This window comes from Candoia aspera, chromosome 10, assembly GCF_035149785.1.
Source record: "Candoia aspera isolate rCanAsp1 chromosome 10, rCanAsp1.hap2, whole genome shotgun sequence".
NCBI lineage: Eukaryota > Metazoa > Chordata > Lepidosauria > Squamata > Boidae > Candoia > Candoia aspera.
The window spans coordinates 22,560,848-22,631,309 of NC_086162.1; the positions used below are offsets into that span (position 1 = coordinate 22,560,848).

Here is a 70,462-nt window from a genome sequence, read left to right on the forward strand (position 1 = left end):
AATTAGGGTCAAGGAAACAACAAAGAACTAAAGCCCTTTCATCAGGCAATTGTCTATTGCAAGTAAGCTATCTGTTGCAAGTGTGGTATGTGGGAAAGAGCCGAACGGGCAGATAAGAAACAAGAATGTATGTGTATTCTGTAGCAACTAGGTGAGAAAAGATAAGGAACGGGGAGGAAGCTCACCAGCTCCTCCAGGCTTGTTTCACACGGCTTGCTTTTGTAGTTATATCATATATCTCTAAGTTGACACTTAGTCTATGCTGTATAATCAATGGGGGGGTATAAAAGAAGTAGGACCCCGAACCTTCGGGGTTCAGAATTTGAAGCATGAGCTTGTCTGAACCTATGCGCATATTAAACTCTTTTCCTGAATGAAGACCCGAGCGTCCTAGTCTTCATTTCTACAACAATTTTGGCACCCCAGATGGGACTGCTCGAGGGCGATTTTTCGCTGGAACGGGAGGAACCCCAAGGCATGGAGCCACCGCCTGGAGTCGATGCCTAGGCGCCGCAGGAGAGTTCTCCTGAAGGTCTCAACCGAGTCGACGGTTCGGTCCTGGGGATACCTCCTCCCGATTCCAAGAACCCTTCATGACAAGGAAAAGAGAGGTCTGAATGGAGAGCCGGCCGGCGTGGTGCAAATGATAGGCTGAGTGAACGTGGAACCAAGATAACTGAGGCAAGTATATACTTAAACTAAGGGGTACCTATCCTGCTTGAGGATAGAAGAGGTGCCTATCCTGCTTGAGGATAGAAGAGGTGCCTATCCCGCTTGAGGATAGAAGAGGGGGCCCGTACACCCCCCTGGACTCGGGCCGGCGTGCCTAATGAAGTCCATGTAGGTTGTGTGGGAGGTTAAACAGTCGCAGTTCCTGGTGGCAGCCGTTGAGAGTCCGGTGCCACAGGTCGGCTGTAGTGTGTGCAGAACCCAGGGAGGGCACACTAATAGAAACAGATAGGGCCGGCGTGCCCAAGTCTGTGTAGGTTGTGTGGGTGGTTAAACAGTCGCAGTTCCTGGTGGTAGCCGTTGAGAGTCCGGTGCCACAGGTCGGCTGTAGTGTGTGCAGAACCCAGGGAGGGCACACTAATAGAAACAGATAGGGCCGGCGTGCCCAAGTCTGTGTAGGTTGTGTGGGTGGTTAAACAGTCGCAGTTCCTGGTGGTAGCCGTTGAGAGTCCGGTGCCACAGGTCGGCTGTAGTGTGTAAGGAACCCAGGGAGGGAACCCTAGGAGAAAAACATAGGTCCGAGAAACCCTTTTTCACGCAAATACCGTCATCCCTAGTCTTTAAAGACAGCCAGCGATTGCTGGGAGACTGGACGGGAAGTTAGTGGTCTTTAAAGAGAGCCAGCGTCTGCTGGGAGACCAGTTCCAAAGGGCGGTGAAGTTTGCGGAGAAGAAGGGGGGTGACTGGATTGCCCCGAACCTAAGGTTGTAGAAGAAAATAGAAGAAAATGGGGGAAGGAAGTGGCACCTCCGACACCCCACTGAAGTGTATGGTGAGAAACTTTTCTGATACTTTTGGGTGGAGATTATGGAGATCCCCTGGCTGACCCAGACACTGAAGATTTTTTTGTAGAAATGAGTGGCCCACCTTCGGGGTCGGCTGGCCAGAAGAGGGGACATTCAATTCTAATGTTATTAGTAAAGTCCATCAGAAGGTGACCAAAGATGGACATTGGGATCAGTTTCAGTACATAGATCAGTGGCGATTCACTGTAAAGCGGAGACCCGCATGGCTGGTTCAATGTGTTAGGTTGAGGTCGGACTTTAAAATTAGCCAGCGCCTGCTGGGAGGCCGGCCCGGTTTTACCCCCTCGACAGTCAGAGGCTTAAAATTGCTGAAAAGCAAATCCAGCGAGGCTGGAGTGCTCTACCTTGGGGGGGGTAAAAACAATAAGAAGGTCAAGAGAGGGCTGTACTGATCAGGGTGAGGGAAGGCAGTAATCAATATGGGCAACAATAAAAGTTCCAAAAGGAAGGTGTCCCTTCCAGAATTACCTAGAAACATACCTGAGGAGAGTCCGCTTGGACTCTTGTTGAGAAATTGGGAAAAGGAACCTTATAAGAAAATGGTAAACAATGGCAATTGGAAAAAAAAAAAAAAAAAGGGGGTGAGACCTGTGGGGAGACCTAGTAATTAGAATTGAAAAGTTAATAGTTTTTATTTTATTTTATTTGTTGAGGGAAATGGTGCAGAGAGTCTGTGTGTGTGCTCATGTATGTGTATGTGGCATGGGCACCTGTCCTGAGCTGAGGAGAGAAAAGCTATGTGAGCTTGTCCCTTAAGGAGTTAAATGTGAGTCTGTCCCTTTATAGAACTGAATTCCTCCGCAGTAAAAGGGGAATGCGTCAAGTTTTTGGAAATCCATAGCTCTGGCCAGGCTGCGGGTCTTCCAGATTTTTGGCTATGCAATCCCGTCTGTTATTTGCTGTGAATGGAGGGACATGGGATTTGATTGTGCCATGTGTTCAGTGCTGTGAGTAGGTGACCACTTTAATTTGTGTGGAAGGGAATTGGGTAAAAGTGAATTAAATAAAGTGAAGGAGAAATAAGAATTAACTTGTGATGTTGAGATGACTTGAGAGAAAGAATGCCTATGGGGTGGTACACAATTTTGGAAAAATATGGTTAGAGAGGGGACTAAAGGGAAAGAAGTTTTTCCCTGTAATAACACCACACTTACAGGAGCTTAAGTAAAGTTATCCTAACCCCAGAGGAAGAAGCAAGCTGGATTACCCATGGGGCAGTAACAATAAACTAATGTTGCCAGAAGGGATAGAAATAGTAACTAAACCAATTATGCAAAGGGTATACCAAAGGTCACACTGAGGAACACAAGCCTTGTGTTTTGGGTTGTTTGCTTAATTCGAATTTGGAAACGAGAGCTGAGGATTGGCAACTGTATGTGGATGGAAGGTTGGATGGATGAAGTGTCGGTGATTTAGTTGAGAGTCTGTGGATTGGATTGATGCAAACCCACAATCCAAGGTGACAAGATATTCAGACTTTGTTATCAGTCTTCCCGACACTGGAGGAACAGAGGATGGTTATTGAAATAGGAAAGAAAAGAGGAAGGTTGGGAGGATATTCTGGCAGAGCCCATAAATGAACAGGGTGTTTGCAGGGCAACCCCAGGAGGAAGAGAGAAAAAGAAAGATGAAATGCCTTGTTTTTAACTCAAGGTTTGCGGCCCCAAAGAGGGCGAGGCAGGGGAATTCTCGGAAGATTGGTCGAGGAGGTATTCCATGGGATGGAGCGCTCGGGAAACAGACAGGCACGAAAAGGACCTGGAGAGACGCAGGCTCTCTGGGAAGGGAGTTGAGTTGAATCACAATAGGGCAGTTGAGTGTGGATTGTCTCCAATAGGCATGGGAGCGGCTAGATTCATCTTGATGGGAGCTATCGCCCTTTTAATAAAGCATTCCTTTCTCCTGGCTGAGAGGCAGGGAGGAAGAGCTTCTGTGTTCCTGCAGGGCTGTGATGGATTGCATGTGGCAACAGCCTGTTGAGGCATTGGTGTGCAGTTTTCTTTTTGAGAGCATTTGTTTGTCTCAATGTGCGCGTACATGTAAGGTTGAGAAACTGTTTTGAGTTGTGAAAAGAGAGTTGAGAAATTATGTGAGGAGGCTACAGGTTCTGGCCATGCCTGCATCCACCATTAATTCTGGTTTTGTGTGTGTGTGTTGTGATTTGTGTAATTTGAATGCATATTATGGGAAAGTTGAAAGGTTTTTGTCGATCCTTTCCCACTTTTTTAATTGTTTGAGGAGTATGTGTGTTTCATTATTTGCCCAGTCTCACCCAAACTCCCCCCTTCAGTCTGCCTCTTGCCTGCTTGTTACAGGCTTGAGGATCCAGATGAGGGGACAGAGGGGTGACAGAGGGGAGGGGCAATGCTTTTACAGAAGATCCTTTACTCCCCCATCTTTTTAGTATTCTTCCTTTTACAATACCTTTACACACACCGGGGACAATCTTTTAAGTTTCAGAGATTTCTCTTTCTGCTGTAGAAGGACTCTTCTTGTGAAAAGGGGGGGAATGTGGGCAGTTTCAGAGAAGCAATAGAGAAGGGGGGGCAACCCCTTTGCTCTCACAGCTCCACTGCTCTGCCCCTGGCCTTCCAGTTTTAGAAAAGTGTGTGTGTTTTTATAAATTTTATATGGATTAAATTTTAATCCCTCCTCAACATGGCACATGATGATAAAAACAGGAGAGGGAGAGAAAAAAAAAAAAAAAAATTTGGACAACATATGGTTTTAGTAGAGCTTCCATGGACTGGTATGATCTATCTGAGTTTTGTTTTTGTTTTTTGTTTTAACAATTTTGACTATGGAAACAGTCCAAACACTAGATAAACTCTTATGTCAATGCTTTCTTGTTTTTCTAGTTTTACAAGTTTTGATTTTAGGGAAGTTATTGGGGAATTAAATATTGGCAACTGAAATATAATATTGTTTTTATTAAAAAAAATGAATTGACTTTAAGTCATTATATATATATATTAAAATTAGAGGTTTGGCTGTAAAAGTCTTGACCCAATTTTGGGGGTTTTGAAAGAGACTTGTTGTTTAAGCAATTGGGTCAGCCTACTTACTTAGGGTGGCATTTTGCTAGGGCAAGAAAATTAGTTTATCCAAAGTAGTGCTTAGATATATCCAAAACTACACCTACCAATCTAGTCACATGGGACAAACACTTTAGGGGTTGTGTGTCTAGAATATTTATTTGTCCTGGAATCTTTTTGAAAGCCAAACAGGTGTGTGTGAGAGATGTGTGGTATGCCAAAAGGACAACCCAAAGACCAACCAGGTTCAACTCCAGGGGAACCTCCAAAGGGGGGTGGCCCTGGGGTGAACTGTTTCTTAGAATGGGTGAAAGGCTTTCTTTATAGGCTAAAAAGACACTTGGAGGGGCTAGGACCAAAGGCAGGATTAACATGGACACAGGCCTTTTTAGTGACAATACTAAGTCTCTGGATTGCTCCTAAGAACAGACTAGCAGTCAGTCCATTTGAGATGGGTGACTCTATCTTGGAATTCTTAGTGGAGAAGTAGGAGACATGCATGCCATGGGGAAGAAATTTGTCTGCAAGCATTTGAAACAGTTATCTGCGCAAGTCTTGTCCTTGTCTCCCTATCTACAGGAACACAGAGTCCAACTGTTGGAACAGCAGACGCATCCTTTTAAGTCTGGAAATCGAGTTAAACCAGACGGAGGGGAGTCAGCAACTGAGTTGGGAGAAACCCTAAAGAAGACACTGGTGTTGCCAAATACTGCTGGACACTGGACTGTGCAGAAAAAGAAAAAAAAATGCGCCTAAACTTTTTTTGTCTAATACCTTGTAGTTTTGATGACCATACGGGTCCCTGAACCTGGAAAAGAGAGTCACAGGGTTCAAGGGAAGCTTTGAAGATGCACTCAATTTAGAACAATAGGGAATTTATATTTTCATATGAAAAGGTATTAAGATACAATTCTGAAATCCAGCCTACCTGTAGTATGGAACTATGGTTAATCCACTGGTTTGGATTTGTTAGCCTTATAGGCTGGCGCCTGAGTCACGAGTGGACTGATGAACAACTATTGAAGGAGGGTGAAAAATTTAACACCTTAATAGCTTTAACTCAGAAAATAGCTTGTCAGGCTAAATATCTTAATTGCTGGTTGTGTGGGTTGACAACTCTTCATGGTGGACATGGATTTAGAAAAGGCTAATGGGCTCTTAAAGAGGGCAGTGGCAAAATTGGCTCAGGAGGCGAAATTGAGGTGGCCCCAGGCCTTGCCAATTGCTCTCCTGAGAATAAGTATTCAGACATCCGAAAGACTGGGGCTCTCCCCTTTTGAGATAATATAAAGTCTTACGGGGGAAGAGAAAGCTCCAGCTTTAGGTTTGCCAACCTCAAGAAGCCTTTTGTTTTGTTTTGTTTTGTTTTGTTTGCTTCCGAAAACAAAGGGGTTGCAAATGGGGTACTAACTCAGAAATTGGGAAATTGAAAACGGCCTGTGGCAAACTTCTCTAAGCAGCTGAAGCACAAGGCTGGCCAGCTTGCTTGTGAGCAGCAGCTAAGTGGCCATTCCATTTACTCTTGCATTTAAAAGGGGTACTTTAAAACCCAGAAGGAATGAGAGATGCACCGGAGGATCATTTGACAGTGAAGTATGTGTAGACGGGGTGGAAGTGCCTAGGGGAGTGCCGGATGAGGTCAGGGCTAGAGGCCAAATTTTGGTGGGATTTGAATCCTTTCTGTTTTGGTGGGTTACAGTCCACGGGGATGTGGATTGGATCAACTACATCTATTGTGGCCAACAGGGGTTCATGAACTGTACCGGAGATGTTGTGAAGGGTATTGCAGAATGGTTGGATGCCACTAGTGGGGTGGCCTGGGAGAGTGGAATGGCATTGGATGTGCTGTTGGCAGAGAAAGGGGGAGTCTGTGTGGTGCTGGGGGAGAGCTGTTGTGCCTTTATTCCGGGCAGCACAGCCCCCGATGGAACTGTTGCTCGGGCCTTGCAGGGTCTGGCTGCACTGTCTGGGGAGTTGATACTCAAGGATATCTAGAGGCAAGAAACATTTTACAACAATTCGAGTTACAAATTGAACAAACTGATAAAGATTAAAAAAAAGGGGGGGAATTGTAAGGTATAGAAAAATACAATTTGTAAATAAGGAAGATCTATATATATATATATATCCATATAAAGCAATATCATATAGATCTTGGTTGGGGGAGATTTTAAGGTGTAAATACTAATATTAGCTAATAGCAAAGGACCAGGGGAAGTGGCAGGTATGCCCAACAGCTGATCCTCTTAGGATTGAAATCTTTAAGAACTCACCACCAGGAAACGGGGAAGTTTTACTGCATCCCACTGCTGGGTCACCCCCGGAAGCTGACCCTCTACGCACTGGAGAAGCTGTGGATAATCGTCACCCTGGTGACTCTGGTGGGGGGAATGAGGTGGAATTAAGGGGAACACTTTTTGCATTTCAAATTTTGGTAGATGGGAGTGTGTGAAAAATTTTAATCTGTCAAATTGTTGCATTGAAATAGATGAAAGTGGAAAAGTGGTACAAGAAAATCACAGATAGGATGGTGAAACTATCCCACGTGCCTGTACAGACCTGGAAGGGACTGCATTTGGGAGACGTTTTTGGGGAATGGTTCCCAAAGCTACCAGGACTCCAGGCTATCGTAGCCCTAATTGGATTGATCGCTGTGGGGGGTGTGATACTGCCCTGTGCGATCACCAACAGTATCTCACTATTGGCAAAAAGGAGGCTACCTCACAAGTCCTGGCCATGTGGGAATATCAGTCTATCCCCAATGATAACCTTAGTGAAAGTAATCTGCCCTGAAAAGGCTGAATACTTTCAAAGGGGGGAATGAGGTGGAATTGGAATTAGGGTCAAGGAAACAACAAAGAACTAAAGCCCTTTCATCAGGCAATTGTCTATTGCAAGTAAGCTATCTGTTGCAAGTGTGGTATGTGGGAAAGAGCCGAACGGGCAGATAAGAAACAAGAATGTATGTGTATTCTGTAGCAACTAGGTGAGAAAAGATAAGGAACGGGGAGGAAGCTCACCAGCTCCTCCAGGCTTGTTTCACACGGCTTGCTTTTGTAGTTATATCATATATCTCTAAGTTGACACTTAGTCTATGCTGTATAATCAATGGGGGGGTATAAAAGAAGTAGGACCCCGAACCTTCGGGGTTCAGAATTTGAAGCATGAGCTTGTCTGAACCTATGCGCATATTAAACTCTTTTCCTGAATGAAGACCCGAGCGTCCTAGTCTTCATTTCTACAACATGTTCGAATGCAAATCAGATCAAATATTTGTATTTTTGTGTGCAACTTTAACAAAAACATTTTGCACTCATCTTGTATATGCACAGTTTTCTCAAAAGTTAGGTGGAGTTTTGTAATCCTAACCCTAAACTGGATTTTCCCTAAAACAAATACACATCGCAATCTCCATTTGAGACAATCATTCAATTTCATGAAATTATCATCCTCCATAAACTATGAGGGACGCAAATTTAAGACATTAAACCCAGAAAGCAGAAATAAACTATATAACATTTTCCGGTTCAATGGATACCTTCCTTACAAGGAAAAACTTCAACTTAAAACTTGTGTACCCACACAATCGATCACAGTGCAGCTGTAATGGTCTGTGAGAATGTCCTGGAGAGACAGGAGGAGGAGCAGCAGTCTAGGCAACTGTCGGATAAGGGGCAGCTGAGCCCGCAGAAGGAATAGGGGCATGGCAAACATCTCAGAAGGGACCCCCTCTGGTTTCTTCGACTGTAAAGGCAAAAACGGAGAGATGTGTTTTCAGACTTGCAAGACGGATGCCAGCCCTTATTAGAAGCAGTCCAGACAAGAATCACCATCCATGAATGCTAGAACTACCTTTACTGTAAGGCGACAGTAACAGAATCTTGCAAGTTGGAAAGTATTTGTCTCCCCTTTTGCCTTTACAGCCCAAGAAACTAGGGTGCAATCATCTTGAAGAACAAATGTGTGTCTGTTTATGATGTAATACTGTTGGGCTATTATTTATTAATTGAATGAAAATCAGTCAAATGAACAGGTAGACTGGAAACATGTATATACTGCCCTTGTTTCTACCCACGTGCACCTGTTAAGTCATCTGCTTGGTTGTTTCACTTGGGATAGTTCCCTAACAACCCTTTCAAAATTAGATTGCTTTTTCATGACTGGGAAGAGTTATAAGGGGGGGGGAAGGGTGCCTTAAGCCCTTTAACAATCTAAGTCTAAGTCTATGTCTAAGTCTAACAAATTTAGACATATAATGAACATACACACATTCTCCCTAAAAGTGGATCAACATTTTGCCAAACAGATTCTGGGCGTGTCATAATATTTTCAGCCACATCCCAGTGGCCTATCGGTGGTGAGTGTTCAAATGCTCATATTTTGACTCCTCCCCAACATAGTCTCCCCCAGGTCAGCTTAGGTCACACCTCTGCTTTATTACCTCTTCTTGTTACCAGGGGAGGGAAGATGCTGCCAATAAGGCAGAAGAGATCCTGGGATAGTAAGTGGGCAGACTCAGCTGAGCGTCTCAGAGAACCTGGCAAGGGAGGCAGGTTTAAAAATAATTCTCCATCATGTATAAGACTCTCCAGTTCTTGAGAGAGGCTGAAACATCAAGGAGAGGCTGCTTGGAAACTGGATGGTCACTGGGGCAAAAAAGGCTCTGGCCAGCAATGTTCTTGGCAGGTAAAAAATGGGACTCTTTCGGCAAATTGAGATTTGGCGATGTGGGCATGTGTAAGAGAATCCAGAGTTGGACTGGGGCTGCAGGCTATGATCTGGAGAAAGACACTCTGCAGAAAAGGGACCATACAGCAACTTTCTAGCCAGGAAAGATTTTAGTTTAGACCAGTGCTTCTCAACCTTAGCAACATCAAGATGTGTGGACTTTAACTCCCAGAATTCCCCAGCCAGCATGGCTGGCTGGGGAATTCTGGGAATGGAAGTCCACACATCTTAAAGTTGCCACGGTTGAGAAAAAATGGCAAAGGGCAAGGGAGGGTGTTAAGCTCCACTCAGCTGGCTGAGATCAAGGAAGCCAGAATGACACAGATTTCACTAAGATGTCTTTAATGCTAGAATTAGGGGTCTATAGAGACTTGGAGCTATAAGAGGAATTTCTAAGTCAGGTAATCAAAGTGAAGTCTCTCTGAGTGACTCAAAAGGCTTGTTCCCAGATTTCTCTCCACCTGGAGAGTTGCTGCTTATGAGACATGCTGTCAACTGACTTGGCCAGTGTCTCTGAATTGTTGGTGTCTGGGATCTCTGTTCCATTCCCAGATTCCCCATAATCTCACCCAAAGGGGAAGGGAAGACATGATAGAGGCCTACCAAATCATACAAAACTGGGGATCAGAGATTCTTTTTTGCCTCCCTTCTTTTCCGTGTTAGATTTGGGGGCGTTATTCGTGGAAAATAGATATGGAGAGATTGGAAGCCAAGAAAAAGAAAAATGTCATCACAGAATGCCTAATTAAGCCCACTTAACCAGTTGGAAGAGGGGACTCAGTCGTTAGGGAAAATTATGCTATTAATGGCTAGTGAGCTTGATGGTATTATATAATCTCCTGGATCACAGACAAGCGTGCCTTAAATACCACTTGCTAGGGAGAGAGATGGAAGAGAGGAACCATGCTTGTGAGTGAAAGCATCTGGTTGGACACCACATGGCCCAGGATGATGGATTACAAGGGCCCTTGGCCTGATCCTGTAAAACGTTCCTTGTGTTCCTCTATAAAGACCTGGCTTAAATTCTACAGATGCGCAACTAAAGCTGTGCCTCCTAAATTCTGAATTTATGATACAACAGTATTGTCATTCTTTGAGAACTATAACGTTCAGATAAATCTCCTTTTCTTGGGGTTATACAAATTATTAGGAAAGTAAGATAGACCTTCAATTCACCTAGGCCGGTATTATCAACAAGGAGCATCTATGAGTCTTTGTGATTTTGTCCACTCCTACTTCCAGCTGTGAGAATTAAATCCAGGGTCTCAGAAATATGTATTTGCATCCTAATAAACAGTCACCTTAATGCATACCCTTCCAGAGTTTCTTACAGTCCAAAATAAATATATTGTTTTGTAGCAAGGACAAGCTAAAGCATATCATGCTACAAATGTTCTACTTCTCATCAAGTAGAAATGCGAACAAAGAAACTTTTGGCTTAAACAGAGTGTTGGGATTGACAAGGAGGGATGGAGTGGTCGGTAGATGGTAAAGAATATAAGAAATTGCAAGATAAAAGAGCTGAGGTTTTAAGCTGCTTTAACAAGGTGATGATGACCATGATCCTATCTTCTGATGGAGGATTCCTTGAATGTCTGGTCTCTGCAGGGAACTTTGGGATCTCTTTGAGCCGGGTGGCTTGGCTAAGCAGCAGAAGATTTTAGAATTTAAGTAGCTGTGAGGGATCACAGCCCTTAACTCAAATTGGCAATCAGTGGGAGGATAGATTAAAAGTCAGTGTCTTCTTTGAAATCAATCTCTCTCTCTCTCTCTGAACCCCCTCACAGGCTACATCCTAGGTTCATCTTGCTTCCTGGGAACTCAAGCGGCAAACATTTCTATTGCAGTCAGAATAGAACCAGATAAACCTTTGGTGGGGAGGGAAGTCACCTTAATCCCAATAGGAAGCATGGAAGATGTCTCTGTCTGCTGGTGGTACCGAGGGCCAGTTGAGAAGAAGAATGAAATCTTGATGTATCAAACACCACCAATTTTTAGAGTTAATTACAGCAATGCTTATACAGGGCGTGAGCATATACAACGGGATTGCTCCCTGATCATCACTAATTTAACATTCACGGACACTGGTTTCTATGCAATATTGAAGAAAAGATCTGTCCCTAATGCATACGAAAAAGGTGAAGCGTTCTTAGAGATCACAGGTAATGAGCTAATGGATCCTTTAATTTCCCATAGAACATCACCACTGAGACTACTGAACCATGATTACCTTTTGGGCATACCCAGGAAGGCTGCACTGGTTAGGAATGATTCCAGTCTAATATTTTTGGAGGGCACAAAGTTGAAGAAAGGTACAATGGTATCTTGGCCCTTTTCTCCCATGGATCTAACCCTCATTCTATTGTTCAGTCTGGCACATGAAGTGTAATTATGTAAGACCCATTCTGATTCAACTTTCTAATTTGATTCTTCCCCAAGCTATTAATGGGTAGATAATTATGAAACCTAACTCTGAAACTCAGTTCTTGAAAAAGGCAGAGCAACACCATGTTCCCCGGGGCCATGGCATTATTTCTGTTTCTCATTGCATCTCCCTGCCAGCTCCTCAACCTCTTTCCAAGGTTCCCTAATCTCAGGAAGCCCTCAAAGGGGGCATGGCACCCAAATATCAAATATATTTAACTTTGCTTGAAAACACTACAATCAAAGAAATGATCCCACACACCCCACCCCAGCAAAAGTCCAGCCGAAACAGGAAACAGTCAAGGCTGGGCCTTTCTCTCAGTTTCTGCTTCATTGACCTGGAAAGTTTAGAGGAACCATGGCATGTGATAACTGTAAGCCAGGTGGTGAAGAAGGTATGAAATCAAAAAGAAGACAGATTGATGATCAGAGCCTAAGTATCCCAACTCAGAGATGGTCACCAGGGAAAGTCCATTTATCCTTTCTAGTGGTCTTTTCACACAGTGTTCCTGAGATGATTACCTGCTTTGCAAGCACCCAAATTGTCTTCTCCTCATTGTTTTTCCACCTTGTTCTCAGGGTGCTTGAGAATTGCCTTTGAATATATCTGGGAGTCCTTTCTGACCTGATTCTATTTGGAGATGACAGAAGGGATTGCTGTTGGTTGTACTACTCTCTGTGAGACCTCTTTCCACCCATCTGAATGGTTCCCTGGCTGCCCACGATCCTGTAGGAGAAATTATTTATTGTATTTTAATCTCGTAAGCCAGCAGTCTGCAAGCTAAAATACAATACAACAGCTACAGTAATGGAAAACTCCACTGAAACAGTTGTGGAAAGCAAAATAAATGCACGTAATCCACAACCCTAGTAATACCTCAAAACAATTCATAGCATCAAACCAACAATAACGATGATGATGATGATGGTGATGATGGTGAAGAAGAAGAAGAAGAAGAAGAAGAAGAAGAAGAAGAAGAAGAAGAAGAAGAAGAAGAAGAAGAATCACATTCCAAATGCTGGAACACACACACACACACACACACACACACACTGTATTTGATTTGCCAGGTAATGAATAGATCCAAGAGCAACACATTTCATCCAGGAGAATTTCACCGACAGTTCACTGCAATTCTCCTTGGAAATAAATTATCCAATTATTTCCATTAACGGAGCTGCTGCCTTCCATTCATAATAATGGTGATGATACTTTCTAAGGACATGATCCTTGCTATATATTCTGTCGGGCCCTCTTGGCTTTGTAGGTAATTCCCTGTCTTGTGACAAGACAGGATGGGCCAAATTACATCACTTAAATTATCCACTAACTGACCAGAAACCAAGGGTTGCTAGAAACATAGCCCAGAGCTGCCCAGTTATATTATTTGTGGATCTGCAGCTGTTTAAGGCACCTTAAGAACCTGGGAGGAATCATCAAGATGGGTTGCACTGCCTTTTAATTTGGAGTGGCAGATGGCTCTGTTTCTCCTTATTTTAAATGGTTGATGTCAGGTCTACAGCTATAACTCAACCACCATGTTCATGTTGCTTTTTTTAGAATCTTCAACTTCAACTTCAACTTCCAAAGTCGACAAATGGACTAAGAAAAACAGGGCTACCGGACGGAAAACAGCAGGGATAGTTATTGGTTGCCTACTGGGGTTCATGATTCTTGTAGGTGTGTTTTCATACTGTAACTTACATTCCACTCCAAGGTAATTTCTGTTATTTGTTGTATTTTTTTTTTTTAAAAAATCCTAAAACTGAAAGGAGAAACTCAACCTGCCCCAAGTATTAAAAGCAGTGTTTCTCAACCTTGGCAACTTTAAGATGTGTGGACTTCAACTCCCAGAATTCCCCAGCCAGCATGGAATTCTGGGAGTTGAAGCCCTTGTGTGCTGGCTGGGGAATTCTGGGAGTTGAAGTCCACACATCTTAAAGTTGTCAAGGTTGAGAAACACTGATTAAAAGGGTCACTGCAAATGACAAAACTAGGACAGGAATGATCAAATATTGAAAGCCCACATTAGCCCTTGTACCTCATTGATTTAAAAGCCAAGAATGTGATTTTTTTTCTTATTATAATTTATTGCAGTTAAGCTGAATCCAAAGCTTGTCTATGTTTGCAATCCCACTCTCCAGCTAACAATGAGGTAAAGGGACAGAAGCTTGTTTTTTGTCAATTTTCTAAGAAGTATGAACATATCTATTTATTTCACCATAATTTCATCCTGGTTTGTTGTTTTTGGTCAAATCAGCCTGTAATTCTCAGTACAGTCATGGTGGAAACAGGGATGACTAGGAGAGGTGTCAAAAAAAGTCACGGTGATGGCCTGGACCTTCAACCAGAGCCCACCTCCTTTTCACGTTTTGCATGTTACAGAGAAGGGGGGCTTCAGTTGTTTAGTTGCAGTCACTATCTTGACTTCTTTGACCTCATCTATGGACGCCCCTGGATGAAAAGCTTATCAAGAAAGGAGATATAATAAAATTGAAGATATTTGAAGATGCCCAGTTTTTGAAGACTGGGCTCCGTTGACTGTATGGTATCAAAAGCACCAATATGCTTGCAATCACATCTTTGGGTACTACCCTGTTCTCTGTCTTATCTTCCTTGTAACATTATTATTGTTGTCACACAGCCAGGTGTTCAGACTGGATTTGGCATTTTTATCCACCTATCAAGTTCTTCCCAAGGACCTGGGATAGGCAGATGTTGTTTGATGGTGTTAAAAGTATCATTGCAGGATGAAGCTGTTCCAGATACAGCTGCCTTTTGCAATTGACTGGTGGTGATTTTGTCAATGCCAATGATGTTCAAGTGGTGCTCCAGATGTTTTGGGATATTATTATTATTATTATTATTATTGTTGTTGTTGTTGTTGTTGTTGGAAAATTAGCCTGTTAGAAAGCAAAGCAGCAGCCTTTAGCATCATATTGATTTAAACATGACTGTGATCTCATCCCCTAAAGCAGTGTTTTTCAACCTCAGCAACTTTAAGATGTGTGGACTCCAACTCATACTGGCTGGGGAATTCTGGGAGTTGGAGTCCACACATCTTAAAGTTGCTGAGGTTGAAAAACACTGCCCTAAAGGCGCTGTTAGAAAATAAACATGGTAGCTTTGGAGAACCCACGGCTTTCATTGGAAACATATCCAACTACTCAGGAAAAAAAAAAGGCAAAGACTAAATAAAGTGGTAGAGTGCATTTGGGAAGTGGAGAGATTGGTGCTAACTCACTAGTTTGCCTATTGCTCGTTGGGTATTTTGTGACTGGCCACATGCCTCACAGCAGCCATATTATAAACAGGCAAACCTCTCCTTGAAACCATGTTGGGAGACTGTCCTCCAAATGCTCCTAAAAGTCCCAACGTGCCCACAACCTCCAAAACCTATGCCCCTGATCTGTTCTATTGGTATAGAAATGCAGACCAAAGTATTTATTCTCAGTATTGTTTAGCTTCCCCCTCACTCTTCTTTCCTTAGGCAGTCTACTGAAACTCATACTCTGGAACCCTGAGCACAAATAAGCGTCAAGCTACAAGAGGCTATTTGCATACTCTCCCTTGAAAAAAACTAGAACCTCCCTCCTCTAGAGAAATTGCTACCCACTCCTCTTTTTCAGGCTGGAATTATTGGGATTCAACCCACAATTGTTTGCAGACACAGACTGCTGAATTACAGCTTTGTTCCTTAGAAGTAAAATCAAAAACCAGAAAGCCCACAGTCATAGGCATCTGCCATGAGGAAAAGAGGGTAGTGACAACATGTGCATTGTGACATCACAACGCCAACCCTGTGACTTATGTATTTGCATCTGTTGTTGGAAAACAGTGACGAATGGCCAGAATTTGGGTCATGAGACCACAACCCAAGTTTGGTCATTTTGGAGCCTTCATGGTTAGTGACGGATGCCGGTAGACACTGCTGCTTCTAGTTTCCATGGCCTGATTCTAGAACAGCTCTTTGAGGTCCAAAATAGAGACCACATCCAGAAAATTACCAGTATGGAAAAACATCTGCCATCCCTGTGGAATTTATGAACTATATATTCATTCTAAAAAGAAATCTGCTATCTATTTGGACATCACAATAAAACAACCAAGGATATCCCAATGCAACTTAAGCACCAGGACACCCACCCAGATCTGGAGACAAAAAGAATCTTTTGGATCTGCAAATGAAAATAAAACCTTCCAGAATACACGTCTGTGGGTTTCTTCCTTAACCAGAGATTGGGTCTGGGTTTTGGTATATTGTCATGATTGCCGTTGCGATGTTTGCAACATCGTAACGGCTCGCATGACAAAGCGCAGATGCGTGTCAATGACTGGAGAGGTGCGGGCGATAAACCGGACAAAGCAGGTAATGGGTTTGGGAGATCTACTGAACAACAAGGTCTCATCGCCCGGTAATCGACCATTGACACCATTGTCAAAGAAATGATCAGGGCGAGGTTTGGAAGGGCACGTCCGGGCTTTCGAGGAATATCGAGGTCTAATCGCCCGGTAATGGACCATTACCTCGCAGGAAGATAAACAGGGCGATGCCCGGGGCGAATGGGGCTGGATGACCTCTCACCTATCAAGTCCTGATGACCTGTCACTCTGTGGAACTCGTGGGGCACACCCGGGGAGCGTGGGGGTGGAGCGCTGTTTGGCGCGAGACTATTTAATTCAACTTTTGGCGCGCTTCCCTCACTCTCAGCTTTTTACTGGTGTGCATTCTATTCTAAATAAAAGCCAGAGCTTAAACTTGATTTAGAGTCTGAGTCTTTTATTGGCCTTAGGCATTCCTCACATATATCCTTGGGATGGTCCCACCTTCAGATTACAACAATTACTACCTATCCACATGCCCTCTTGCTTTGGTCCCCATCCACCCAGATGCTGAGGGCAAGATAAGCCACACTGATGTTCTTTCTCCTTCTTTCTGGCTTCCCTTGATGAGATGAACAGCAGTGAAGAACAGCAAGAAGAGGGCTGGGTGGGCCCCCTGTTGTGATATAGGCCTCGGAAATAGCCTTCTAATGCCACTCTTTAGGGATAGGTATCGCCATAGCCAATTAGCTGGCATAATTTAGCTCCATTGCACAATACAATTAACCAAGTCAGCTGGTTACCTGGGCAAATGTCTTACCTCCAGGTGAAAACAACCTACCATCACCATTGTCCTGGTCAGTTGTATGGCCACCAAAGGTGGCTAGGAAGCTGTCAGCTGCTGGTATCCCAAGTCCACTGTATCTCAGCTGGGGTCAGCAACACTGCAATGGAGGAGGGCGGGCACACCTTTCCACCCTTCTTCCTATTTTTCATCCCCCTCCGTTGCCTGTTGAGGTAGGGGGGATGGAAAAGGAGACAGAAATGGAATGGCTATCCCCCCACTGTTTTGCAGGGCCATTCTAGAACAAGGTCTCTATTTCAGAACACACAGTCAGGCATTCTGGGGTTTGTGGTGCTACAATATTTGACTGGGACCCTGATTCAGCCATAAAGAATGCCATCACATTTCACCTGGACCAATCAGCAAGCTGTCTGATTCAAATCTCGCCTTCATGTTGACTGATGAGGCAAAAGAAAAATGGAGTTGGGGAATAGGGTGGATGGATTAAACTTCCCCTCTCTTCCTCATCTGTACCTTTTACTGCCCTCCTGGGATTAAAACTAACTTGTCCTGCTCTGTGCGCTTTCCTTGCAATCAACGAATGTCCTGACTCAAGCCCAGGTGGCAAATACAGGAGTGGAGGAAGACCACCCTCTCTGACAAGCTGTGATTGGCACCTAGAGAGAAGAGGAAGTGGAGGAGAAGGAACCTGGAGGAAGATGCAGCAAAAAGGAAATGGAAGTGAAGCAATCTTGCTTGTTACCCTGAACTAACCAGCACCGTGTTTGGCAACATTCATGTTGTTGATTTCTCCTGTTTGCAATATAATCTTAGTCATCCAGGATCATACAATTTGCTTTTGTGTTTTTCAATTCAGTTGGAAGGTTAGGATACAAGCATAGCAGAAGTAACTGGACGGGAGGTACAGCTTCCCCTTTGAAAATGAGATCCCAACGCTTGTCAGAACACCCTTTGAGGGCTCCGTAGAGCTCACTCAGCCTAATTTGTTGTGAACTGGAAACAAAACACACAATTCTAAAGTCCAGTGGAAAAAGTGGGGGCCTTGTATCTACCAAGATACATGTCATAAAGTCCATGTCAACTGGAAGTAGTGCCTGCAATTGGAAGTAGAGCCGCTCAGAACCACTTTTCCAGTTTATTGAAAAACCATTGATTTTAGTATTTAATGACAGTCTTCAGCTTCAGGTTCCTCATCTGTAAGAAGCTAGGGATCAGAGTCAAGAAAAGTACTCATTTGTGGCCCCATTGTCTGTAAAATCAGAAGAAGGGTTAGCACACCAACCTCTGCCCATGAAGTGGACACTTTGCGTCTCATTAACAGTGTTTGTATTATTCCGAAACCTGTTTATCTAGGGGAGATATAGAGGAAGGGATGGGCAAGGGGGAGAAATAGAATGAATGTGTTTTCTGGGAACAGAATGGGAGTTCTCACATAGTTAAAAGGGTTGATGCCAATTAAAATGATGCCCATCTATCGGGGTCTCATTTGAAAGTAGAGTCCGTTGGAGTCCTGGGTGCTCTCTGAGCCTTGTTGTTTCCTTGCAGACGTTTCATTGCCAGGCTAGGCAACGTCTTCAGTGTGAGGAGGGAGTGGGGTCAAGTCCTTGCTGGAACTGTTGCGTGGGGACCTTAACCTTCATTCTAATAACTGCTATTATTTGAAGAGTTCAGGTTCTTGTTCTGTGCATTTCCTGTTTTCCAGTTTCGACTCTAAGAAAAGTTTGACAGAAAATATGTTTTTCTCAGATTAACCTAAATGAGCCATCTTTTTCCAGGTTGGTGTCATTGTGAAGCAGAATGCCTGATGATATAAACTTTGCCACTTTTAAGGGTGGATTAAAACAAACAAACAAAACATGATGATGACACATCCCAGCATGACCACTAGGTGGGGAGTCCTCTCCAGAGGAAGACCAGATGACCCAACTTACTTGTGTCACCTTTCTAGCTCTTCCACTGGCCGTTTTCCTGACTTTCATCAATTGTGGTTGAGATGAGGGGGACAACGATGGGGAAACGAACTTGCTAACAGCAAACGCCTTTCCCAATCTTGTCCGCAAAGCTCATAGCCCCGCGTTGCCACATGGATACCAGCTGCAATTGTGCAACTGGCAAAAAGGCCAAGAAGAGATAAGAAAGCTGAGTTGTATTCTACTAGGGCAGTCTTTCTCAACCTCGGCAACTTGAAGATGTGTGGACGTCCACTCCCAGAATTCCCCAGCGAGCATGCTTTAAGATGGGTGGATTTCCAGGATTCCCCGGCCAGCATGCTGGCCGGGGAATTCTGGGAGTGGAAGTCCACCCATCTTAAAGTTACTAAGGTTGAGAAACCTGTACTACGGGATAAGTAAAGATGAGCTTTATTGGCATCTTATGTCCAGCCAGGGCCCTCATATACAAAGTGCTCTGTTCATCTCAAGGTACTCATGAACCAGGATTTTCATCTAAACTTTGTAAAGGGCACAAGAACAGATTGTTTCATTCCTGGTCAGTTGACAATCATGTGTTCCTTTACTTAGCTTCAGCTGAGGTATCCACAGAGGAGGGTCAACAAAAATCAGAATGGCAGCCACAACCATGCAACTGAAGCCCCGCCTCATTTTTATGTGCATTGACACACATGTAAAAAGAGGGTAGGGGTTGGATCACATGTTGTGGCCATCTTGACTTTTTGACGCACAAGCATAAACCCAGATACCCCTGGCCTCAGCTCACCTGGGTTTCTACGGCCAGCAGTCACCTCATGTTTTCTGGGTGGCTTACAAGGCAAATAAAATAAAATGTCATCCTGAGCTACAGAGTACAGAGACAGAGAATAAAAAGCAGCATATGAGTTTCTCTCTATTTGGAAAGCATAATTACTTAGGTTCCATATTTCTTTTGCTTGGACTGAATGTTATATTCAAGGCAAAACTGAATAAAAAGGACTGTTCTTCTGGCAACATCTCTGGGAACAGGCTGAACACCTTTCGTCAGAAGAGAGAATGACAGAAAACTTCAGTTTTGGGGGTTTAGTTTACTCAACCAAACTTTCTTCTCTCCACGGCCGTACCTTCAGCACTGTTCTAGAACATCTAGATTTACCTGTATTTGGTAAAAAGGAGAGTGATCAGGCAGGTACCTCTTTCCTGGGATACATGGAGAAAAGCTGGTCAGGTTCCTCAACAGCAGCATTAAAGAGACGGTGTCCAGATCTGTTTGGGGAGTCTTTCTAGTAATGAGACTGGCCAGACCCCAAATGAACACAGCTATGGTTATGACTTTCAACCATGTACATCAGGGTTTCTCAGCCAGGCATCTGTGAGAGGTCCCTAGCAGTTCCCTGGGAGACCACGATCTATTTAGAAAATTATTTCAAATTCGGGCCACTTCACATGAAAGAGGTCAGTTTCATTCTTTGTTTTCAGTTTAAGAACCCTGTTCATGCATGTATGCAGGCCTACCCATGAAACGAATCTAGTCATTTTGCAACTTCTGGCTTCTGTTTGAGCCTGGATGTGCAGGGGTTCAGATTAGATTAGAGCTGCTGTCTCCTCACGGGGTGGGGTACCATTCATGCTAAAATTCTGCCTTAGTCACTTTAGGTGGTGCAACTGTCTGAAACAAAAAAGAGTGAGAGGAAGTGTTTGTGATCGCTGAAGCATCACCCTGCACCCCTTGTGTAATGGCTCTTCCTTCCTTCCCGCCCTCTGCTTGACAAAAGCAGAAGAGCCAGGGGTTTTATCACATCAACATCAAGGGGTGCAAACCAGAGAGGTCTCAGGAGAAGATCCTATTTCTTGCCGCGTTACCAATCCCATTGACTTTACCTGGAGGACCAAGGATCCATGGATCCATTCAGAAGCCATCAGGGATCTCAAAAAGCGATTTTTCTAGCAGGTCAGTCAAAAATAGAGAACTTTGTTTCTTTCTTCTATAACTTCTTGGATGCAAGTTGGCCCTGCCCATTTTTAATCCTTCCTCTGTGTGTATGTGTGTGTGTGTGTGTGTAAAGGCTGTCCATTGATTAAAGAAATCTTAGTATGTCAGAATGATTTTTGGTGGATTAGTGCATCTCTGAAATTGGTCTAAATAATGAAAATAAAATTTGTTTAGCCATATTTGTATATGGCTAAAAGGAAAGATTTGGAAGAAACTCAGCAACCACGAGACAGAATGAAGCAGCTGCATTGGATGGCAAATGTTTAGTGTCGTGAAAAGGTAGGTAAGAACACGCTAGTGTTTAAACAAGCTACCTCTCTACTCTATTGTGCACATATCCATCATTGTATCAGGGTGAGCAACATTATACAAGGCACAGAAAAGGAGTGAGGAAACAATGGGAGAAAAAATTAAGACAGTAAGACAAAAGAAAGGGAAATCTAATTAAATCTAGTCTACATCAATACCATTCATTACCTCCTGATTCCTTCCACATCTTGTTTCTTCCACATCTATTGTCTTAGTTTCACAAATGCACAACATAGAAGTGGTTTGCCATTGCCTCCTTCCTAGGGCTGAGAGAGAGTGGCTGGCCCAAGGTCACCCAGCTGGCTTTGTGCCTAAGGCGGGACTAGAACTCCCAGTCTCCCAGTTTCTAGCCTGGTGCCTTAACCACTGGCTCTCTTTTTAGCAAGAGAAGGAAATAGAGTAGAATCATCCATATGCCATTTGTTGCATTCCCTGCTAATGATAGTTCTGGTCAGCTTTGCACATCCTCACTCAATTCAACACAAGCTAGCTAGAATTGCTAATCTAGAAGCTATGTTGCAGGCCAATATACCTTTCCCACATACCACCAACTAGGAGGTATGTGCAGTCTATACTCAGGATACTTTTTACTACCTTGTTAGATACTGGAGGAGAGGGGGAGAAATGCCTGATATATTTTTTGTTTGGGGAGTCCCTGATTTATGGCCCAAAATAACTTTGTTGGCTTAGGGTATTTGGGCCTCCACTCAGGTGAGAGACCATCACTTGTTCCCCTGGTTCAAGCAATGAAATGTAGTCATATGTCAAAATAAGTCAAAGCTCCAGGGTTGGATGAGAAGGGGAAATCCAGCAGAAAGGGCCATGCTGAATACACAGAGCATCCAGATGTGGAGCCCCCTTCTTAGAATACAGTCCTTCATGCAGAGGTCTGGATGGAGAGCTTCAGGCTGGGGCATGGTGGGTTTAACCTGAGCTGTGGTGAAGAGACTATAGAATAGAATAACTTTGGTTTTTTCCCCCCTCTTTGCAGGTTACATCCTAAGCTGTTTATTGCAGTTGGTACCAGCCCAGCAACGTTTAACTGTGATTCCTGTACCGGAAAAACCTGAAGTAGGTCAAAAAGTCCTGCTGAATCTGCAGGGTGCCCCTGACTCACCTGTGAACTGCAAGTGGACGCAGCCCTCTGGAAACAAAATTACTTTTTCTCCCCAAGAAAATTCCGGGTCAAGAACTAGCAAGGATGATGCTGAGCAGATAGTAACTGTACATCAGAATTGTTCCTTGGAAATCAGAAATCTGAGACAGACAGCTGAAGGAAACTACACGATAACCATCACTGCCCACCCCGCAAAGAAGCAAGATTCAGATGATCAAACGAATGATGTAATCTATAAAGGATCCATCTTCCTAGACGTTTATGGTAAGTTTTAAAAGCCATCTTGCAGACTGCATTCACCCAACGATGCCTAACCTGCATTCTAAGCTTTTGGAGGTTCACAAGATATATTATAGCACAAATTAAGCAAGAAACACTGTCCAAATTTAGGGTAGATGCTGTTGCTAGATGTTTAACTGCCCTGGTTAAGCATGTTTGTAAACACTGGGATCAATATGTACCTTTAAGGTTATCTAACTGACAGAAATCCAGCTGTTTCCTATTAATGCACCACTATGTCTTAAAATCTCTAAGGTGTTATAGGTCAGGGTTTTTCCAGCTGTGTTCCATGGGACCATAGAGGACTTCATGAAATTTGAAGTGAGACTAAGTAAAACAAAACATTTACTTGAATGCACCCCATTTTCTACCATTAATGATTTGCCTCTTGGTCAAAGGTTCAGGATTTTTTAAAATTAACATGCTCCTTGGCCTTAAAAAGTGTGAAAAGTTTTAAGTTCTAAGTTTCTTTTTCATTCACAGCTGCAATCTCAATTTTGCCTGTGTGCTATTGATTTCATCCATTTACAGAAGCTTCTTGAGGGCCTAACCAATTTTTTATATTCATACTTTAGCAGCAAAAACAACCACTGGGGCTATTATCGGTTTTCTTTTCTTTTTTTTTTAAATTGCCCTTGCCATTATCGTACATCTGCCCTTGTAGCCCACCAGAAAATTGGAAGCTGATTTTCTTCCCCACTGTCCAGGAAATCTTTCTGCTGGCTAATATTCTGTGCTCCTTAAAGGCACTGGAGCAGGGATAGTTTTAAAAAGCGGCAATCATGGGATAGGAAGTGGGGAAGATAAGATCTGTTGGGTGGAAAGTTTAGTTCTTGCTCTGTTTTGAAAGTAGGTTGCCGGTTTATGAGAGTGGGCAAGCACAGTCTTGGTATCTGCCTTTAAAAGAAACTTAATTTGCAGGAATCCAAGCGTTGCAAACCACAGAAATAAATGCTGTTCTTTGCATGGGTCAAAAACAAGAGTGCTTGTTTCTTTTCCTAGCCTGATCATGAGACAATGTGATGTTCTTCTCACCAACTTTGTTTGCAGAGATAAAAGCAATTACTGTCAAGCTCATACCACAATCGCCCTGTGCTGGTCAGAATGTCACGTTGATTCCAGAGGGCTTCCCAAGGCATTCTGTGCAGTGCGAATGGGAACAAACAACCCAATCTGGAGAGAAGCAAGAAATCAGAAATTCTGAGCCCAGGAAACACCAGAACCAACAACAGAAGACAATACAACGGGATTGCTCCTTGCATATCACCCATCTAACCACAGCTGATTCTGGAAACTACGCTGTTTACATTACAGCTTTTTCAGACCAAAACTCCAGACAAGGGGGGGACAATGGAGCGGACCGGAAGTTCTATAGAGGCCAGGTGGTGTTACGAGTGCTAGGACAATCTGGTGGGTATTGCTTTTTCTGGTCACTGAATTGGAGTGTTCAAATCCCACTGCAGAGACCATGTCTTGTTAGAGGTTTAGTTTCGAATGAGGCTTTGAGGTACCTTCACTCACCAACTCAATGCTGTAGGGTCCAAAAATAAATCTCTAATGAGGTAGATGTACAGTAGTTCAAAAAGTATGTTCCCAGCTTGAAGAGGGTCAACAGCTAAGTTATGTTGTACAACTGCTGACTTGTAAATCTGCACAGCAATACTATTTACCCCCAAAAAAGCTTATTCTCAAGTAGTTCAAGAAACTCATAAGATAGGGAGCTTGGAGAGCTATGAGAAAAGAAAAAAAAATCCTATGCCTTCTACTTAAATGTAAATATATAAATATACTAAAGAAATGCTTCCTCCTAACTATAGCCACAACTGCAGAAAAATAACTCCCACTTAGTGCAATAGAGTTTATGGTGGAATGTAGGTAAGGTTGTGGCCATAGATAATTACCTGTCCCAAAGCTAGCTAATAATAATTAAATTTACATTTATCTGCATGTGGGGGAGACGGACACAGTACAGAATAGGCAACTATTCTGAGCCATTGAACACGTTTGACATTCTGAGGGCTTGTTGTGGGAGGAAACTTCCCCAAAATGGCCACCAAGAGGGAAGGTGTTTCCCTCACAAAATGGTTGCTATAATAGGTGTGGCCCACAAGCTGGTAAATTGGGGAGCATGTTCTCTGCCACCCTAACTTTGTTGTTTTTCTGGGCATGTGGATTTGCTTCCAGACAAAGAACTGGGCTGCACCCATCCCCTGTGTTTATTTTCTAAGAATGCCTGTGGGATCACCTACCAATACAGAACACTAGGGTTTAGGATGGGCTTCCTGTGATTAGAGATCAACATGCTCTCTCCCAATAGCTCCAGCTGGATTTTGGTATCTGGGGGCCTTCAGTCTGGAAGGTTGGAACATTGGAATTAAACTTTGAAATGAATCAGGAGAAGGGATGCCCTACTAACTGAAAGATCCAGAATTTCTTGAAAGTCAACAGGCTGGATAAGCCCTGCAGTATTGAAAAGAGGAAGTTCCTACAGCACAGAATTGAGAAGCTGTAGGAGTTTCCTTGATCAGAGGAAGAGGGGTGGTGTCTTGTTCCTCAAGAGTACTGTTTTTCAATCTCAGGAACTTTAAGATACATGGACTGATTTGTATAACCAATAATGGTTTGGTAGACCTGTCCTTAAAAAACTAAAAGAAAACTTCAGGACTATTTAACTGTTCCAGGTGTTCCTCAACCCTGTGCCCTCCAGATGTGTTGGACTATAGCTCCCATCCAATCCAGCCAGCAAGCTAACTGGGCCTGATGGTGTTTGTGGTCCAATACATCTAACCAATGACTCTTTTCTCTGTGAAAGTAAGTCATTCTATAAACCCCAGCAGAGAGGCAGAACTGGCCCAAGGCAAAGATGGGAATGCCTGTTTCATTCCATGTTAGAAACCAAACTTGGCTTACTTGGTGAATATTTTCCAGCATAGTGACAATAAATATAATACCTGTAATCAGCAGGCAAGGTTGGGGGTGCAGAAATCCACACCTGCATCTTCCATGAACTATATTAGTCAATATCAGAGCTCAATTGTGGATGGAGATAAAAAGGAGTGATTCCTGGAAACTATCCTGAAACTGATTTGTCTTTTCAGAACAAGGTCCCTGTTCTGTCTCAGCCTCCTTGAAATTCAGTGCAGGAATCATTGCTGGAGCTTTGCTGGGAACCCTCACCTGGACCAGCACATTCCCCCTCTTCTCAGTGATCTTCTGTAAGTAGGTCCACTCCTTGGGGTGGGGTGGGGTGGGGTGGGGTAAGGTGAGGGACGGAAACCATAGATTCAGAGATGAGACTAAGGATTAATGATTATGTTGGGTTTGGATCTAGACACTGAGAGAATAAGCTGAACTTCCAAATAAATTGTTTTCCCAGCTTTGGGTGGGTGGGTGCATTATCTTTATCCTTTATTTTTCTTTGGAAAAAACAAATTACAACTCATCCCTGATGGAGCAGATAGGTCTGTAAATATGGCTTGTCCTCTTTCACCCACCACCTACTTTGTATCTACCTAACAACTCACTCAAGCAAAGAATATAAGAGAAAAGCTAGGATTGGTAGACCTTGTAGAAATCATAAACCAGAGAAATGAGTTGAATTCCTTGGGCTTCTTGGACCACGTAACAATTGAGGGGTGGGGAGCTGCATGGGATTCAAAGGCATTCCGATCAGTCCCATGTGCCACATGCTAGTCCTGATGTTTATCACATGAAAAAGTCACTTGCCCCATCAAGCCACATTTTTTTTAAATTATATACAGTTTGGGCCTTAGACAAATGGTCGGAAAGTGAATCATTTCTTTAAAGTGTGTGTGTGTGTGTGTGTGTGTGTGTGTTTCAATAAAGAGTCTATAAGGATATGGCAACTACTGAGAACTTCTGTCTGAATTGGGCTTGTTTGAGTGCAAAGGAGACAAAACTGCTCATTGATGCACAAAAGGGGAACTGGTTCTACCTGATGTCCTTGTCAATGAGAACCATGTTTTTGTTCTAGAATGCCCAGTGATCTAAGAGCCACTGTTGGAATTAAGTATTTCAGATATTTACTGAATTTGATGCAGGGATTCAGTAGCCTTCTCTACATTAAAAGAGTTCAGCATTCAAATATAGTTATTATACCATTCAATATGCTAGAGGTCCTCCCTCCCTCCCTCCCTTCCTCCCTCCCTCCCTTGCTTTCCCACAAAACTATCCCAGGTTTCCAGCGACTCTTGATTGTCAAATGCATGGGATGGGAATGCATGGGGGAAGTTGGATCTCAATTGACTCAGAAATGATCTAAGATGTTTTCCAAATTTGAGGAAATAACTGGTCTATTTTCCGAGTGTCTGATGGGTGTCCGTTTTCCCTGGGTGACTTATCCATCTGGCAGCTTTCTAAATAAGATCCAAACTTTGCCCTGGTCCAAAGAATATTTATATTTATATTTAGTTTAAAGAACTTCAGTGGGGCCTAATTTTTCTAATAATTTTTGGTGGGAGAAGGGTTGCTTGAAACAGTGCACACAACACTCTTCCTGGAAAACAAAGACACTGCAAGTTAACCAGGTGGGAAGCCAGAGTTCTTAAGTATTTGTTCTTGGGAAGCATCGGAGGAGAGATTTGAGCAGTCAAGTCTGTTCATCCTTCTTTTGCTTTCTTTTAGAACAATAGTCACAGCACTCACTCATCCTCAGCTTCTTCTGAGTCTAAAATGACCTTGAGCAACTTGAAGCAAGGGGGGAATGTGGACATGTGAAAGTTCACTTCCTGAATTTTTTTTTTCTATAGGCATGTTCTCATCATTCTTTCCTGAATGCTGAATTTGGAAGCAGTTCCTTCCTTTTTGAAAGGTAGGTTGATGGGATCCTGGACGGGTAAGAATTGAGTTGATTTTGCCCAGAAAGCCAAATGTCTGAAGAATGGACTGCAAACCAAGAGAGGGATGAAAATAAACTTCATGTCCTTCAGAAGAAGTTAGCATTCTAAGAACTCCAGGATTAGAGTTAGCCAAATTAGACTAATTAGCCAAATTAGACTAATCTTGAAAAGTTCAGCCCGGCTGGATCAAGTTCATACTTGGAATGTTCACAACTACAGACTAGATTGGAAACTTAAAAAAATATGTGGAAGCAGAGTCATTCATGGGGGTGGTCAAAAAAGTCAAGATGGCAGCAGCAACTTTACAATTGAAGCCTCGTCTCTTTTGTAAACACACACACAATGTACATAAAAAGGAGACGGGGATTTGATGGCATGGCCAATGCTGCGATCTTGAATTTTTTTACCCCTGTCCCATAAATGTTCCAGTCTGGAAGAAGGCAACAGCACCACCCACTTCTTATCATTGCCCAGGAGAATAGAGGTAGTCCTTGTTTAGCTACCGCAATTGGGACTGGCAACTTGATTGTTAAGTGAAGTGGTCGCTAAGTGAAACCATGGCTGTGCTTACAATCTTACTTCAGCTTTTCTTTGCTTTACAGCACTGTTTCTCAATCTCAGCAACTTTAAGATGTATGGACTTCAACTCCCAGAATTCCCCAGCCAGCCTAGGGAATTCTGGGAGTTGGAGTCCATATATCTTAAAATTGCTGAGATTGAGAAACACTGTTTTACAGAACTGTGCAGGTCGTAAATGTGAGGGTGAGTGGCAAAGTTATTTTTTTATCACTGTCGTAACTGCAAATGGTTGCTAAACAAAACAGCCGCTAAACGAGGTCTACCTGCATATAGACATGTACATAAAGTTACTAGGAGTAAAGAGCTCAACTCTTAATAGTGGCAGAACAGATCCTGGAATAGCCACCAGGTGGCAAAATTTCTCCTTTCCAAAGTGCAAAAGGAACAACCTTTAAAGCCATTAGCAACTCCTTAAAGTTGTCAGTAAACAAGACGGCAACAAAATCTTCTTTTTTCATTTTAACAGAAGCTTCCTCTGCAGGCAATCACAGAAAACGCTCTTTACATCTTGATGACTGCAAATCCATCTCCCTTTTTCTGGCACAAGGAATTGCTAAAAAATTACAACTGGGCCTCTTGCTGTTCATTAACGATCAGTCCTAGATCCCACCTTCTGTATTGGCTGTGATGCAAGAAATAGCTCCTTTTGTTTTAGGATGTGTGGGGGGGCTGATTTTGTAATCCGCCTTCCTTTTTTTCGTCATGAAAAATAACACATCTTAGTAATTACAATAATACTAATTTTAATTGTAAGTGCTTTTTAAAGTTTAATCGTAATCTATAAATAATACAATAGCATTATTTCATTTGTATAGGTAGGACAGAGATCACTGTCCTATTTCTCCTGGATAATATTGTCTAAGTAATATTTTACTTTCTCCTCTCTAAATCTTCCTGCAGATTCCTTTGCAGAGAACAGGCACGTGAGTTTTGCTGTGTCTGTATGTATAGTGGAACAGCTCTCTGTTCGGATATTAAGCTTGATCTGATGCTGATTTCTTTTGAAGCTCAACTTTGACCCAAACTGTGTATTAGTTTATTTTGTTTCTGTTTATATGAACAAAACTTAAGCCATTCTGAACTTTAAAACCTGGGAATGTTGGCAGCCTGTAAAACATGGAGAAAAGCTATATATCTCGTCACTAGGAGTCAAAAACGACTTGATGGCACATAATCTAAACATACATTGTATTTTGTACCTAACACCTGTACATGGCTTATTTTTCTGGCAGTTGATGCATATTATCCAATTTTGAAAACAGAAAAATCTATGGATGCCCTTTCTCCATCCCAACATTGCTCAAAATAAAATGTGGTTTTTCACTTGAATTAACCAATTGCCTATAAAGTCTTTTTTTTTCAGTCTTTTAATGAACATTCTTTCTCCAGCTGCGTATTTTTTATGTGGGAAAGCCCTTGCAGACCTCAACAGGTTATTAAACTACAACTCCCAGAAGCCTCTGCCAACATAGCCTAAAACTGTTGGAAATTGTACTTCAGCCCCCAATTCCCACCTGTTTTAACTCTTCCTTGATCCTTTGGCATCTCTCTTGACCCCATCCAGACAATGAAAGAGGAGAGAGGGAAGAGTAAAAACACACAGAAGAAGACATGATTTTTCTTCCCATTCAGTAATGAGTTGAATCTTATGCTGTAACACTACAGTTTTAGGTACTTTCCAGATCAGGGTTTCTCAACCTTATCAACTTTAAGATGTGTGAACTTCAGCTCCCAAAATTCCCCAGCCAGGATGTGTGGACTTCAACTCCCAGAATTCCCAAGCCAGCATGCGTGGACATCTTAAAGTGACCAAGATGAGAAACACTGAGTTAGATGGTTGGCTGGGGAATTCTGAGAGTTGAAGTCCACACATCTTAAAGTTGATAAGGTTGAGAAACACCTCAACACATTTCTGATTCCTACTTATTAAGAACTCCAGCATATTAGAAGCACTGGCTCAAAAACCCAGCAACCAGTTTACCAATTCATGCGGTTAAGAGGCACACAATGCTGTGTGGTCACAAGAAAGTTTTGCAATGTTTTTGCAAATGCCACAGAAGCAGCGCAAGGAAGGAATAGTCAAGTCTGAAGGTTGCAAGCTGACCGTCCTAACGCTAGAAAGAAAAAATGTGCTTGCCCAACAGATTGTCGCAAGGGCAGCCAGGAAGACCTTTGGCTGTTTCATGAGCCTTTGGTTGCCAACCGAGTTGCGAGTGAAACTTTTGGTATTGTCAGAAGGATCAGAAACCTTCTGTTCCTGTGGTTCTGCCAAGTCAGGAATCCCATAAAACACGCCAGACGATCGGTGGAGGTCAGGAAAATAAATTGATTCAACCCAAGGTTGTCAAGTAACTTGGGTGGTGGCCATGGTGGACTGCTTCTCTGTCTCCCTTCTTAAGATTTTTAGTTTAAAGATTTAGCCATTATCAAGAGAATGGAATGAGTTAGCTTATGACAATAGTACATGCTCTATCAGCATGAACATTTTCCTCCTGTGCAATCCTTCCTTCCTTTCATAATCAGTTAAAACAGATATTTTCCTATCTATAGGTAACCACAATGGCTGTATAAATGGGCATTTTATCTTTCCTATACATATACAGTATCTTCCTATACATAAGATATATGTCTTCCTTCACATAGGTTTGGCTATGTGATGTGCTCAGTTATTTATAATGGCAGGAGCCAGAATTTTCCTTTTATAAAACGGCATTACGACTGCCTATACAAGCTTTCATCAATCCTTCACTTAAACTTATTGTGAACGTATAAGGAAAATATCCCAACACTATTGTGTTGCTTATTTTGATATTTTATTTTATAGATGGAAATTCAGACTACCAGATCTGGTCTGCAAAAATTCTGACATTGTTTTCTGTCTCTCTGCTGCCATTCAGCAACAATTCAGGATTTTGCACCCCATATTTTATTTCTTTAGAAGATTTCTAAGGTTGCCCCCTGACCAAACAGCAGTTTCTATATGACATTTTGTCGTTAGCAGCCTTGAATATTTGATGAGCAGCAATATAGAGCATTAAATCAGTGTTTTTCAAACCTGGCCATTTTAAGATGTGTGGACTCCAACTCCCAGAATTCCCCAGCCAGCATGCTGACTGGGGAATTCTGGGAGTTGAAGTCCACACATCTTAAAGTGGCCAACTTTGAGAAACACTGCATTAACATTCATTCATTCATTTTGTCCCCGCCCATCTCCTCCCATACTTGAAAGAATATTCTCAGACTTTCCTTTGCTCTCCTGCAAAATCTAAATCTAAATTTTTTAAGCATAAAGCTCCCTTTCAATTAAGTTCAGACTATGGAAGAGGCAACATCCAGGATCTGGCTGACTTCAGAGGGCTGCCAAATGTTTTGCTTTCTGCTGGCCCTCTGCTGTGCCTTTAAGAACAGACTGACCCAATTTACTGATGGTGGAGGGGGAGAAGAGTTTCCTCCCCTTTTCCATGCCTGAGAAAAAGCTGCGCCTATGTAATTTCTGCCTGTTGCCAGCCTGCTCTTAAAAGGGAGCAGGGCAAGTGTGCATTCCAAACATTGGAGAACTGGCAAAGTGCAGCATGCGCTTTTAATTAGGTGACCCACATTGGATGAGTTCCAGTTTGTGGGACAGCCCAGGAGTGCAAAGGGGTGGGATGGGTTGCTTCAAAACTTTCGGGAAGTTTTGTAATTGCAGGCAGTGATCATTAGCCAACCCACAAACAAATGCAGAAGCAAATGCTCTGGAGCATGCAAGCTGAATGTAGGGAAAGGTTCAACCAGGGATCAAGATTAATAAGTAGAAATTGTTGGCTTGATCTCCAGGGTGGAATGGTTCAGCGATTCAGTCAGCTGGCCATTCACCCTCTTCCAAAGCACACCATTCAGTTCTCCCCCCACCCCCCTCCAGGTCTTTCTTTTTTTCTTTTTTTTCCACAACAATCATTAAACCTTCAAAGGCTCTCAAGGAGCCAGGCAGATGTGTCTGCAGGGTATGATCAAAAAAGTCAAGATGGTCCCATTGAAAGTCCACCTGCTTTTCATATGCGACTGCCATCTTGAATTCTTTAAGCATACCTACTGTGACCATAATTTGAATTGTTTACGTTTAAAGCTTGGCTTTACAAAGGAAAATTCAAAAGCCAAACCAAGAAAAACTTTATATTAATTCAAGTCTTTCAACTTTCTAGACCTCATGAATAACAGTTAATTCTACATCTTTCTCAGGAGTCTACGTCTCAACCACTTTTTTCTCAGGATCCTCCTCCAGGGGTGCTTTTATTTCATAATCCTGTATGCTGGTTAACTTCCTGTTATCTAGTCTTGCCATACGGATATGGGTGTCAAACACAGCTTTACCCCAATTTAAGAATTGTCTTTCAGGTCTTTCAACTCTTTCACTCTCTGAGTAGCTAGGAGGTTTGTGAACATTCACCATCGTATCAGCTCCACCAAGGAGAAACATGTTTCAGGGCTCTGCCCCCAAAGGGTGTACAGTGAAACTATAATAGACAGATGTCAGTAAGATCACACAGCACATTGCATGTCCTGCACAAGAGACAATACACTTGCCTTTTCTAATCTCCCAAGGAGCTGAACTTGACCCATGCTAGGCAGAATAGCACATGTGAAGGGCATCAGGTTGAGGAAGGACATCCTGAGAATAGGTTCCATTAAATTCACTGGAGCTTATTTCTGTAAAGGTATGAGTGACTGCCCTATGATACTCTGAATCTGGAGGCCATACAACCTTTGTTTTCCTCACCTTTTCACCGTGAGTTATTTTCTCAATTGAAATGTGAGAACTCCATCATTTACCTAGATCACAAACATGATTTGATTCCACCTTGTTACCCTGCTACAATTTCTTACCATTTGACCCACCGTGGAAATTTCCCCACATGAACAGAATCTCTCTTATCCTTGCATCTTCTTTAGAGGGATGCTACAGGCAGGCCAGGTAAGTGCCCCACCCTTAGAAAAGGGTGGACCTTTATTGAAAACAAAAACAACACCCCCAGACAATAGAATGAAAATAAACCAGTTTAGATGTGATATTATCGTAACAAGATGATGTAGAAAAATGGGCAGAACATCAACACGGCAAATGTGAGATGGGGTTGAATGCTCTTCCTCTTGGGGATAGAAAACCAGACTTTCCAAAGTCCTCAAACAGGAGGTCTTCAACCACATCTGGCTGTTTTGGAGCAGCCAATCTTCCAGGCTGACAATCTGGTCTAAAAGCTGATGGCAATAGGCCTTTTGGGGAAGTTCTGCACGCATCCAGAGAGAACTGGGCCTTTTCTCTGGATATGAATTATTTGAGGTCCTCAGAACAATTGCATGATCGAGTCAATATTGAGTGACGCCCCTTGCTATCCAATTCTTCTTCCATCCCTCTAGATCTTCTAAATTACGGCCCACATTTTGGGTGAAAGATGAGAACCAACTAATGTCCGCACAATTCCATTTGACCCTGTTCCATCAAGAGACAGTCTTGGGCTCAATAAAATCTGAATTTAACAATAGGTTAAAGTTATTTGCTGTATTCACAGTCTAGCAGAGAAAGAATCCTTGATCCCATAAAGGTAGAAATATAGGGATTACTTTGCTTTCATCACAATATCCTGGGATGGCTCATTACCCAAGAAGAGATGAGCCATGAATCAGGAAGAGAAGTATCTTTCAGCTGCATCAACACCTCTTAATTTCAGAGTAAACTGACTCTGCTCTGTACAGCAAATCCTAAAAAAAAAAGAAAGAAAGAAATACACCAATAAATAGTAACAATAAACCATCAAACAACATCTGCCTATCCCAGGTCCTTAGGAAGGACTCAATAGGTAGATAAAAATGCCAAATCCAAACTAAACATCTGGCTGACTGTGTGACGAACCATAATAATATATTAAATTTTAACTGGGCATCTGTTGGAAGACTGGCTGAAAGATTTCTTATAACACTTCAACCTTTGGGATGTAGCTCCTGTCCTCTTGTCCATGTCTGGTCCAGTTTGGGCCACATCCAAAAAGGGGTTGTGCTTATAAATTAAACCAATGAAAGGACTGCTTAGAAAAATCACCTGATTTGGGACGTACCGTATAATTTGAGTCCAATGTGGGGCAGGTCCCTGGAAGAGGCTGCAAAGAGAGACAAATATAAAAGCCATGGAAAAAATTAAACCTGGACAACCAAGACTCTTTAGAAAAAAACAAAAAAACTTTCCTTTCCAGAGTTTTTACTTTGTATTTTTAAGAGAGATGTTAAAGAGCCATTAAACCAAGCAGGGTATCCAAAAGTCAAGATGGCAGCCACATGGCACGGTCAAAGCTCCACCCATTTTTATGTAGATTGCAGGTGCACATAAACATGGGCGGAGCTTCAATGTCCTTGTTCTGGCCTCCTTGACTTTTTTGCCCACATCCTCAAAGCCAGGAATGGAAATTTTCATGGCACCCAGACTTAGCTGCATTCTGAGATGGGGAAAACAGGGAAATTGTATTATAAGCCCTAACGTACTGGTGTTTCAAAGGGCCCTGAAGACCTGACTCTTTGCCTGGGCCCTTGGCAAGGGTGGTTGAAGTCCCCTTTTTCCTTTGTGCCCATCCAGTTTTGTCATTTCCTCCCTCCCCCTCCCCTTGCTGTTTCCTTGTTTTGAAATGTTTTTAACCATTTGTAAACTGCCCAAAGTTGCTGGGAGTCAGGTGGCATATAAATTTAATAAATTATGATGACTGTATTAGTTATTATAGTTTTAAGGCCGTATTAAAGGAAAGGAAGAAGGCACCAATCCTACCCCCTCTGAAGAAAGAATGGGGAAGCAGGGGGAAATCCTAACCCCATCCATGCCTATAGAATAGTCACACCCATGGTTTATTATTTGCCCTGCCTCCTAAGGCTCATCTCGATCCACATCCCACCCCACTGTCAAAAAGCATTATGTACAGTTCAGGTGTTTGCTTTTCCAGTTTAAACATGAGTGCATGTGATGGCCTTATCCACGCATTTCTATACAACCTTCACATAGAAGATGAAAGATCTACGCTGGACTCAAAACCAGCATTAGAACCTCTCTGTATTGGAAACATCTGCTCTTGAAATGCGAAACAGGAGACAGTGGTCCAAAAGGTCTTCTGTTCCAGGGAACATAGATCCATCTTCTGCCCAGATGAGTTCACCAACTCAAGAATCCGGCCCATGTTGGCTCTGCCCGTCTCCTGATCCATCAACCTTCTTCACTGTTCAACGTCAGAAGAACCCAGGAGAGGACAGATGGAAACTCACCGGAAGAGGGCCAGAGATTGGGAGTGGACCCTTTGGCATTTCCACCGGAGAATCCATCATCTCATAAATGGGTTCCTTATCATCTGGAAAACAGAAGAAAACAGTGTCATTTCATCACTAGCCCACGTGGAGAGCGTCGGTGAGTGGGAATAAGGGGGCTGAATCCTTCTGAATGTATCCTGCCCTAGTTAACCAATTACTTCTACCTATGTACCATATGTTAGGAACATAGCAAAGGAACAGCTGATTCCTTTCTGTGTCCTTAGGAATCAATCAAAAACCCCAGAGTGACGTGTACTTCACTTGGCAGAAAAGTGTTTCAAGTGGAAGCAATGGAGGCTGGACTTCTCTGGGCTTGGAACCAAAACAGGACTGAGTGTGGTGAATAACTGGAGGGGAGACCACTCAGGAATCCCAGGGCTGGAACTAGACTAAGACATTGAAAACATCACGGAAAAAGGCATAAGCTTCTTCAGATCTGTTGCCAAGAAAACAGCACCTTTGGGCCCACCTAATCCCCAGCAGCTAAGCTCAGTTTGAGGTTGTGTTTAGCTTTGGGGAGAAAGGCGTTTTGGGGTGCCAGCCTAACTGAAAAAGGTCTTCCTCTCAAGCCCTCCACACGGTATTTTGGATCTTTTGGCGGAAGAGGCTGGATTCCAAGGTTCGCCAGCGTCGCAGCACGCTTACCATGTTTCGATGCAGGTGGCTTTTTTGCTCCTAGATCCAATTTTCCTGCCACCCTAAAAAGAGATTGGGTTGGATGAGAATGAGGATCGGCCAATGCTTCTAACCTTTGCACACTTGCACTTGTGCGCACGTGCTCAACATGGGGGGGAAGTATAGCAGAAGTATTACCGGATGTCTGAAACCTACCTCTCTAGATAAGATCTACCACCTAGCTGGCATTGCCCCGCCTGCTGTCCGCAGAGAAGCAGCAGCATATAGAGAGGGGCTTCAATCATCAATATCCAAACAACACCCTCTCTATGGCCTACAACCAGCTCCTCAGAGATTAAAATCCAGGAAAAGTTTCCTTAGGTCAACGGAAGATTTTGATGAATTTAAAAGCAGAGTGGACCTACGGAAAGCTCCAAAGAACCAACACTGGATGGAACAAGCAGAGGAGCTGGCGCCTGGGTCTGGTGAAAGTTGGGAAGCATGGAAATCGCTGAACAGACTGCGCACGGGCACAAGATCCAGAGATACTCTGAACAAATGGGGCTGTCTGGTGGCCTCTGCCCTTTGTGACGGTGGAGACATGCAGACAACAACACATATGTGCACTTGTCCTCTGTGCCCTGATCAATGCACATTTGAGGACCTCATGACAGCATGAGAGAACGCAATTAATGGTGCCAGTTTCTGGGCAAGATCTGTTTAACTTGTATATATTTTAACTTTTATATTTTGTATTTTAAACTCTACGTTTTACAGTATGCCTTGTTTTAATTGTGATGCTTTTGACACAATACATAAATCATGAGGGTGCGGGGGGGCGCAGTTCCTTGCTCCTGTAATTGAACCTGAAACAAGCAATTCTCTGTCTCTCTCTCCAGCCTGAATAATCACAGCTACAGTTGCCAAACTATGCTGCCATTTCCAATTTCAGCATTTAGAGACCTGATTGGAATCATGCCTGTGTTTGGCGGGCGGGTGAGGAACTCTGAAACGCGTACCTGGTGCCTGGTTCGGACTTCTGTAAAACAAACCGGTACACCATCACGGCCCCAAGCGCTCCACAGAGCAAAATCCCAACCAAGACGCCAGCCACGATCCAGCCCAGCGTCGAAGGCACCTTGGGCGGGTCCTTACTGGGTGGGGTTGCTGTTGCGGCTGTTGTTGGAGGTGGTGCTAGAACAGAAATCAGGTGTCAGCGTCAACCATTCCTGACTCCATCACAGACAGCAAGGCCTCGAATCGCTTCAGATCGGTCTTAGATCACCCTCCTTTCACTGGCTGGAATTCAGCTAAAACTTCCTGGATGCTTACCATGTTACAGTTAGCGGGGAATATGTATTCTATTTTTATTTATTTATCTTTTAATTTATATTGCAAATTTCATCACCGCCCATCTCACTCGAGCGTGACTCTGGGCGGTTTACGGTAAAACTAAAATAAATACAAGTTAAAATACGGTAAAAACAGCATTCTTAAATAACAAACTAACAATATATTTATGTTTGTTTCTATTTATGTTATTGCACCTGAGACCAGTGTTTCTTAACCTCAGCAATTTTAAGATGGGTGGAGTTGGAGTCACCCATCTTAAAGCATGCTGGCTGGGGAATTCTGGGAGTTTATTTATTATTATTAAATTTTTATTACCGCCCATCTCCCCCAATGGGGAACTCTGGGCGGTTTACAATAAAAACAATAATAAAAACATCTAAACTTCAATCACACTTTAAAAACATAAATAAGATAAAAATATAAATATAAAATCCAGGAGGAGATGGAATCCCAATCAATAGGGGGTGCTATGGCACCAACCACCCCCAGGTGGAGCTATTACCCCCCCCCCCATCCCATGCAAGGTGGCAGAACCAGGTCTTCAGTTGAAGTCCACCCATCTTAAACATGACTGTCTGGGGAATTCTGGGAGTGGAAGTCCACCTATCTTAAAGCATGCTGGTTAGGGAATTCTGGGAGTTGATGTCCATACATCTTAAAGCATGCTGGCTGGGGAATTCTGGGGGTTGAAGTCCACCCATCTTAAAGCATGACTGTCTGGGGAATTCTGGGAGTTAAAGTCCATCCATCTTAAAGTTGCTAAGGTTAAGAAACACTGCACTAGATGGAAGCCATTAAAAACAATGAATTGCCCTCTAACAAGATGAGGGTTCAGCCCCTTCTTACACTTTCTGCAGTTTCAACCCAGCACTCCTTTCTCTTTTTCCATAAATAGAATGGACACCTTGTCCTGAGTTTCTCATGCTTAGCGCAAACTGATGGTTCATGGATTGTTGACAGATTTGGCCTTCCTGTCCTGAGAAACTCAAGCTCCCAATGTTATCTCCCAGGATTCTCTGAAGCCTTACATGTTGTAACAGGAGCTGTGGTTTCCATTTCTTACCATCCACACCCAATTTCCCTACCACTTGAGCAGAAGAAAACTAATAATTAAAAAAAAAAAAATTAACAACTAAATACAAGACATAAAATATGGGAGGTTAACACATTAAAATGATTTGTAGATAAGATTCTTAAGGATGGGGCTTGTTAAGATGCTTTCATCACACCATTGCTCTGGGTCACAATCAGGATGGAGCAGGGATGTCGTGACTGCCTTAAAAAGGAGTGGGGTTTCAATGACATTGTTTTGGCCACCATCTTGACTTTTTTGACCCCACGACCCTCCTGGGAGGGAGGTTCCAGTTGTCTTTTGTTTGGATCCCCCCAAAAGCAGGAAGTCCCAGAAAAGTCCTAGACTTTTCTGGAAGTCCCAGTCAAGCAGGAACTTTTCCTCAATAGCACCCCCAGGCTTCCAATCTGGGGTTCCACTTCATCACCTCATCAGGGATGTGAATGCTATTAACGGAAGATGAACTAAACTTGCATCCATTTGTATGTGACTCAGATGCTGCTCTTGAGAAAGTGGGGGGGGAGAAATCTCTTTTTTCGGTTTTAAATAACGCATGTGTCCAAAATATCACCTCTTTGTAAGAAATTACACTAAAGCGGCATTTTAAAAACACACAAAGACAAATGGGTCACCTTTAGTGAATTTTTTTTTTCAGGGATCCACCCTAATGCTGCAGAACGACCTAATTTAAGCACTCAATTCACAGCCAAGTCAGTCCCAGTCATTTTCCACAACCTGGCACCCTGTTGGAGTATACCTCCCTTAATTCTCAGCCAGTTTGGAAAACATCCTGAAGGCACCAGGTTGGGAAAGGCTGGAAACACACACTGAAGCGAAGTGTTGACAACCCTTCTTTTTTAGCCAACTTTTGCATTTAGGGATTTGACCCTGGATCAAGCAACAGAGGGTGCAGAAGGGGGGACTAGGAAAGAGAGCAAGAACTAGAGGGCCAAATACTCACTAGCCAACTGAAGCTCAGTAGAGGCATTGAGAATTTCTTTGGGCCGGAGTAGGATCATGACGTTGTATCGGCCAACATCACTGGGCCTGATTCCAGTGATGAGAAGAGACCCATTGGGGAAACCAAATTCTCTGTTGGTAAATTGGACCCCGTTGCGCTGCGGACGACTGTTTCCGGGAAAGTAGGTGAAGACTCTTGTGGACCCCTGAGAGGCCATCCCTCGAAACCAGCTGACCTCGCGGATGTCGCCCTGCACATTTTCCACAGAGAAAGTGACATTCTGGCCTTCGACAGGGGTCTCCGGAATGGACACGATCTTGATCCTGGTCGCTTCGACCAGAGTAATCCAGAGACCCAATAGACAGGCTGCCAGGAGAACAGAGAAAGCATCTTAGCTTGGCACAGGATCGTCCACCACATCTCCTGGTTGCAATCCCATTTCACTGCAAATGCCTGTCAACCAGAAGGGGCCCTTCCTGTTTCAGGCATCAAGAACCAGTGACCCTCCAGATACTACTAAACTACAGTTCCCAATATCCCTCACCATCAGCCATGATGGCTAGGGGGCCTGGTAGTTCAGTAATATCTGGCAGAGCAAGATTCCCCACCCCATCCCAGCATCTTCTAAACAACCAGGTGGTCTACCAGCTGCCTTTAACAGCAGCTTAAACTGCTGGAGACAAGCTTCTTGCAATGCTCTTCATCTCGGGAAAATCACTGGACTCCAATTTCTGCTGACCATGCAGCCAGAAAGGGCACAGGAGCAGGTGAGGGAGGTGTTTTTAGACTCAGTTGGCAGCTGCCAATTTCCCAGATGGGTTCTATGGCTTACTTCTATACTGCCTATGCTCGGAATTTATGGAAAGGATTGCTGTCTCTTTAACAGCAGAGCAGTTGGATGCGCAGAAAGGAATCCAACAGTGTCGCTGTGTTGAAACAAATGAACAAAATGCTTCCACTTATTGATAGGGGTTTTCCAGTTTCTGAGCTTGCTTTTACTATCTTGCCAAGTGCTGACTGAAATCTCCAACAGCTCATCAGTTCCACACCACAAAAACCTGGCTGATTTCATCACAAATCATGACCAGGCAATTTCCCACAAAGACTTCCCATCCTTCTTCCCAGGTCTATAACTCACCTGCCTGGGAAAGGTGCTTATGAAAAATCTCCCCCATTTTCTGCTTCGGCGTGTTCCTTGCTGGCAGCAAATTCCCAAAACACTTTGCCTGTCCAAGGCCGAAGACAAATTGAAGCTTGGAAAAGCTGTGGCCTTGCCAGTCAGGCCCTTGGATTCCAGCCTTGCTCCATTCTTAGTGGCTCCCAAGACTAAGTCTGATCTTTCAGTGATGCCAGAACCCAAGCTGATGTGTCTTCCAAGTCCTGATCGGCCTCTTGAGGATGCAGTGCTGCAAGTAGGGAATGCGAGAACTGGCGTCAAACTCACTGAAGCTTGACTCACTGGCTGCCAGGAATGTCCTGGAATATTAAGAGCCCAATTATCCCCACCAAGAGGCCAGGTGACTCTGGGTCCCCTCCCTGACACAGGGCAAAGGCCAGGGTCCAGAGAGGCAAGAAATCTCCGACTCTGAGCATGGATTCGAAGATCTTCCCCAACCTCCTAGCTGCTACCTAGCTCTCTCAAGAAGTCCAAAATGCTCAGAAAGGTAGAAGGAGAGAGATGAAGAGGATGACCAGCAGCAAGGGGGAGGGATTCACTGCTGGAAGGCCTGAAGGACCAGGATGGGAACAGGTTGCCCTGGAGTATATTCATCTCTGGGATCACGAAGAGCTGACACCAATTTCAGAGCACATAATCACTCAGTCATCTAGCTTCCAAGCTCCTCTCGACTTTCCACTGTGAAACTCTACCCCAAACTCTTCCTATGTCTAAGGAAGGATACTTTGGGTAGGAATATACACAAAGGACTAGGTATGGGCAACTTGAGAGGAGGGAGGTTGGAGTAAGGAGGTGGCCCTCAACTGCTGATGTCCGGGGGAGGGCTGCCCGTTTTTGTTCTAACCATATGACCTCTCTCCTTCCCCCGGAAACGGAATCCAAGATCTCTCCCATCCTTGCTAGAGTTTCCTTCTGAACAACGTAATGGTCAAAACAAGGCTGTCAGAATCCCATCGAAACTCCCAGTTCCCTTTCAGCTCTACCCACTCAACTCTGCCCCTCTCCTGATACAGAAAACAGGCCTTCTTTCTCACCTTCGTCAGCTGTTTTCCAGCTTCATCTCTCCCCAGCCTCCTTCCTTTCCTTTGCGCTTCTCGCTGACAAATTCCTGAGCCTCACCAACCGAACCAGCTGGATTGCAGGATGACAGCAACAGGTGGGGCAGCTGCATTCATTTGGGTGCAGAAAGAATCTGGGGCTTGGAGATACACTGCCTGCAATTGCACAACACACTTAGCCGGTTTACTTAACTTCCCCAAGACCTTGGCTCAGAAACCACCAAGGAGGTGGAGGAGGGATTTATACAGCCAAATATGCTAAGCCTCAAAAACACCTAACCTACCACATTTAGCCCCATCCAGCCTTTGCAAATTGGGCAAAGGCAGCTGCTGGGTCTTAATTTGACTTAATTAAGCATACGTGAACACAACCACAGGTATCTTTAGGCAAGCTAATAGGCGGACCTCCATAGTTTACAGTAGCTGCACCACTTGGATTTCTGCTTCCTACCCAAGACATACAGGTAGTCCTCACTTAACAACCATTTGTTTAGTGACAATTCAGACTTATGACAGTGCTGGAAAAAACGACTTACAGCCAATCCTCACACTTGCGACCGTTGCAGCATTCCCACATGATCACAATTGGAGCGCTTGGCAACTGGTTGCATTTAAGACTGTTGCAGAGTCACGTGGTCACATGATCGCCATTTTCGACCTTTCCGTCCAGCTTCTGGCAAGCAAAATCAATGAAATTCTGGGCCCTGTTGTGGTCATTAAGCAAGGACTACCTGTAAATTAAGCTCAGGCTGAGATGGTGGTGCTGGTATTAAAAATGTCAGTGCAGGCAATCTGGAATTGACAGCATTACAGGAAAGCTTTTGCGCAATTGAAGTGCCCTGGAGTGTTTGCATTAGCTCATTGCAATCCTGGGAGCAATCAGCCCTTCACCGTTCAAACCATCTTTCGTTAGTTACGCTGTACTTCTTCCAAGCCAAAAAAAACAAGGATCTCATCAAGTCTGCATTCGTGCAGTTCCAAGCAAAGTTACAAACACGGTTGCTGTGTCTGAATCGCTGTAACAGATTCAGCTTAGCTGGTTTAATCTTGGTGAGTCTGGGTTGTGGTTTAGGGTATTGTCGGAATCCACCCTTTCTGTGTAGCGCATGTTTTTCTGTATGATGCAAACGCCAAGAATTTATTTATTTATGGTTTATTTATTTCGTCATCTTTATATAGCTGCCCATCTGATAAAACATGACAATGGATTCATGCAATAGCTGGGGCAATTGGGTTGTGTGAAGAGAGCCTATGGCAGGTGGGGGTCAAAAAAGGCAAGAGGGCAGCTGCCTTGGCGCTCGTCCATCCCTGGTGGGTATGGTGGAAATGAGAGCTTGAGACTGGGACCCCAAGCAATTTAGCAGCTGTTTTTCAAACCAGATGTGGGCATTCCCACTGAACCACGAATGCTGGTCTGCAGGGTCCAGCGTGTCTTACTTTCCTTAGATACCAGCTCCACCTGCAGTTATTCATTAGAGCCTTCCCAAACGGGGGCTCTCCAGATGAGCGGCAGCCTTTCAGCCTGCACAGCATGGGATGGGCAGCTTGGTTCCCAACTCATAAAACACTTAAAGGCGCAGATGCAAGTCACACTGCTTGTGTTTGCATAACATCCTTAAGTAATCGGGTTGTATTGAATATACCTATTTTCTGGGTTCACATCATGTATTTTATCACAAATTAGCCCAGTGTTTCTCAAGCTCGGCAACTTTAAGTTGTGTGGACTTCATCTCCCAGAATTCCCCAGCCAGCCTTGCTGGGAGATGAAGTCCACACAACTTAAAGTTGCCGAGCTTGAGAAACACTGAATGAATCTAATGGCTTGGATTTACACATGTCACCTTACCCAAAAGCTAACAAACTTGTTCTAACCAAGGTGAAAAACTTCTTCTAACTCACCAAACTTAGCACACTGAATAAATATGTCTGTTGGCAATTTTCTGACCTGGTTAGAGCATGTCGTCTTCCTGCCCTGATGTCATTCAGTAATCCATGCAACAAGGCCTCCTTTTTTGGGAGAGATCTCGTCCCCTGGCCTGGGATGTCATGGACACAACTAATTGTTCCAAACGGCTGCCCTTGGCGTGATGTGACTCATAAGAAATTACACGTTGGTTGTGTAGCCATGCTTTAATGTATTTGAATGTGAAGGTACAGTAAGTTTTATTTTATTATTTTGTTTTCATGCTCAGGCATGCCAGGGGAGCCAGGTTGCTCAGAGGCTATAGGAGAGAGAAATGCATTCTGTACATGCACAGAAACACCCTTGCTCATTCTCTGGGGGAGAAGTTAAGCTGGAAGTGAGAAGAAACTTAGATGCAATGTTAAAGTCTGCGTTGATGTGTTGGTTTTTTAAGCACAAGAACAAACTATAGGTGCCTGTAGGAGATTTATTCCTAAAAACCAGTCCGATCAGTGAGTTAATGAAGAATGAGGTTCGTGATGCCCTTGAAGGGGGAAAATAGGATATTTAAATCTAACAATTAATATATTGGTACTTTGGCCCTTAAAAGGGACACGGTGGCGCTGTGGGTTAAACCACTGAGCTTGCCGATCGGAAGGCCGGCGGTTCGAATCCCCGTGACAGGGTGAGCCTCCGTTGCTAGTCCCAGCTCCTGCCAACCTAGCAGTTTGAAAACATGAAAGTGTGAGTAGATTAATAGGTACCGCTTCGGCGGGCAGGTAACGGCGTTCTGTGTAGTCATGCCGGCCACATGACCACAGAGGAAGTGTCTACGGACAAACGCCGGTTCTTTGGCTTTGAAACGGAGATGAGCACTGCCCCCTAGAGTCGGACACGACTGGACTTAATGTCAAGGGAAACCTTTACCCTACTTTGGCCCTTAGTTGGCATGCTGCTTGTCATCCAAATAAATTGAGAACTGAGGGAGGAGCAGTAGAAACAATTTCCCTTCCCCACGTGCTTTTAAACCAGGGTGACAAGCTGACATTTAACCCTGGATGGAGACAGGAGAGGATTGGTAAATAAAGGAATTCTCTGCCCTCTGAGGTTATGAGGAGAATGCAGAGGCTGCCAAGCAGTGGAGATAAAAACCAGTTTAACCAAGACTCACAAACCAGTCTGGCCTGCTCCAGGCACGCATTAGGAGTGCTGAGAGTCAGCAGTTTAACGTATCCCTCTTGCTACATCATCCGAGTCCGATCTCTGAGCGTGTGATGGCTTCTTGGTTTGTTTAATCTGGATATTCCAGAGCAAAGAGATGGTTCCTAAACCACCATGGCCCCTCCACTCCACCTCTACAGGAGGTCTGCTGGGGTTTTCCAATCTGCTGCATTCCAGATGTGTTGGACTACAGGGCTCATGATGGAAGCTGTGGTCCCCTCCATTTGATGATGGGACCAAGTGTGTGCAAGTGTGTCCATGAAGTGTGTGCACGCTCTCTCTCTCTCTCTCGTGTGCCACATGTTGAATAACGCACTGGCTTAATAGGCTTTGATGGCTGGTGGCTACTAGCTACTACAGAGAAACCACCTGTTTGTGGGGGGCATTGTAAGCAAGTGTTTGGTAGTTTGGAATAATCTGCGGCGGGTGGGAGGCTTCTTACAACATGCGCACTTCCAAGGTATTTTATTTCAGCAAACGTACAAGTGAATTCTGATGATGTTTCTGAGAACTGCAGGGCAACAAAATGCAAACTTCAGTGGAGAGCTGGTTCAGACTAAGCTGTTCATAGGGGACTTGTCAGTTTTGCCAAAAGAAATTTTAATGGTTGGATGTTGTGGGTTTGAGTGAAGGCAAGAAGGGATGAAGGGAACCCAGAGAACCTGAATGGCTGTTTCTTTCTTAGGATTCCCCCATGGCAGATGAACTGCAGCTTCTTTGTCTCCATTCCAAAGATAAAGTTGCAAAAGTGGACAGAAGCATCTTCAGAGCATCTTAGCCTGCAAAGTAAATGACAGTATTAATATTATTATTTCTTTATTTTTCCCTTTTGATATAGATTAATTTATCTTCTAGCCCTTCCTTCCTTCCTTCCTTCCTTCCTGGTAGTGGGAGAAACTTTTAGTAATAGTTTTAAAATGTAAATCATTTTTACTCAGTAATTTAAATAGCTCTTTGGGATGTGCCTGCAAAATTTGAATTGTCCAGCCTCCCTGGCATTTTAGGGTTGTTTCTTTTAAACAGTACTTTGAAACTTTTCTGAACATGGGATCTTCTATAGGTGTTGGAGATCCAGAACCTCAAGCAGGACCATCTGTGGTGGGCAGGAGTAGAGGGGTCAAAAAACATCAAACTGGCAACTTTGATTGCACAATCCCAGCTACTGTAATGATTGCCTAAACCCAAATACTCAGTCTCACAAGCTCGGGCTTAAAGATAACTGATTTATTAAAGGAATAGTATGCAAATACAGAGAAAGCTGAGAATGAGCAAAAGCGCGCCAAATACAAACTTAAAAGCCTTGCTTGTGGGCAGGTCCCGCCCGGTCGCCCGTCAGGACGCTCCCCCTCCCAGGTGCTGAATGCCGTTAGACGCGCCTGGGAAAGTAACCTTGAACAGGAGCGCAAACCCAAACATGCATTCCAAGCCCTCAAAACAAGGGAGGGCAACAGAATGGAAAAACCCCGGGTGAAGGGATACGGAACAGAGAATGACATGTGAAACGTTACAATGTTAACCAGACATTAGAATGTGAACATGACATATTGCCCCCCCAAAAGAAATTAGGGAGCCGGTTTGTCAGGATAGGCAGAGTGAAATTGGGCGACGAGACGAGGAGAATGCACGTCTGGAGCAGCAACCCATTCAGGATGAGGGAAATGTTTCCAGCGGACGAGGTATTGTAGAGTAGAGCGCTGGCGTCTGGAATCGAGAATAGATGCCACCTCGAAGTGTTGCTGGTTGTCGATCATGAGAGGAGGTGGAGGAGTGGGTTGTGGGTGCCAACGGTCCGATGACAGGCAGGGTTTGAGTAAGCTGCAATGGAAAACAGGATGTAAACGTTTAAGGTTGTGAGGTAAATCGAGTTTAAACGTAACAGGGTTGAGCTGAGCAACAATGGAAAAAGGACCGACAAATTTAGGACCAAGTTTCTTAGAGGGTTGTGGGGACTTGATAAACTTAGTTGATAAGTAGACTTTATCCCCGACTGCAAAGGATGGTTCTGGGGAACGCTTTGCATCAGCATGGCGTTTATAGGCAGCTTGGGCATGTTGGAGGGCAAGTAGGATATTAGACCATGAGTCCTTGAGAGAGTCCGCCCAGCCAGCGAGGGTGGCTGGGAGCGGTTGAGGATGAGGAAGTTCAGGAATGGGAACAAATTCGCGTCCAAAAACTGTTTTAAAAGGAACTTGACCAGTGGTTTGATGAATGGAATTGTTGTAAGCGACCTCAGCAAATGGGAGTAGATCGACCCAGTTGTCTTGCTGGTAGTTAACAAACGCTCTGAGGTATTGCTCTAAGGTAGAATTAACAGCCTCTGTAGATCCGTCCGTTTCTGGATGCCAAGCAGTAGAAAGTGATTGTTTCGTACCCAGAAGTTTCAAAAATGCGCGCCAAAATTGTGACGTAAATTGTGTGCCTCTGTCACTCACCAAACGGGCGGGGATACCGTGGAGACGGTACACGTGGATGAGGAAGAGGCGTGCCAGCTGTTGCGCGGTAGGGATAGAAGCGCATGGGATAAAGTGGGCTTGTTTGGAGAAAAAGTCTTTGACGACCCAAATGACAGTTTTGCGTTGACTAGGGGGTAGATCAACGATAAAATCCATGGAGATATCCTGCCAAGGGACCGACGGAGTGGCTACGGGTTGAAGGAGACCCTGGGGTTTGCCCGGTTTGCGCTTTATCGCCGCACATACAGGGCACGCAGTGACATATTCTTTTAAGTCCTTGAGTAAAGTTGGCCACCAGAATTGCCGGCGAACGAGGTGCAAAGTTTTTACGTAGCCGAAATGCCCAGCTAGCTTGTCATCGTGGCAGCGCTGGAGTATGGTTTTTCGCATAGCTGCGGGTACATAGAGACGATCGTTGCGCCAGGCAAGATCATCGGTGAAAGTTAACATGTGTCTGTTGGCTTGCAACCAAGTATCCGTTTTTAGGTGGGAGAGCAACTGTTTTGATTTCTGCAAAATTTTGGGCGAACGCCCGATAGAAATTAGAGAATCCAAGGAAACTTTGTAATTGTCTCCTGGTACGCGGAGGCTCCCATGCTACAATAGCTTCTACTTTTGCAGGGTCCATTTCAATGCCCTGAGCTGAAATTCGGTAGCCTAGGTAATCAATTTGCGACTGATGAAACGCACATTTTGACAGTTTTGCGTACAACTCTGCTTTTTCCAACTTAGCCAGTACCTGACGCACCAAGTGGATATGTTCTGACATGGTTTCAGTATAAATCAATACATCATCCAAATATACTAGTACCCCCTTAAATAGGTGGTCATGCAAGACCTCATTGATTAACTGCATAAAAACCCCAGGTGCCCCAGATAAACCGAATGGTAAAACTTTATATTGGAAAGCTCCAAGAGGACAGTTGAACGCTGTTTTCCACTCATCCCCCTCTCTGATGCGAATGCGAAAGTAAGCTTCTCTCAAATCCAGTTTTGAGAAAATTTTACCTCTGGCCAGATGTGATAACATATCTTTGATCAGGGGCAAAGGATATTTATTTAATATTGAGACCGCATTGAGCCCGCGGAAATCGGTACAAAGCCTTAATGACCCATCCTTTTTTGGCCTGAATAGGACAGGAGCTCCTACCGGGGAATTAGCAGGCTCAATGAAACCCCTAGCCAGATTTTTGTCAATGAACTCCCTTAGCGTAGTAAGCTCTTTGGGAGACATGGGGTATATTTTTGGGTGAGGCAATTTTACATTTGGTAAAAACTCAATGGCACAGTCCGTTTTTCGGTGGGGTGGCAAGCGATCTGCTTCCTTTTCCCCAAATACTTCAGCAAAATCTTGGTACTGATTGGGTAGCCCCTCAAGAGGTTGAAGCGTTTGTACAGTGGTATACGCTACCCCTCCCCCCTCCATGTCCTCCAATAGGTCCTTTTCGGGTACTTTGTAAAATCCATCCGCAAACGTCACAGTTCTATGCAGCCAGTTGATGAAAGGGTTTTGTTGCACAAACCAAGGCATCCCCAAAATCACCAGAGGACCCCCCACTGGAGCTACCACAAATGGCAGCTTTTCCTGATGGGAGCCCATCTGCAAGGCGACCAGTCCCGTGGAAAGATTAACTGCTTTCCCTCCCGCCATAGTTCCATCCAACTGGGTGAAAATCATGGGTCTTGGCAAAGGGAACGTGGGCAGTTCTAGAGCCGCTACGACATCAGGGTGCATTAGAGAACGGGAGCAACCCGAGTCTAGCATGGCCCACACTTCCACGGTTTTGGTTTGTGAGCCCAGCTTAAGTTTAACAGTCAGTGTGGGAAAGTTTCCACTCACCGAATCATGGTTACGCCCGGTTTCTTCCACCTGCCCTAGGGCGCCCTTCAGGGCAGGTGGTAGGCTTTTCCCGCCGGCTGCTCGAATTGCAACTCTTCCTCCTCTTCTCCGAAGGGTAGGTTGGGGGGGTCCAGTTCCGCGAGGGCTGCCTTCAGTTTTCGCGGTGGAGCAGGAGCAGGCGTCTTTATCGCGGGTTTCGTCTGTCGTTCCTCTGGACGGCGTCTCGGGCACGACGTGGCTCGATGCCCTTCTTTCCCACATCGGAGGCACTGACCCTTGGAGAACCGTTGCTCCCTCTCTTCTTCCCAGGTTTTCGGTTTGGGGCGGCTGGCAAGTCCAGATGCGCGCGCTCCTCTAGCGAGACGTGTTTGTCTAAGCTCTTTGGTATGGGCATAGGTTCGTAGGGCATTTTCTGCGCTTCCCGCCAACTGAATCCACCCATATAGCGTTTTGGGATCATCTCTGCCCAGAGCCCATCGAAGGATTTCGGGTTCAAGCCCCTGCTTGAACAATTCGATGATTGTTGGCTCAGACCAGTCTTCCACTTTTCCTGCCAAAGCTTTAAACTCCAACGCATATTTGGCAACTGAGAGGGACCCTTGGTAAAGTTTCCGCAGGTCATTTTTAGCCGTTTCTTGAGCTAGGGGGTCTTCGAAATGCTCTTTAAGTGCCCACAAAAATTCATCGAAGTCCTCTAACTCGGTTGCCTCAGCTTGGCATAGTTGCACATACCAATCCGCTGCCCTTCCTCTCAGCTTGTTGGCAATGAAATTGACCTTGCCGTGTTCAGACCGAAAGTTCCGACCCCAATCTTCCATATAATGCTTGGCATTCGTAATAAAGAAGGAGAGCGTTGCGGGATCCCCATCAAACTTCACTCCAAATGGTGGGAAGGTTCTTGCCGGCTCAGCTGGCTGTGGCGGTGCCGCGAATGACAGCGTGCGCCGAGCCCCCACAAGCGGTCGATCCCTAGGAGGTCTTGCCTCTCGCTCTCCCCTTTGATGGGCTGATCGAGTCTTACTTCTCCCCCGGGTGGACAGGGTGCTGTGCCTGGGGTACTGTGACGGCTCTTCCTCCCAATCCTCCGGGGTGGGCTCTGCCTCTCTGGGCTGATCCTCTCTGGGTAGATCCTTGAGGATCGTCACTATTAAATCCATTTTATCTTCCAATGCCCTCATACGGGCCGGAGTGACCGGCTCCTCCGGGGGTTGGTTGGTTATCACCACCTTCGGTGACAGAGGGACTTCGTGTTCCCAGGCCAATTGGGGAGACCCCCTCCCCGTGGTTCTTTCCATAACAGATCTCTGTTCACTCCTGAGACTCTCCTGTATGGATGTCAACAGCTCGTCCAATTGGGTATCTCGCAACTCCCGACGTGCTGCTCTTTGCGCTCTCGAGGTTAGCGCTGGCCGGCTTTTGACCACCTCCCGCTCTTCTTCGCCTCCCTCACTTACGCGAAGTTGAGGTTCTGTCATCGCTAGCGTTCCCTCTTATCCAAGGATTGGATGGGGCCAGCGGAAAATGGAAAAAATGAATTCTCAGCTTTATGTAATGATTGCCTAAACCCAAATACTCAGTCTCACAAGCTCGGGCTTAAAGATAACTGATTTATTAAAGGAATAGTATGCAAATACAGAGAAAGCTGAGAATGAGCAAAAGCGCGCCAAATACAAACTTAAAAGCCTTGCTTGTGGGCAGGTCCCGCCCGGTCGCCCGTCAGGACGCTCCCCCTCCCAGGTGCTGAATGCCGTTAGACGCGCCTGGGAAAGTAACCTTGAACAGGAGCGCAAACCCAAACATGCATTCCAAGCCCTCAAAACAAGGGAGGGCAACAGAATGGAAAAACCCCGGGTGAAGGGATACGGAACAGAGAATGACATGTGAAACGTTACAATGTTAACCAGACATTAGAATGTGAACATGACAGCTACCATCTTGGCTTTTTTGACACACACACACATGCCCAGCAGGTGTCTCTGATCCCAAGATAGCTTGGGGATGTTGGAAATTATTCTCCAATACATATGGATACTTCTAGACTGGGGAAGTTTGTGTATTGCAAGTACAGTGATATTGTAATGGTACGTGGGAAAGACCTTGGGAGACGGGGAGAAAGGATGCTGCTCAGGGAACGGTCAGATAAGAGAGGGCATAACCTGCAGCTGGATAGTGGGCAGAGATTTGGAGATGGCAGAAGATTTGTACTTTCAGACTTGCAAGATTGATGTCAGCCTTACCAGGTAGACCAGACAGGAAACATGACCGGGAAAAACTACTTTATCGTAAAGCGACATTAACAGAATCTTGCAAGTCTGAAAGTACAAACCTCCCACCATCTCCTTTACAGCCCAAGAAACTAGGGAGGGTCCCTTCTGAGCCTCTTTCTCCTCCCATTATGCAGCTGTGGGCTAAGCCATCTCTTACCTGACTGTTCCCTAAGCAGCATCTCTATGCCTTGACTGCCAAGGTCTTTCCCACACACCATTACAGATATTGTATCATCTAAAAAAGGCTAAAACCTCACTATAAGGGGCAGGGGGAATCCTTCAAAGAAATTTGACAAGGTAAAAATCTATACCCAAACACACCCTTATATTAGGGACCAGTGATCCTCTGAAAAGGGAAAGAGATGTTTGGGGCTGATACTTCAGGGGTATCTTGTCCCTGATGCTGGAGTTCTTCCCTTTCACCTGTCGATTGGCCCTTAGTAATTGATTCCACCCCCTACCCCCCACCTCAACTCATTTTTTTCTCCCATATCTTTGCAGCCACCACTCTTGGGCACTTACTGGAAACTTGCAGATGTCCCACTGCAGTTTTGAAATGGTCTTCCCGCAGCTCCAACATGGAGACTGTGTATGGTCCAGAATCAGAGGCCTGCACATTTTGGATGATTAAGGAACATGCTCTCCACAGATCTTCCCGTCCTGTGTAGGCTTCCCCTCTTGCAATGACTCTATCAAATTCAGCTCGCAAGATCTGTCTATTCTTGCTCTGGCCATTGCCTCGGAACCAGGAGCACATGGTAGGAAATTGGACATCTTCCAAATGAAGGATGACTCTTTCTCCAACACGGGGGTTTGGTGGGAGTGAGATAATGCGGACCGTTTCAGATGGTTGGAAGCTGGAGACTAAAGCCAAAACTGGAAAGTAAGTAAGCAACATAAGGAGGTCAACATGGCTTCTCTCACTGTCAACAAAACTCTGCATACACAATCAAACATCATCAGAGCTATCTTGGTTCTTGGGAAAAAATCCCAAGAACTATCCAATCCTTTAGCTGGATGATAACTTTATTAGGACCAATCAAATTAACAAGAGGTGCAAGTTCCTGAGTTCACCAAAAGTCTTCATGAAATCGAATCTAGCCTGGAACTTAATGAAGGGATGACCAGAACATCAACATATATTCACCCTTCTGAATCCAAAGAGCACACACGGCCTGCTTCAGGGGAAAAGCGTTGGCACTGTAAGCATCGTAAGATTAATGCAGTTTCGTAGCACACTTTACTTGGGGTTTCCAACTGATGGGAGAAAAATGGTTTGGGCTGCTCTTTTGCTCTTAACAGACACTTGGTTGGGCTTTTTTTTTAAGCAATTTATCACAACCTAGAGATTCTACAGACATCAGGATGTTCAATCATTATTAGAGGAAAAGCAGCAGAAATTAGTGAAACGATTTGCTATCCCTTCCTGACTGCAGGGATGATGGGAGCTGTAGTTGGGGAAGATTGCTTTAGATAGATACTCTTCTAACATGCATGTCCCAGGGCCCCTTGGGCCTCCCAGCCACCCCTAGATTTCCAGGGTTCTCAGCTGGAGGGGCTGAGAACCCTGTTTACATCCTGGAGCCTTGAAGGGCAGCCTGACAGTTACCAAGTGAGCTGGTGACGCTCTCCCTGGTTGTGCAACTGACAATGCTAAAACTGCTGCTGGGTTAATTCCCTTATGTTATATCCTTAGGAAAGATGCAGGAGGAGCAGGGGGAAGGGGAGGGGAAGGGAGGGGAGCGGAAGGAAAGAGGACAGGACAGGACAGGAAGAAAGATAGGAAGGAAGGGAGGGAGGAAATGAAATGAAAGGGAGGGAGGGAGGATAGTGACATCCCAATGGAGCTATCAACTTTTTCCATGCGTTGCTCCTGTGACTCAATCAGTGTCTTGACTAGCAGTTTCAACAGGTAATTTCGTCTTACACACAAACGCATCACTGGGAAAAGCTTTGTACATTCACCCCCCACCCGTCCCTCGCCCCATGCTAGGCAAGATGCAATACTGAATGAGTGTCTCTGGCAGATCAGTCCCACGGCCCTTGAGTCACCAGCGATGAGGCACAGCTTTTAGGAAGATGTTCCAAAGTTCACCGAGTGTTCACCATCGCTTTGTGTCCTGCATTCCACCCCCATTTCTCCGTCAGCTTCCAAGCACCATGAAGAGCAACCAAGCAATGTGCAAGAGCATGAGAGAAATTGGCACGGTGCCATGTGCCGTGGGGCATGGATGGAAAGTGACCCATGCTCTCAAGTCCTCCATTCCACCTCCTCCAAAGCAGGCTTCCCCAACCTGGCCCCCACAGCTGTGACAAGTATATAGCTCCAAAATTCCCACCCAAGATGTAATTTGGGGGGAGGGGGTTTGCAGGTCCACCCCCTTTGAATCTTCTGCATGCTCAGTTGCGCTGTGGTTTTCTCACCACCCCCCTCCCCTTCTCACCTGCCAGGATTAGACTGATCCAGCGCATGGTGGGATGGAAGGTGCTGGAGACAGGAGTCACCAAGAGAGATGAGCTTTGTTTTGGGGTCAAAAATGTGCTTTTTAGCCTTATATAGCCTTATACCCTTTTCAGGGGTGGGAGTTTGGGAAGTAAGTCCTCCCAAATGCTAAATGTGGGAAAGGGAGATAGGAGAATACTGGACTCAAGGGTTGGGCAAGAGATGGAGAACTGCATGTTCTTGGAAAGAGAACCTGTTTCTCAACTCTTTGTTAGCAGCTTTGCAAGACTTTGGCTTTGATCCCCCCTGTTCTCGGCACCAGCTGGCTGCCAGCCAAACTTTGAGCAAGGCCTGGTGGGCAGGATTGCCCTGAAGGCTTCCTCAAGAGCTCGGCTTGGCTGCATTCACATGACCCGTAGGTCAAGGGAGCCAGAGTCTGGGGTTTGTCACAAGACCCACTGGCTGGTGAGCCTTTTTTAATGACTTCAGGTTGGGAGCCAATCTAGACCAACCCCTCAAAACTGGTAACTCTTCAAGCACCTGGCAGGAAAGGATCCTGTTGATATTTTGGGGTTCCCCCTTTTCTTATCTTGTTCTGGGACTCCTTTTTCACCACATCAATTCAGGGAATTTCCCAGATTCTTTGCTTTGTGTGGTTCAACTTGCTTTGTCAATATTGACTTTTTTCTCTGTTCTCTCCACTATATATATAAAAAATAGCAATGCCGTTACATAAACCTATGGTGCAATCATGCTTTGGCACAGCTACAGCCACCTCTCCCACCACAGCAGGGCTACTCTGCAGCTCAAAAAACGCAGAAAGGCCTCTCGAGCGGACATTGCCTTCATCGTCGTTTTTTTTAAACAACAGCAGAATCTACAGGAAATAGCAGGGGAAACTTTTTTATGACCAGGAGAAGATTATTATGTACCGGTAGTAGTCCCTGCATTTAAGCTGCTGAAGGTCCCAAAATCTGGCTAAAACGTTGGCAACCTTGTTCCCTTTTTGCACAAATCTACATTGCTTGGCAACTTTGTTTACTGATTTCCCCCTTCTGGATATGTTTCTTGGTGTAAAGCGGTTACAGATGGTTTTGCACTCTCCCCCCTCACCCCAAATTCTCAAAATTGTTGTTTAATCAAGGTGTTCACACAACATGCCAGGCCCAAACCACATGATGGCTTCATATTCATCAAACATGTGAAGACAATGGCTGTGTCTTGCTGCACACCAACAACCCCCGCCTGCTTTAACTCAGTTTAGCCATAAGGTAAAGGTAAAGGTTTCCCTTGACGTAAAGTCCAGTCGAATCCGACTCTAGGGGGCGGTGCTCATCTCCGTTTCTAAGCCTTGGAGCCGGCGTTGTCATAGACACTTCCGGGTCATGTGGCCAGCATGACGACTCGGAACGCCATTACCTTCCCGCCGAAGCGGTACCTATTGATCTACTCACATTTGCATGTTTTCAAACTGCTAGGTGAGCAGGAGCTGGGACGAGCAACGGGAGCTCACCCCGCCGCGCAGTTTCGAACCGCCGACCTTCCGATCGGCAGCTCAGCGGTTTAACCCGCAGCGCCACCGCGTCCCTCTTTAGCCATAGGATTCTGTAAAACTCCAAGAGGTTACAGGTAGTCCTCACTTAACGACCACAGTTGGGACTGGAATTTTGGTTGAAGTGAAGTGGTCATTAAACAAATTTGACCTGATTTTACATCATTTTTTGCGGCAGTCTTTAAGCAATTTACCGCAGCATTAATGTGAACCATGTGGTCGTTAAGCAAATCACGCAGTTCCCCATTGATTTTGCTTGCCAGAAGCCAAGAGGGAAATTATAGTGCCTCTGACAAAATAAACATTGAGACGTTATTATCAATTGAAAAAATAAAAAGTAAAGTAGAGTAAAGTAAGTAAATAGCACAAAGTAAGTAAGTAGCATAAAGTAAGTAAATAGAGTAAAGTAAGTAAATAGCATAAAGTAAGTAAATAGTGTAAAGTAAGTAGCATAAAGTAAGTAAGTAGCGTAAAGTAAGAAAGTAACGTAAAGTAAGTAAATAGTGTAAAGTAAGTAAATAGCGTAAAGTAAGTAAATAGCGCAAAGTAAGTAGCGTAAAGTAAGTAAATAGCGTAAAGTAAGTAAATAGCATAAAGTAAGTAGCGTAAAGTAAGTAAATAGCGTAAAGTAAGTAAGTAACCTAAAGTAAGTAAATAGCGTAAAGTCAGTAAGTAGAGTAAAGTAAGTAAATAGCGTAAAGTCAGTAAATAGCATAAAGTAAGTAAGTAGCGTAAAGTAAGTAAATAGCGTAAAGTAAGTAAGTAACCTAAAGTAAGTAAATAGCGTAAAGTCAGTAAGTAGAGTAAAGTAAGTAAATAGCGTAAAGTCAGTAAATAGCATAAAGTAAGTAAGTAGCGTAAAGTAAGTAAATAGCGTAAAGTAAGTAAGTAACCTAAAGTAAGTAAATAGCGTAAAGTCAGTAAGTAGAGTAAAGTAAGTAAATAGCGTAAAGTCAGTAAATAGCATAAAGTAAGTAAGTAGCGTAAAGTAAGTAAATAGCATAAAGTAAGTAAGTAACCTAAAGTAAGTAAATAGCGTAAAGTCAGTAAGTAGAGTAAAGTAAGTAAATAGCGTAAAGTCAGTAAGTAGAGTAAAGTAAGTAAGTAAAGTAGAGTAAAGTAAGTAAATAGCGTAAAGTAAGTAAATAGCGTAAAGTAAGTAAATAGCGTAAAGTAAGTAAGTAACCTAAAGTAAGTAAATAGCGTAAAGTAAGTAAATAGCGTAAAGTAAGTAAATAGCGTAAAGTCAGTAAGTAGAGTAAAGTCAGTAAGTAAAGTAGAGTAAAGTAAGTAGAGCAAAGTAAGTAGATAGAGTAAAGTAAGTAAATAGCGTAAAGTAAGCAACTAGAGTAAAGTAAGTAAATTAAGTAAGTAGAGTAAAGTAAGTAAGAAGAGTAATGTAAGTAAATAGCATAAAGTAAGTAGAGTAAAGTAAGTAAGAAGAGTAATGTAAGTAAATAGCGTAAAGTAAGTAGAGTAAAGTAAGTAAATACCGTAAAGTAAGTAAATAGCATAAAGTAAGTAAGTAGCGTAAAGTAAGTAAATAGCGTAAAGTAAGTAAGTAACCTAAAGTAAGTAAATAGCGTAAAGTCAGTAAGTAGAGTAAAGTAAGTAAATACCGTAAAGTAAGTAAATAGCATAAAGTAAGTAAGTAGCGTAAAGTAAGTAAATAGCATAAAGTAAGTAAGTAACCTAAAGTAAGTAAATAGCGTAAAGTCAGTAAGTAGAGTAAAGTAAGTAAATAGCTTAAAGTCAGTAAGTAGAGTAAAGTAAGTAAGTAAAGTAGAGTAAAGTAAGTAAATAGCGTAAAGTAAGTAAATAGCGTAAAGTAAGTAAATAGCGTAAAGTAAGTAAGTAACCTAAAGTAAGTAAATAGCGTAAAGTAAGTAAATAGCATAAAGTCAGTAAGTAGAGTAAAGTCAGTAAGTAGAGCAAAGTAAAGTAAGTAGAGCAAAGTAAGTAGATAGAGTAAAGTAAGTAAATAGCGTAAAGTAAGTAAATAGCGTAAAGTAAGTAACTAGAGTAAAGTAAGTAAATTAAGTAAGTAGAGTAAAGTAAGTAAGAAGAGTAATGTAAGTAAATAGCATAAAGTAAGTAGAGTAAAGTAAGTAAGAAGAGTAATGTAAGTAAATAGCGTAAAGTAAGTAAGTAGAGTAAAGTAAGTAAATACCGTAAAGTAAGTAAGTAACGTAAAGTAAGTAAATAGCGTAAAGTAAGTAAGTAGAGTAAAGTAAGTAGAGTAAAGTAAGTAAGTAGCATAAAGTATGTAGAGTAAAGTAAGTAAGTAGAGTAAAGTACAGTAAGTAAATAGCGTAAAGTAAGTAAGTAGCGTAACTTTACTCTACTTACTTACTTTACGCTATTTACTTACTTTACTCTACTTACTTACTTTACTCTATGTAAAGTACATCCTATGAGATGTAAGGAACTGGTGCCAATGTTCCCTTTAGTTGAGGAAGTTATGTTTACATTGCCAGGGGTGGTGTTCCTGGTTAGATCTTTCTTGTCCATTTGCCACTGGATCTCTGGTGGAGGCCAAGAGTGGAAAGCACAAGAACAAACGGTGGCATCGCCTTTGTACTGACATTTACGGATGAGCAGGACCTCAGGGCTATCTGGGAAAGGGCAAAACAAATATTCAGTCCTATTGGGGAGAAGAAGTAAGGTCCATAAACATTAACTAATGGGTATCCATTGCCTCAAAAAGGAGAAAGAGAAGCAAAAGTAAAGCTATTATACAGTAAGATCTGGCAATCTTTTGGGGCAACAGGCACCATCTCTAGTCTTGCGCAATAGCACAGATAACAAAAGAAATTTAACATTATTGTTTTCTAAAATGTCCCAGATCTTATGAAACACCAAAACAGACCCACTGTTAAAGATCTCTCAACATTTGGACATTTGTTCCCCAATGATCTGGAAGATATTTGACATTCTCATCTCACTTCTGGTCAGAACACCAAAGTGTTGGCCATCTCATGAAGCTTCAACCATTTTTAAAACGTTGGCTTTTTTGGATGCTGTCTTGACTTTGGCTCTCGGTGACTTGGAACCCATGGATGCTGTTTGGCCAACCTCTATTATTCTGCATGGATTGTTACAGAGGAAGCTTTCCATGCCGAACAGAAGGTTCGGCAACAGAGCTTGAAAGCAGCCCTACTTGCTTGTTAAGTTGAAGAAAAGAGGGGAGATGGGGCATTAAAAAACAGTAATATTTCCTTTCTGATTTTTCCTGTGGTCATTGAACTGCTTCCTTCCCTTTGATAGCAATGAGAATCAAACAAACTATACTAACGTCAGGAATGGTGCAGCTCTTCCCCCATTCTACAGCTATGTCAGGAGCACTGAAGAATAATATGTTTTTCAGGGCTACAGCCTTCCCTGACATGGCCAAAAAATGTTCCTCAATTCCTCCAACTAAGTAAGTAAGTAGAGAAAAGTAAGTAAATAGAGTAAAGTAAGTAAGTGTCATGATCACCATTTCGATGCTTGTGACATCGCAACGGCTCGCATGACAATACAGGGAAATGGGTCCCGGGCGGATTAAGGGAAAAGGCAACTAGGTAACAAAGAGAGCAACAGGTGCTGGCAACAAAGTATCAACTCTAGCCGGAGGCACGGAAGAGAGAGGTACAATGTTGCAAAGAAAGCAATTGACAAGACCAGACCACGAGGCGCCCCCGAGCTGTCAAAGAGATTACGAACCTGATCGGCCGGCAATGACCCATCACCGGCCGGGAAAACAGTCAAGGAAACAGGAGGGGCTCCACGACCCCTCACCTACCGATGACGGAACCGATGGGGCTCGGGGGCGCACCTGGAGTAAGAAGGGGTGGAGCGCTGACCGGCGCGAGCTACACTCACTCTCAGCTTTTCTTAAAGGGCACACATACTGTTACTCAAATAAATCCAGAACCTAAGCCTACACTAGCGTCTGTGTTTTTACTGAGTAGCAGGCAGAGCCCGACAGTAAGTATGTAGAGTAAAGTAAGTAAGTAAAGTAAAGTAAGTAAGTAGAGTAAAGTAAGTAAGTAGAGTAAAGTAAGTAAGTAAAGTAAAGTAAGTAAGTAAAGTAACTAGAGTAAAGTAGAGTAAAGTAAGTAAGTAGAGTAAAGTAAGTAAGTAGCGTAAAGTAAGTAAATAGCGTAAAGTAAGTAAATAGCGTAAAGTAAGTAGCGTAAAGTAAGTAAGTAGTGTAAAGTAAGTAAATAGCGTAAAGTAAGTAGCGTAAAGTAAGTAAATAGCGTAAAGTAAGTAAATAGCGTAAAGTAAGTAAGTAGAGTAAAGTAAGTAAATAGCGTAAAGGAAGGAAGTAACCTAAAGTAAGTAAATAGCGTAAAGTAAGTAAATAGCATAAAGTAAGTAAGTAGCGTAAACTAAGTAAATAGCGTAAAGTAAGTAAATAGCGTAAAGTAAGTAAGTAACCTAAAGTAAGTAAATAGCGTAAAGTAAGTAAATAGCGTAAAGTAAGTAGCGTAAAGTAAGTAAATAGCGTAAAGTAAGTAAATAGCATAAAGTCAGTAAATAGCGTAGTCAGTAAATAGCGTAAAGTCAGTAAATACCATAAAGTAAGTAGAATAAAGTAAGTAGAGTAAAGTAAGTAAGTAGCGTAAAGTAAGTAAGTAACGTAAAGTAAGTAAATAGCGTAAAGTAAGTAAATAGTGTAAAGTAAGTAGCGTAAAGTAAGTAAATAGCGTAAAGTAAGTAAATAGCGTAAAGTCAGTAAGTAGAGTAAAGTAAGTAAATAGCGTAAAGTAAGTAAGTAGCGTAAACTAAGTAAATAGCGTAAAGTAAGTAAGTAGCGTAAACTAAGTAAATAGCGTAAAGTAAGTAAATAGCGTAAAGTCAGTAAATAGCGTAAAGTCAGTAAATAGCGTAAAGTAAGTAGAATAAAGTAAGTAGAGTAAAGTAAGTAAGTAGCGTAAAGTAAGTAAGTAACGTAAAGTAAGTAAATAGCGCAAAGTAAGTAGAATAAAGTAAGTAGAGTAAAGTAAGTAAGTAGCGTAAAGTAAGTAAATAGCGTAAAGTAAGTAAATAGCGTAAAGTAAGTAAGTAGTGTAAAGTAAGTAAGTAACGTAAAGTAAGTAAATAGCGTAAAGTAAGTAGAATAAAGTAAGTAGAGTAAAGTAAGTAAGTAGCGTAAAGTAAGTAAGTAACGTAAAGTAAGTAAATAGCGTAAAGTAAGTAGAATAAAGTAAGTAGAGTAAAGTAAGTAAGTAGCGTAAAGTAAGTAAGTAGAGTAAAGTAAGTAAGTAGAGTAAAGTAAGTAAAAAGAGTGAAGTAAGTAAATAGAGTAAAGTAAGTAGAGTAAAGTAAGTAGCGTAAAGTAAGTAAGTAGAGTAAAGTAAGTAAGTAGCGTAAAGTAAGTAAATAGCGTAAAGTAAGTAAATAGCGTAAAGTAAGTAAGTAGCGTAAAGTAAGTAAGTAACGTAAAGTAAGTAAATAGCGTAAAGTAAGTAGAATAAAGTAAGTAGAGTAAAGTAAGTAAGTAACCTAAAGTAAGTAAATAGCGTAAAGTAAGTAAATACTGTAAAGTAAGTAGCGTAAAGTAAGTAAGTAGCGTAAAGTAAGTAAATAGCGTAAAGTAAGTAGAATAAAGTAAGTAGAGTAAAGTAAGTAAGTAGCGTAAAGTAAGTAGAATAAAGTAAGTAGAGTAAAGTAAGTAAGTAGCGTAAAGTAAGTAAATAGCGTAAAGTAAGTAAATAGCGTAAAGTAAGTAAGTAGCGTAAAGTAAGTAAGTAACGTAAAGTAAGTAAATAGCGTAAAGTAAGTAGAATAAAGTAAGTAGAGTAAAGTAAGTAAGTAGCGTAAAGTAAGTAAGTAACGTAAAGTAAGTAAATAGCGTAAAGTAAGTAGAATAAAGTAAGTAGAGTAAAGTAAGTAAGTAGCGTAAAGTAAGTAAGTAGAGTAAAGTAAGTAAGTAGAGTAAAGTAAGTAAAAAGAGTGAAGTAAGTAAATAGAGTAAAGTAAGTAAAGTAAGTAAGTAGCGTAAAGTAAGTAAGTAGAGTAAAGTAAGTAAGTAGCGTAAAGTAAGTAAATAGCGTAAAGTAAGTAAATAGCGTAAAGTAAGTAAGTAGCGTAAAGTAAGTAAGTAACGTAAAGTAAGTAAATAGCGTAAAGTAAGTAGAATAAAGTAAGTAGAGTAAAGTAAGTAAGTAACCTAAAGTAAGTAAATAGCGTAAAGTAAGTAAATAGTGTAAAGTAAGTAGCGTAAAGTAAGTAAATAGCGTAAAGTAAGTAAATAGCGTAAAGTCAGTAAGTAGAGTAAAGTCAGTAAATAGCGTAAAGTCAGTAAATAGCGTAAAGTCAGTAAATAGCGTAAAGTAAGTAGAATAAAGTAAGTAGAGTAAAGTAAGTAAATAGCGTAAAGTAAGTAAGTAGCGTAAAGTAAGTAGAATAAAGTAAGTAGAGTAAAGTAAGTAAATAGCGTAAAGTAAGTAGCGTAAACTAAGTAAATAGCGTAAAGTAAGTAAGTAGCGTAAACTAAGTAAATAGCGTAAAGTAAGTAAATAGCATAAAGTCAGTAAATAGCGTAAAGTCAGTAAATAGCGTAAAGTAAGTAAATAGCGTAAAGTAAGTAAATAGCGTAAAGTCAGTAAGTAGAGTAAAGTCAGTAAGTAAAGTAGAGTAAAGTAAGTAGAGCAAAGTAAGTAGATAGAGTAAAGTAAGTAAATAGCGTAAAGTAAGCAACTAGAGTAAAGTAAGTAAATTAAGTAAGTAGAGTAAAGTAAGTAAGAAGAGTAATGTAAGTAAATAGCATAAAGTAAGTAGAGTAAAGTAAGTAAGAAGAGTAATGTAAGTAAATAGCGTAAAGTAAGTAGAGTAAAGTAAGTAAATACCGTAAAGTAAGTAAATAGCATAAAGTAAGTAAGTAGCGTAAAGTAAGTAAATAGCGTAAAGTAAGTAAGTAACCTAAAGTAAGTAAATAGCGTAAAGTCAGTAAGTAGAGTAAAGTAAGTAAATACCGTAAAGTAAGTAAATAGCATAAAGTAAGTAAGTAGCGTAAAGTAAGTAAATAGCATAAAGTAAGTAAGTAACCTAAAGTAAGTAAATAGCGTAAAGTCAGTAAGTAGAGTAAAGTAAGTAAATAGCTTAAAGTCAGTAAGTAGAGTAAAGTAAGTAAGTAAAGTAGAGTAAAGTAAGTAAATAGCGTAAAGTAAGTAAATAGCGTAAAGTAAGTAAATAGCGTAAAGTAAGTAAGTAACCTAAAGTAAGTAAATAGCGTAAAGTAAGTAAATAGCATAAAGTCAGTAAGTAGAGTAAAGTCAGTAAGTAGAGCAAAGTAAAGTAAGTAGAGCAAAGTAAGTAGATAGAGTAAAGTAAGTAAATAGCGTAAAGTAAGTAAATAGCGTAAAGTAAGTAACTAGAGTAAAGTAAGTAAATTAAGTAAGTAGAGTAAAGTAAGTAAGAAGAGTAATGTAAGTAAATAGCATAAAGTAAGTAGAGTAAAGTAAGTAAGAAGAGTAATGTAAGTAAATAGCGTAAAGTAAGTAAGTAGAGTAAAGTAAGTAAATACCGTAAAGTAAGTAAGTAACGTAAAGTAAGTAAATAGCGTAAAGTAAGTAAGTAGAGTAAAGTAAGTAGAGTAAAGTAAGTAAGTAGCATAAAGTATGTAGAGTAAAGTAAGTAAGTAGAGTAAAGTACAGTAAGTAAATAGCGTAAAGTAAGTAAGTAGCGTAACTTTACTCTACTTACTTACTTTACGCTATTTACTTACTTTACTCTACTTACTTACTTTACTCTATGTAAAGTACATCCTATGAGATGTAAGGAACTGGTGCCAATGTTCCCTTTAGTTGAGGAAGTTATGTTTACATTGCCAGGGGTGGTGTTCCTGGTTAGATCTTTCTTGTCCATTTGCCACTGGATCTCTGGTGGAGGCCAAGAGTGGAAAGCACAAGAACAAACGGTGGCATCGCCTTTGTACTGACATTTACGGATGAGCAGGACCTCAGGGCTATCTGGGAAAGGGCAAAACAAATATTCAGTCCTATTGGGGAGAAGAAGTAAGGTCCATAAACATTAACTAATGGGTATCCATTGCCTCAAAAAGGAGAAAGAGAAGCAAAAGTAAAGCTATTATACAGTAAGATCTGGCAATCTTTTGGGGCAACAGGCACCATCTCTAGTCTTGCGCAATAGCACAGATAACAAAAGAAATTTAACATTATTGTTTTCTAAAATGTCCCAGATCTTATGAAACACCAAAACAGACCCACTGTTAAAGATCTCTCAACATTTGGACATTTGTTCCCCAATGATCTGGAAGATATTTGACATTCTCATCTCACTTCTGGTCAGAACACCAAAGTGTTGGCCATCTCATGAAGCTTCAACCATTTTTAAAACGTTGGCTTTTTTGGATGCTGTCTTGACTTTGGCTCTCGGTGACTTGGAACCCATGGATGCTGTTTGGCCAACCTCTATTATTCTGCATGGATTGTTACAGAGGAAGCTTTCCATGCCGAACAGAAGGTTCGGCAACAGAGCTTGAAAGCAGCCCTACTTGCTTGTTAAGTTGAAGAAAAGAGGGGAGATGGGGCATTAAAAAACAGTAATATTTCCTTTCTGATTTTTCCTGTGGTCATTGAACTGCTTCCTTCCCTTTGATAGCAATGAGAATCAAACAAACTATACTAACGTCAGGAATGGTGCAGCTCTTCCCCCATTCTACAGCTATGTCAGGAGCACTGAAGAATAATATGTTTTTCAGGGCTACAGCCTTCCCTGACATGGCCAAAAAATGTTCCTCAATTCCTCCAACTAAGTAAGTAAGTAGAGAAAAGTAAGTAAATAGAGTAAAGTAAGTAAGTGTCATGATCACCATTTCGATGCTTGTGACATCGCAACGGCTCGCATGACAATACAGGGAAATGGGTCCCGGGCGGATTAAGGGAAAAGGCAACTAGGTAACAAAGAGAGCAACAGGTGCTGGCAACAAAGTATCAACTCTAGCCGGAGGCACGGAAGAGAGAGGTACAATGTTGCAAAGAAAGCAATTGACAAGACCAGACCACGAGGCGCCCCCGAGCTGTCAAAGAGATTACGAACCTGATCGGCCGGCAATGACCCATCACCGGCCGGGAAAACAGTCAAGGAAACAGGAGGGGCTCCACGACCCCTCACCTACCGATGACGGAACCGATGGGGCTCGGGGGCGCACCTGGAGTAAGAAGGGGTGGAGCGCTGACCGGCGCGAGCTACACTCACTCTCAGCTTTTCTTAAAGGGCACACATACTGTTACTCAAATAAATCCAGAACCTAAGCCTACACTAGCGTCTGTGTTTTTACTGAGTAGCAGGCAGAGCCCGACAGTAAGTATGTAGAGTAAAGTAAGTAAGTAAAGTAAAGTAAGTAAGTAGAGTAAAGTAAGTAAGTAGAGTAAAGTAAGTAAGTAAAGTAAAGTAAGTAAGTAAAGTAACTAGAGTAAAGTAGAGTAAAGTAAGTAAGTAGAGTAAAGTAAGTAAGTAGCGTAAAGTAAGTAAATAGCGTAAAGTAAGTAAATAGCGTAAAGTAAGTAGCGTAAAGTAAGTAAGTAGTGTAAAGTAAGTAAATAGCGTAAAGTAAGTAGCGTAAAGTAAGTAAATAGCGTAAAGTAAGTAAATAGCGTAAAGTAAGTAAGTAGAGTAAAGTAAGTAAATAGCGTAAAGGAAGGAAGTAACCTAAAGTAAGTAAATAGCGTAAAGTAAGTAAATAGCATAAAGTAAGTAAGTAGCGTAAACTAAGTAAATAGCGTAAAGTAAGTAAATAGCGTAAAGTAAGTAAGTAACCTAAAGTAAGTAAATAGCGTAAAGTAAGTAAATAGCGTAAAGTAAGTAGCGTAAAGTAAGTAAATAGCGTAAAGTAAGTAAATAGCATAAAGTCAGTAAATAGCGTAGTCAGTAAATAGCGTAAAGTCAGTAAATACCATAAAGTAAGTAGAATAAAGTAAGTAGAGTAAAGTAAGTAAGTAGCGTAAAGTAAGTAAGTAACGTAAAGTAAGTAAATAGCGTAAAGTAAGTAAATAGTGTAAAGTAAGTAGCGTAAAGTAAGTAAATAGCGTAAAGTAAGTAAATAGCGTAAAGTCAGTAAGTAGAGTAAAGTAAGTAAATAGCGTAAAGTAAGTAAGTAGCGTAAACTAAGTAAATAGCGTAAAGTAAGTAAGTAGCGTAAACTAAGTAAATAGCGTAAAGTAAGTAAATAGCGTAAAGTCAGTAAATAGCGTAAAGTCAGTAAATAGCGTAAAGTAAGTAGAATAAAGTAAGTAGAGTAAAGTAAGTAAGTAGCGTAAAGTAAGTAAGTAACGTAAAGTAAGTAAATAGCGCAAAGTAAGTAGAATAAAGTAAGTAGAGTAAAGTAAGTAAGTAGCGTAAAGTAAGTAAATAGCGTAAAGTAAGTAAATAGCGTAAAGTAAGTAAGTAGTGTAAAGTAAGTAAGTAACGTAAAGTAAGTAAATAGCGTAAAGTAAGTAGAATAAAGTAAGTAGAGTAAAGTAAGTAAGTAGCGTAAAGTAAGTAAGTAACGTAAAGTAAGTAAATAGCGTAAAGTAAGTAGAATAAAGTAAGTAGAGTAAAGTAAGTAAGTAGCGTAAAGTAAGTAAGTAGAGTAAAGTAAGTAAGTAGAGTAAAGTAAGTAAAAAGAGTGAAGTAAGTAAATAGAGTAAAGTAAGTAGAGTAAAGTAAGTAGCGTAAAGTAAGTAAGTAGAGTAAAGTAAGTAAGTAGCGTAAAGTAAGTAAATAGCGTAAAGTAAGTAAATAGCGTAAAGTAAGTAAGTAGCGTAAAGTAAGTAAGTAACGTAAAGTAAGTAAATAGCGTAAAGTAAGTAGAATAAAGTAAGTAGAGTAAAGTAAGTAAGTAACCTAAAGTAAGTAAATAGCGTAAAGTAAGTAAATACTGTAAAGTAAGTAGCGTAAAGTAAGTAAGTAGCGTAAAGTAAGTAAATAGCGTAAAGTAAGTAGAATAAAGTAAGTAGAGTAAAGTAAGTAAGTAGCGTAAAGTAAGTAGAATAAAGTAAGTAGAGTAAAGTAAGTAAGTAGCGTAAAGTAAGTAAATAGCGTAAAGTAAGTAAATAGCGTAAAGTAAGTAAGTAGCGTAAAGTAAGTAAGTAACGTAAAGTAAGTAAATAGCGTAAAGTAAGTAGAATAAAGTAAGTAGAGTAAAGTAAGTAAGTAGCGTAAAGTAAGTAAGTAACGTAAAGTAAGTAAATAGCGTAAAGTAAGTAGAATAAAGTAAGTAGAGTAAAGTAAGTAAGTAGCGTAAAGTAAGTAAGTAGAGTAAAGTAAGTAAGTAGAGTAAAGTAAGTAAAAAGAGTGAAGTAAGTAAATAGAGTAAAGTAAGTAAAGTAAGTAAGTAGCGTAAAGTAAGTAAGTAGAGTAAAGTAAGTAAGTAGCGTAAAGTAAGTAAATAGCGTAAAGTAAGTAAATAGCGTAAAGTAAGTAAGTAGCGTAAAGTAAGTAAGTAACGTAAAGTAAGTAAATAGCGTAAAGTAAGTAGAATAAAGTAAGTAGAGTAAAGTAAGTAAGTAACCTAAAGTAAGTAAATAGCGTAAAGTAAGTAAATAGTGTAAAGTAAGTAGCGTAAAGTAAGTAAATAGCGTAAAGTAAGTAAATAGCGTAAAGTCAGTAAGTAGAGTAAAGTCAGTAAATAGCGTAAAGTCAGTAAATAGCGTAAAGTCAGTAAATAGCGTAAAGTAAGTAGAATAAAGTAAGTAGAGTAAAGTAAGTAAATAGCGTAAAGTAAGTAAGTAGCGTAAAGTAAGTAGAATAAAGTAAGTAGAGTAAAGTAAGTAAATAGCGTAAAGTAAGTAGCGTAAACTAAGTAAATAGCGTAAAGTAAGTAAGTAGCGTAAACTAAGTAAATAGCGTAAAGTAAGTAAATAGCATAAAGTCAGTAAATAGCGTAAAGTCAGTAAATAGCGTAAAGTAAGTAAATAGCGTAAAGTCAGTAAATAGCGTAAAGTCAGTAAATAGTGTAAAGTAAGTAGAATAAAGTAAGTAGAGTAAAGTAAATAGCGTAAAGTCAGTAAATAGCGTAAAGTAAGTAGAATAAAGTAAGTAGAGTAAAGTAAGTAAATAGCGTAAAGTAAGTAAATAGCGTAAAGTAAGTAAATAGCATAAAGTAAGTAAGTAGCGTAAAGTAAGTAAGTAACGTAAAGTAAGTAAATAGCGTAAAGTAAGTAGAATAAAGTAAGTAGAGTAAAGTAAGTAAGTAGCGTAAAGTAAGTAAGTAACGTAAAGTAAGTAAATAGCGTAAAGTAAGTAGAATAAAGTAAGTAGAGTAAAGTAAGTAAGTAGCGTAAAGTAAGTAAGTAGAGTAAAGTAAGTAAGTAGAGTAAAGTAAGTAAAAAGAGTGAAGTAAGTAAATAGAGTAAAGTAAGTAGAGTAAAGTAAGTAAGTAGCGTAAAGTAAGTAAGTAGAGTAAAGTAAGTAAGTAGAGTAAAGTAAGTAAAAAGAGTGAAGTAAGTAAATAGAGTAAAGTAAGTAGAGTAAAGTAAGTAAATAGCGTAAAGTAAGTAAATAGCGTAAAGTAAGTAAATAGCGTAAAGTAAGTAAGTAACCTAAAGTAAGTAAATAGCGTAAAGTAAGTAAATAGCGTAAAGTAAGTAAATAGCGTAAAGTCAGTAAGTAGAGTAAAGTCAGTAAGTAAAGTAGAGTAAAGTAAGTAGAGCAAAGTAAGTAGATAGAGTAAAGTAAGTAAATAGCGTAAAGTAAGCAACTAGAGTAAAGTAAGTAAATTAAGTAAGTAGAGTAAAGTAAGTAAGAAGAGTAATGTAAGTAAATAGCATAAAGTAAGTAGAGTAAAGTAAGTAAGAAGAGTAATGTAAGTAAATAGCGTAAAGTAAGTAGAGTAAAGTAAGTAAATACCGTAAAGTAAGTAAATAGCATAAAGTAAGTAAGTAGCGTAAAGTAAGTAAATAGCGTAAAGTAAGTAAGTAACCTAAAGTAAGTAAATAGCGTAAAGTCAGTAAGTAGAGTAAAGTAAGTAAATACCGTAAAGTAAGTAAATAGCATAAAGTAAGTAAGTAGCGTAAAGTAAGTAAATAGCATAAAGTAAGTAAGTAACCTAAAGTAAGTAAATAGCGTAAAGTCAGTAAGTAGAGTAAAGTAAGTAAATAGCTTAAAGTCAGTAAGTAGAGTAAAGTAAGTAAGTAAAGTAGAGTAAAGTAAGTAAATAGCGTAAAGTAAGTAAATAGCGTAAAGTAAGTAAATAGCGTAAAGTAAGTAAGTAACCTAAAGTAAGTAAATAGCGTAAAGTAAGTAAATAGCATAAAGTCAGTAAGTAGAGTAAAGTCAGTAAGTAGAGCAAAGTAAAGTAAGTAGAGCAAAGTAAGTAGATAGAGTAAAGTAAGTAAATAGCGTAAAGTAAGTAAATAGCGTAAAGTAAGTAACTAGAGTAAAGTAAGTAAATTAAGTAAGTAGAGTAAAGTAAGTAAGAAGAGTAATGTAAGTAAATAGCATAAAGTAAGTAGAGTAAAGTAAGTAAGAAGAGTAATGTAAGTAAATAGCGTAAAGTAAGTAAGTAGAGTAAAGTAAGTAAATACCGTAAAGTAAGTAAGTAACGTAAAGTAAGTAAATAGCGTAAAGTAAGTAAGTAGAGTAAAGTAAGTAGAGTAAAGTAAGTAAGTAGCATAAAGTATGTAGAGTAAAGTAAGTAAGTAGAGTAAAGTACAGTAAGTAAATAGCGTAAAGTAAGTAAGTAGCGTAACTTTACTCTACTTACTTACTTTACGCTATTTACTTACTTTACTCTACTTACTTACTTTACTCTATGTAAAGTACATCCTATGAGATGTAAGGAACTGGTGCCAATGTTCCCTTTAGTTGAGGAAGTGATGTTTACATTGCCAGGGGTGGTGTTCCTGGTTAGATCTTTCTTGTCCATTTGCCACTGGATCTCTGGTGGAGGCCAAGAGTGGAAAGCACAAGAACAAACGGTGGCATCGCCTTTGTACTGACATTTACGGATGAGCAGGACCTCAGGGCTATCTGGGAAAGGGCAAAACAAATATTCAGTCCTATTGGGGAGAAGAAGTAAGGTCCATAAACATTAACTAATGGGTATCCATTGCCTCAAAAAGGAGAAAGAGAAGCAAAAGTAAAGCTATTATACAGTAAGATCTGGCAATCTTTTGGGGCAACAGGCACCATCTCTAGTCTTGCGCAATAGCACAGATAACAAAAGAAATTTAACATTATTGTTTTCTAAAATGTCCCAGATCTTATGAAACACCAAAACAGACCCACTGTTAAAGATCTCTCAACATTTGGACATTTGTTCCCCAATGATCTGGAAGATATTTGACATTCTCATCTCACTTCTGGTCAGAACACCAAAGTGTTGGCCATCTCATGAAGCTTCAACCATTTTTAAAACGTTGGCTTTTTTGGATGCTGTCTTGACTTTGGCTCTCGGTGACTTGGAACCCATGGATGCTGTTTGGCCAACCTCTATTATTCTGCATGGATTGTTACAGAGGAAGCTTTCCATGCCGAACAGAAGGTTCGGCAACAGAGCTCGAAAGCAGCCCTACTTGCTTGTTAAGTTGAAGAAAAGAGGGGAGATGGGGCATTAAAAAACAGTAATATTTCCTTTCTGATTTTTCCTGTGGTCATTGAACTGCTTCCTTCCCTTTGATAGCAATGAGAATCAAACAAACTATACTAACGTCAGGAATGGTGCAGCTCTTCCCCCATTCTACAGCTATGTCAGGAGCACTGAAGAATAATATGTTTTTCAGGGCTACAGCCTTCCCTGACATGGCCAAAAAATGTTCCTCAATTCCTCCAACTAAGTAAGTAAGTAGAGAAAAGTAAGTAAATAGAGTAAAGTAAGTAAGTGTCATGATCACCATTTCGATGCTTGTGACATCGCAACGGCTCGCATGACAATACAGGGAAATGGGTCCCGGGCGGATTAAGGGAAAAGGCAACTAGGTAACAAAGAGAGCAACAGGTGCTGGCAACAAAGTATCAACTCTAGCCGGAGGCACGGAAGAGAGAGGTACAATGTTGCAAAGAAGGTAATTGACAACACCCGACCACGAGGCGCCCCCGAGCAGTCAAAGAGATTACGAACCTGATCGCCCGGCAATGACCCATCACCGGCCGGGAAAACAGTCAAGGAAACGCCCGGAGCACAGGAGGGGCTCCACGACCCCTCACCTACCGATGACGGAACCGATGGGGCTCGGGGGCGCACCCGGAGTAAGAAGGGGTGGAGCGCTGACCGGCGCGAGCTACACTCACTCTCAGCTTTTCTTAAAGGGCACACATACTGTTACTCAAATAAATCCAGAACCTAAGCCTACACTAGCGTCTGTGTTTTTACTGGGTAGC

General features: G+C 42.2%; 2 protein-coding genes and 1 long non-coding RNA gene across 4 annotated transcripts; 1 reads left to right on the forward strand and 2 right to left on the reverse strand.

Annotated features, from left to right (window-relative positions):
* Positions 1 to 25,107: 25,107 nt before the first annotated feature.
* LOC134503120 (uncharacterized) lies at positions 25,108 to 29,248 on the forward strand. Of its 2 annotated transcripts, XR_010068504.1 has the most exons (3): positions 25,108 to 25,692; positions 27,247 to 27,308; positions 28,816 to 29,248. It is a non-coding gene; the product is annotated as an uncharacterized LOC134503120 (long non-coding RNA). The 2 variants fall into 2 exon arrangements; XR_010068503.1 differs by lacking the exon at positions 25,108 to 25,692 and having other exon boundaries at positions 27,093 to 27,308.
* Positions 29,249 to 33,094: 3,846 nt separating this feature from the next.
* CEACAM19 (CEA cell adhesion molecule 19) lies at positions 33,095 to 39,787 on the reverse strand. The gene is made up of 7 exons (XM_063312614.1): positions 39,778 to 39,787; positions 39,234 to 39,599; positions 36,867 to 37,041; positions 35,878 to 35,930; positions 35,191 to 35,273; positions 34,005 to 34,046; positions 33,095 to 33,651 (listed from the first exon to the last, which is right to left on the reverse strand). The coding sequence occupies exons 1-7, from the start codon at positions 39,785 to 39,787 to the stop codon at positions 33,601 to 33,603; spliced, it is 780 nt and encodes a 259-aa protein (XP_063168684.1). The 3' UTR covers positions 33,095 to 33,600.
* A 5,254-nt stretch (positions 39,788 to 45,041) lies between these two features.
* LOC134503656 (carcinoembryonic antigen-related cell adhesion molecule 3-like) lies at positions 45,042 to 53,707 on the reverse strand. The gene is made up of 3 exons (XM_063312535.1): positions 53,597 to 53,707; positions 51,675 to 52,028; positions 45,042 to 45,371 (listed from the first exon to the last, which is right to left on the reverse strand). Exons 1-3 carry the CDS (start codon positions 53,622 to 53,624, stop codon positions 45,367 to 45,369), a joined length of 387 nt encoding a protein of 128 aa, XP_063168605.1. The 5' UTR covers positions 53,625 to 53,707; the 3' UTR covers positions 45,042 to 45,366.
* Between the last annotated feature and the right edge of the window lie 16,755 nt (positions 53,708 to 70,462).

What these genes read in the sequence shown, in the direction of transcription:
- CEACAM19 (XM_063312614.1), bottom strand. An exon ending in AAGTCCGAACCAGGCACCAG is followed by an intron (nt 35,931 to 36,866) that starts GTACGCGTTTCA and finishes ATCTCTTTTTAG; the next exon opens with GGTGGCAGGAAAATTGGATC. An exon ending in GCCACCTGCATCGAAACATG is followed by an intron (nt 35,274 to 35,877) that starts GTAAGCGTGCTG and finishes TCTGTTTTCCAG; the next exon opens with ATGATAAGGAACCCATTTAT.
- LOC134503656 (XM_063312535.1), bottom strand. Translation starts at nt 53,624, where the DNA reads ATGCGCTGGATCAGTCTAATCCTGGCAG. An exon ending in GATCAGTCTAATCCTGGCAG is followed by an intron (nt 52,029 to 53,596) that starts GTGAGAAGGGGA and finishes CTTACTTTCCAG; the next exon opens with TTTTGGCTTTAGTCTCCAGC.